The following is a 72,089-nucleotide window of genomic DNA, read 5'->3' on the forward strand; positions in this document are numbered from 1 at the left end:
CCACTGAATTGTCAAGGGCAATTTCAAGCATGTGTAGGGTATGTAACTATTCTGAGTATGGTTGTATATTATAGGGTTAGTATCAGGCAAGCAACCTCCATTGTAGCCAATCAGAGTTAGGCTCTCTAACACACTGGGGGGGAGTGGGAGAAAAGAAGAAGAGGCACGGTGAGCGAGGGTGTTGCGGCTGTGTGTGTGGGTCGCTGAACAATTTTTTTTTCTAATAAAAATACGAAATCTAGAGAGAGACAGACACGTACTGTACGTGGAGTGAATGTGTTACCGTCTACAAGAATCCTTTGGGACGAATTCGTGTTTCTTGGGGTGCGTCGGAGAAGGTATCCTGCTTGGAGGCTGCGAGTGACCACCAGCTAGCATCAATTCCCCCAACTAGCAATGGAGTGTTTGAAATGGTCATGGACTGAGGACGTGGAAGTCGGTGCTTCGTCGGTGCCGTGAGTTTCAGAGGAACATTTGCCATTGTTGTAGTGTGCATGAGGCACGACGAGGATTCTAGGCAGACAATGGTAGACATTAGTGTTTAGTGATTGGACTCTCTCCAGCACTAGGTTAGTACCGTACTGGATAAGCCTATAGTACCAACGTTAGTCTATTTGTCAGTGAAGCTAGCTAGCTAGCTCACTGGTCGTAGTGGCTCGTTAGTTCTCAATACTGGGACTGCGCGCATTCGGATGAACTGTTGGATGCTGAGAAGAGGACTCGGAGGACAGTCGTGTTTTTTTTTTAGTTTTGTGACGGAAGGTTGCTTGCCTGAGTGAAAGTTATTTCACGAGCAGTGAACATTGAACGCATTGCATTGCTGTTGGCGCCGTCTAACTTCTACAGTGAGTCACGTAGACTACACGCACGTCACGTGGTTTGCCCTGCCGTACAGTCGTCTCTCCAGCGGCTCATCTCGTGTGTCCAGGATTCATCAGACTGGTATTTGTGTCAATTTCGTTATTACTCATTACTAGACGGTGTTAACAAAACGAACTGAACTGTTTATGTTTGAACATTCATAGGTTTTGATACTCAACATTTAGAGTGAGTTTCTCATTTGAGGTTGTGTTGATATTGTGTATACCAAAGAGATACTGTGTATACAAAGAAAGTCAAACTCTGTTTTTTTTTGCATTTTATTTTTTTACTATTGTCATCCTATAGTATTACATTCAATTGATACTAAACTGTTGTTGCCTATTGAGTCATCTTTACTGTGGTTGGAATTTAGGGCTTATTACAATACTTAACTGAGGGTTTATACGTATTTTGGAGTTGTGTACTTACCTTGAAATAGGGGCGTCTCAACTGTCCTGTTAGTTCTAGGGAGGGAGGGTTATGCTGAGTTGGACCCATAGCACAGCATACACTCTACACGTCAGGGGCCGCCGTGTCAAATACCTTAGCGTGAAGCCCACCTCACGATATCTTACAGGGCGTAACGTACTAACCACTTTGTTCAGCAGGATAGGCATCCACATACTTACCCACGTAGGTACCGAGACTAATTGCATTGGGAATGGGGACCCAGATCCCTTCATTAACCTAATCTTTCAAGGTGAATAAGTACTATTACTGCCCCTACAAGGCGTGGCTTATTATGCCCGCTACACATGCACCATGTACAAAGGCAAGTCATACTCATTCCCAGTGTATGTTATCAGAGGGCAGAGTGTCAATAACTTACTCGGCCATTCCACTGCAGCAGAGATGGGCCCTGTGAAGCGAGTCGAGGAGGTCCATAATGCGTTTGGAGAGCATGGCACTCTCAAGACAGAGCCTTTAAAGATACAGTTAAAGGACAATGCCACACCATATGCAGTGCACACAGCGCACAGGGTCCCAATACTGCTAATGCACAAGGTTAGAGAGGAGCTGCGCTGGATGGAGGAGAACGGCATTATAGAGAAGGTAGCAGAGCCAACAGATTGGTGTGCCCCTATGGTGCCCGTGCTGAAAAGGTCTGGAAAAGTACGAATATGCGTGGATCTAAAGAAACTGAATGAACAGGTCAAGAGAGAGAGATTCATCTTACCTACACCGCAGGAGATCATAGTCAAACTGAGCAGAGCAATGGTGTTCTGCAGCCTTGGGATTTTTCCAGATCCCTTTCTACAGCGCAGTGCCAGGCTGATGACATTCATCACTCCATTCGCCAGGCACTATTTCCGACGCTTACCATTTGGAATAACGAGCGCACCAGAGATATTTCAAAGAAAAATTACAGTGACACTGCATGGCCTACAGGGGGCACCTGTGTACATGGACGACATAGTCGTGTACAGAAGGGACATGGTAGAACATGACCTTCGGCTTCAGAAAGTCCTGTGGAGAGTCGAGTCCCCTGGACTTAAGCTTAACAAGGAAAAGTGTGTGCTGAGGCAGAAACAGCTTCACTTCCTGGGACATGTGATCGATGTCGCTGGCGTGCGACCAGATCCAGCCAAAGTGGAGGCTATCTGAGAGCTTACCACACCAGAGAATGTGAAGGACCTGAAACGAGTCCTTGGCATGGTGAACTATCTTGGTAAATACGTACCAAACCTATCCACAGTGGGCCAGCCACTGTATGAGCTGCTAAGGTCCAAGACAGCATGGACCTGGGGGCCAGCACAACAGACAGCATTTGAGAGGCTTAAAGAGCTCCTGATGACATCGCCTGTGTTGACATTCTACGATGTCAACACACCCACCGCAGTCTCAGCTGATGCATTGGTGGCATGCTACTGCAGCTCCATGGGGAAGACTGGAATCCAGTAGCATACTGCTCCAGGAGATTGGCTGCTGCAGAAACCAGATACACGCAGATCAAGAAAGAGTGTTGGCATGTGTCTGGGCCTGCGAGCGGTTTGAAAAATACCTCTATGGCCTCGAGAGTTTCAAACTAGTGACAGACCACAAGCCCTTGGTCCCACTAATGAACAGCAAGGACTTAGACAATGTTCCACTACGGTGCTAGAGACTTCTTATGCGGCTCATGAGGTTTAAACCCATAGCTGAGTATGAACCTGGAAAGACACTCATTGTGGCAGATACACTGTCAAGGAGCCCTGTGCGCCACATGGAGAACGAGAGGGACACACACTCAGATGTAGAGTGCTACATCGCAGCTGTCATTGAGAATGTGCCTGCTACTCCACAGAAGCTGGCCAGCATCAGAGCAGCCACAGCAGCGGATGAGATGCTACAGATGGTGATCAGAAACATCAGGTTAGGGTGGCCTGAACACGTGAGTAAAATCCCAGGTAACATGAGAGAGTATTTTCCAATGAAAAGTGAACTTTCAGAGTGTAAAGGAATGGTTATTAGGGGATGCCAAATAGTGATACCTGAGGCATTAAGGACAGACATTCTTGATAGGATTCATGATGGACATCAGGGCCTCACAAAATGTTGGGAGAGGGCAAACGCCTCTGTCTGGTGGCCGAGCATTTCCTCACAGATAAAACACAAAGTCTTATCATGTCAGTTTTGCTGTGAGTCAAGAAGAGCACAGAAAAAGGAGCCATTGATCTCTACTCCGCTCCCTGACAGGCTATGGAAGCGTATAGCTCTGGATCTGTGTGAGTCCAACAAACAGAACTATTTAGTTATCTCAGACTACTACTCTAGCTACATAGAGATTCTACACATGACAACAACAACCAGTGCTCAAGTCGCTCTGACGCTAAAAACAACATGTGCCCGGTACGGCGTACTGGATGTGGTCATGAGTGACAATGGGCCACAGTTCTCAAGCACCGACTTTCAAGACCTAGCCCGTGAGCTTGATTTTAAACATATCATCTCGAGCCCGCACAGTGCACAAGGAAACGGTCACGCTGAAAGGGCCGTGCAGACTGCATGGAGAATCCTGAAACAGAACGACCCTCTCATTGCACTCATGTGTTACAGGTCGTCTCTGTGCAGCACCATGGGAGCCAGCCCAGCTGAGCTCCTAATGGGCTGGAAGATCAGGACAACGCTTCCTACCCTCGAGAGAAACCTGCAACCTAGATGGCCTAATTTGCAACGGATCAAGCAGGACAAGGCCGAAAAGAAGAAGCAAGCCTTCTATTATAACCAACGTCACGGGGTGAGATCCCTACCTCCACTGCAGCCAGGTGGTCATGTTGTCACCAAGCTGGACCACCAGAAATCCTGGACAACTCCTGCAGTAGTGACCAGTGAGTGTCACACCACGCTCTTACCTCATCGAGACACAGCAGGGTGGAACGTTGCGGCATAACCGTCGCCATCTCCAGGTGATGCCTGCTCCAGAGCCAGCTGGGAGCATAGCGCCTGTCTCACCTGTTCCCAAGGACGCCAGTCAAGAGCCCTACGACACAGTTGGACATGGGACTGGTCCACACCCCCCAGTGTCAGCATACATGCTGGTACAGAGAAAATGTCACAGACCAGGTCTGGACGGGTCATTAAACCAGTTATTAGACTGGACTTGTGAGTGACTGTGTTCTCACATCTCATGGCCTTTGGGGGGATATACATTTATGAAAATACGGGGGTGGGGGGGGGAGTTCCAGATCGTAAACTATATAACTAAGGAGTTATTTGGAAATGTAAAAAGAGTTCCAGAGTGTAATAGGTTGTGAAATGTTAAACTGAATGTTGAAGCCTTATTGTTGCTCTGTGTGGTAAGAGTTTTATTGATGCTACAGAAGAATAGCATTGTTTACATAATGTTTAACATAATGTTATATCTGTTTACTTTAAAAGGTGAAAGCAAAACTAAAAGGGGGAGATGTCATAGTATTACAGTTAATATGGTAATGTGCACAACAGTGACGGAAACTGTGAGATGTGGCTGTACATGAAAGGAGTTTTACAAAAGTAGACTTTATGCGTGAAAGTCGTGTTGCATACATGTAAGCTGACCTATTAGCTGAATAATTAGATACTTAACCTGCTTCGTTTGACTGGACATTCCGTGATTTATTACAGTAAGTTCATTGAAATAGGTTTGAGGGCTCATAGACACCCTCCCTATTTTGATAGTAAACATTACAACAGCAGGTAGAATATACTGGAGGCTGGTGGTTTCTTGAAAGCCGTTGGTAATGCCACACGTGGTTTGACAAGATTGCATCAGTTTCACAGGAACTTTCCGTCCGTGGTTGTTCTTGCTTGCTTCTTCAAAAATTGAGAAAAAAAACCCAAGCAACTCAACTGTAAACTCTTGACATGCCATTAAAGTTAAAACAAGATTATCAAAATACAGAGTGAATGAGTTACTTAGTCGAGTCGGTGAATTGGTTTTGCTATACTGCAGTAAGCATTTGTGGTAAATTTGGTGCCGTCATAGCAGTGTTGAGTTAGTGTTATCTGTTAGTCTGTATGCAGAAACCTAAAGTCTGATGCTAAATTACAATTACAAAGGCACAACCAAAAATATCTTTTACTTGCTTATCAATAATCAAATTATGCATCTTTGCAAAGTGATCAATGAGTCTTTCTCATTCTAGGATGGACTGCAAGACATTTAAAAGACTGATTTGGTTTTGGGGTTCTTGTTTGTTCTCTATTCATAACATGTAACCAGTTCAATACAGTGAATTAAACCAGTCAACTTGAACTGGACCGATAATTCACTTCCCTGGCAAGACAGGCACGATTTGACTTTTCAAGCTAGGCTCATTCATATTAGTAGACAGGAAAGAACTTTCTGCTGTTTATTCCTTTCTATTGTTCAGTGTTTTTATGCCTCGGGAAGACACATGGGGGCAGTAGTGCCTTCACTGTTCTGACCAGCTGCAAGGTTCCCCTTCAAACCCACTGAAAACCATCCTGCAGGCAAGATAAATGTAGTTTACCTTTATCTCTCTTCCTGTGTATTTCTGACATACCTTCCTAAAATGTCTGACTAAGAGTCTGAAGGGTTTTGCCCACCATTTGAGAAAGCACTTTGAGAGAGTATTTGGAAAGTATTTTCTCCTCCATTTCTTTCACTTCTACATGGTGCATCTTAAAACAATGAAATTAGTATGCAGTCATAGTCTCAGAGTAAAATAGCACATTGAATATTATATGTAAATAGTAAGTAATTCTCTTGTTTCTCGTCTGAGAAACCAAATGAAAAGGCCATCGATTCATCCGGATAGTCGTGACAAAACTAAAACGTGGGGTCAAGTGTCCGCATACTCGATATGCTACAACATAGAAACTGTCCAGGACGGTAATTCAAACTGAATTTTTTTTTCTATAAAACTCCTAGACAATGACAATCGTTCTCTGACAGCAACAGCCTTCTCTTATTGACATATAAGAGAGGTTGCGCTGTTGCTGTTGGCAGGGTGGCACAGTGGTTAGCGCGGTCGCCTCACAACAAGAAGGTCCTGGGTTCAAGCCCCGGGGTAGTCCAACCTTAGGGGTTGTCCCGGGTCATCCTCTGTGTGGAGTTTGCATGTTCTCCCTGTGTTTGCGTGGGTTTCCTCCGGGTGCTCCGGTTTCCTCCCACAGTCCAAAGACATGTAGGTCAGGTGAGTCGGCCATACTAAATTGGCCCTAGGGGGGGGGGGGGGGGGGGGGGCCTCTGTGATGGACTGGCGCCCTGTCCAGGGTGTCTCCCCGCCTGCCGCCCAATGACTGCTGGGATATGCTCCAGCTTCCCCGCGGCCCTGAGAGCAGGATAAGCGGTTTGGATAATGGATGGAAGATGGCTGTGCGAATTCGCGTTTGCAGTGGCCTCACCCAGTGACGGTGTCGGAAGACAGTGGCACGAATTCACATTTGCGGCGGCCTCACCCAGTACCGTCCATGCAGTGTCTTTGTCCACGTCTGCGTCTAAAGTTTGTCTTTGTTTGATGGGTGGGAGAGCTGGCGCTGGATCGGCTGGGAGAGCGGGGCAGGCTAAGATAACTGCTAGCCCATGCAGACCGGCAGTTCCGATAACACCAAGGGCGGTCTGGCGACAGCCTCACCTAGCGTTGACTGTGGTGTTTTTGATGTCGTTGTGAGGAGTGCGGGGAGGTATGTCGAGGGTGTCTGGCTGGGAGAGCTGGCGCTGGATCAGCTGGGAGAGATTGGTCTGCTTCGTCCGGTGGGCCCGGGGACCACGACCCCTGCCCGGAGCTGCGCCCATGGGGGAAATGCCAGGGGCTGTCTGACGGGATGCGGAAGCTAGGCGGGCTAAGTTAACTGCTAGCCCATGCAGACCGGCAGTTCTGACGGTCATCCTGGCTGGCGTTCGTTCCCTTGGACAGTGATTTTTTTGTTTGATTTGGATATGTGTGTTCTTGTAGTTTTTGGATGTGTTTTTGTCTTTGTGTTGCGCTGCTGTGGGCTGGGGGAAACGACATTTCATGGACGCAAGTGCATGAAGTGAAATGACAAAAAGTGTTCCCGATTCCTGACATGGTTTCAAATGTGACACCGTGTTTATCAAACCACTGTTCATTTAAATTCAGTCTTGTTCAGTTCAGTTTGGGCCATGACACAGTGAGTGCATAACAGGTTCAGACTTCTTCCGGGGGAGCGTGGGCAGCTGACGTTTCAATGCTGGGGAGGAAAGTTAAATGTGTCCCACACTTTCTGAAAACTGCTGTGAATATGACTCGCTGTAGATATGGAATCAAAATCATGTCTGTTTAACAGTGTTTCTTCCACAATCACAGATACAGTGACCTTTATGATAAATTAAAAGTCGAGGTCATAAATACGTAGTTTGGAACTGCATTTCTTATCCATAATTTAGGAAAAGGTTGTCTTGACATGTTTAAAACATCTTAAAAAATGGGTTGGTTTTAGATTCTGTGACGTGTGTATACTATAAAGCTACTGTAAAGGGAGCTTCTAATTTAACCAATAAGTGCGTTGACCATACAATTTTCCATTAAACAGTAATGACACCTTATGATGTATTGGTATAAAATGCAGTCATATCTTTCACTTCATGCCAAATTTTACACGCTGTATTCAGCGTGGTTCACAACTTACTGTCTATATAAGATAATAGGACACTGTTTCTGCATTCATATTTACCAGGTTAAATTTAGAGATGGAGCCCCGTAAACACACAGCTTGACTCCTGTTTAAGAAGTGAGGCCACAGGATGTGCGAGTCGGCAGAACTGAATTCCGCAGGCAGAAGTGAGACATAGGCGAGGAAGTGGTGATGAGATGTATCTTCTTCCAGCTACATCTGCTAGAGGTGTGCATATAAAAGAGAAAAGAGCTACACCTTCAGCTTCTCGCTTTTCAGTTTCTTTCATCTCTCTGAAGTTTTCATGTCTTTTCAGACTTGGAATTTATGAATTCTCGGTAGCTAAATATTGCTTCTTGGCTTCAAAGGTGCCGTCTGTGGTGTTTCAGCTTGCCTGAGGCATACTACGGTTATTAAATATCAGCAGAGGTTGATGAGAGATACAGATTAAAACAAAAGCCCTCTTTCACAAATGTAGCATAACTGTAAATCTTGCAGCACTTTTCTACATCAGGGTCATGCACGAATGCGAGCCGAAGTTGATATTGTAGCGAATTCAGGGGGCAAACGGGAACCGCCATAGCCGGGAAGCGAACCCGGGTCATCTGCATCACGGGTGACTGCGCTAACTAGTCAAGGTTCTGACCCCTTAGCCAAGGGCTAGCGAGTCGTGTTGTCTGTGGTCGTTACACCTACTCCTCTCCTTCGGGAAATGTGTTCCCGTGCTTCAGCATATCAGCTCCCTCACGCCTCTGGGCGCACGCACTTCCGATGGCCTCATGGTCTCACCATCCCACTTCTGACACCAATGTAGCGAATTCAGGGGGTAGCTGGGAATCTGCCGCCACAGCCGGGAAGCAAACCCTGGTCACCTGCACCACGGGCAACTGCGCTAACCAGTCAGCTAAAGGGTCTAACCTGTTAGCCAAGGGTTAGCGAGTCTAGTCATCTTGGTCATTCCAAATTATGAAAAACTTGTATTGGCAATTTGCCGGCTCAAGACCGGGAAACATTTTTGAAAATGTTCCCAAAAGCCTAAGCTTGCGGAGTCAGTCTTACACAAGACACTTTTATGGATGTCAGCAAACAAATACAAGGAACACACCCACGACTTGCTAGCAGCAGACATTTTTCAGAATCAGGAAGTTTGTTTGTGAGCAAGCAAAAGTAAGAGCATATTTAAAAATGCTCAGGCCGAGTTACAAGAGAGCTACTTTCAGATTGCTGAAAAATAGGGTTCAGGATTCTTTTGGAATTACACATGGTAACTTTTTTAAAAGAAAGATTGCAGATTGCAGTGCTTCGTTTGCCAAAATGCCAGTTGGAATGCATCGAGTCATATTGAGGGTTGAACTACAAATGTCTGCCATCTTCATCTTTAAATGACATTGCTGGGCTATTGATATCATGTAATGTACCAAAGAACAATCATCACCTTCCATTTGCTAAGATTTAGAGATTACATTTGACTTTTACCAACTGGGTCAATCCACCTCATCTGAGGTGCGAGGAGAGAAATGGGAGGAGAATTTACAGTGCCCAAGAAGAAACTAATGACGTCCAATTACATGCTTCACTGGATTCTAATTTCTTCCAGTTGACTTGGTCCACATAGTCATTTCTACACAGAATGAAAAGTGAACAGATGCATTACTGTAATTCATTTAATGACCACACAAAAGTTTTACAAATGACAAGTGGAACACAAGTTCACTGCCAGTTCTCATCAGTCATCTTGGGAAATATCCAGTCCAATGAAAATCATTTTTTCCAGTCTCGTACTTTAATGTGAAGTTGCCCTAAATATTAGAACTGTTGTTGTTGTGAAAATCTAACTAAAGCCCCTTGAGAAACTCTCCTCCTGGTTGTCAGCATAATTAAACTGTTTCAGAAAACCAATCTGCTTCTGGTAATAAATGACAGCATCTAATACTCTTGATTTGTTTAGACAGTAAATTAATTGTCGTCATTGATCTGTCAGTCTGTCTGTTTTTGAATAGTTGCCTAGCAACATTATGCTAGTTAGCAAGCTAGATAGCTAGTAAGTAATAAATAGTCTTTTGAACTCAACCTGCTGAGAGATGTCAGTGTTCAGAGAGCGGGTGCTAAAAGTTATAATACTTCTGAAGATGGAAAAAAATGACACCTCTAACATTAATTTTACACAATAAAACTGACTGAATTAAAATCATTAGACTGGACCCTTAAGTTCAAATCCCACTCATAGCTTATTATTCTACTCTGGCCTAAAATATAAATTTCTTCAAAAATAAAAAAGAACAAAGTAACATAATCATGAAGAGAAGAGATAATGGTATAGTCAAACAGTTAATGTACAAAAAGTATCTAGTCTGAAATATAAAAAAACAGGTTTCCGATCAGGTGTTGCTGCTGCTGTTCTCTGTGGTGGATTTGGACGAGACACGGGTTGTCAACAGATAGCCCTTAAAAAGACTCAGCACCCTCTGTCTGTATGTCTTAATGGCAAAGAAGTAGATAACTGGATCCACACAGCAGTTGAAATTCATCAGCGAGACTGTAACCTGCAAAAAGAAAACTGGTGAAACAATGGTGAATGGTGAATGGTGAAACAAACCAAACACTGTTCCTTACCTGTAATGAAACCTTGAAAGATCTTAACTCCTGACAGGTTGGCTGGTGGTGGATCTTCCTCAGCATGAACTGCATGAGATTGAGATGGTAGGGGCTGAAGCATATGATGAAGGTGAGAAGGATGAGGAAGATGACTGTGTTGACTCTGTTATTCCTTCTGAACCGGCCGTTCAAATTGTTCTGTTTTGTAGCAGCTCGCAGCTTCAGGTTGATCCGGTAGTAGCAGAGCAAGATGACCGTGACAGGGCCGCAGAAGGAGACGCTGCAGGCCAGAAGCAGGAGATAAGGGGTGGAGCGGGAACCGTCAAAGTTGAAGTATTCCATGCAGGTATGTCTGTCCTTGTGGTCACGTAGCATGCTTTGAAACAGCAGCGGGGTTATCTCCAGCAACACCAGGGTCCAGACCAGGCAGCAGACCCTCCGGACCACCTTCACGCTACGCAAACTCTGGAGCCAGTGTGGATGTACCATGGCCAGGTAACGGTCTAGACTGAGACAAGTCATGAAGGCAATGCCTGATGAAAGAAACAGGAGTTGATGAATGCATAGATGGATTCATCATCCCACTGAGGCAAATTTGTGATTTGTTATATTGGGCTATACAAATAAAATTGATTTGACTTGACCAGTCGCTTTGTAGATGAGAGGGTAAAGGTAAGACACATGAAGAATATTCAGGAACTCAGTTGATAAATTAGACTCACTTTTGAGAAGGTCAACGTTAAAGTCTCTAAGCCTTTCCATTGTTACTTTATCAACTCCACAGTAGAAGACAGAACATCATTAAAGATACCAACATCACTATCAGGCGGATGATAAATGCAACCAGTTATACCAGTTTTCCCACAAAAAGTACTAGAGCTCGGTATTTCTATGAAGTGATTCAAACTTTGGTGTAGCGGTCTAAGCATCAGCTCTGTGTCGATGCAGTTGCCCACTGGGGACTGGGGTTTGCGCCCCGGTCTTGTCAGATCTGACTATGGCCGGACTCGGTGAAGCAGCAATAATTGGCAATGCTGTCTTCGGGAGGGGGGCGGAGTCGGCTTGCGTTCGTCACATGAATGCGTCTCTGTGTGTGTCGGAAAAAGCAGTGGTTCAGCCTGGATTCGCCTTGTCACAAAAGTAGCGAGGCGTCTCCTTCGAGACTGCCAGCCGGGGAGATGCAGTTGGCGAACGCACGCAGTACGAGGGTGGGTGTTTGAACTAAAATAGGGATTGATTGGCCACTAAATTGGGAGAAAACAGAAATAAATTTATATATATAAAAAAAAAGATTCAACCTCAATTTTATCTAAACTAATGCTGGGCTCTTTCCTCTCAATAAACTGAAAATTTCTGTCAACAAAGATTGAAACTCAACCCTTTTTGTATTTTCTACATGAATGCAGAGCAATATATTGCAATACTGAATAGAAATATACTATATCAGGGATGGGCAACTTTGATGATAGAGAGGGCCACAAAAATGTTATCCTCACTACCAGAGGGCCAGATTGTGACTGTGCACTTCCACCAGTGGGATACTGTAACCCCATTACTCAATTAACCAGTTATTGCTACTAATTTAATGAAAAGAATAAAATATATACCAGTAATCAAGGTTTATTATACCAACATTTCTATTTAATGAGCTTAACACAGAAACAAAATGTCCACATTCCTGAGTGATATACCAGTGCAATGGCATCTCAAAAATCATCGTTCAATAATGGTACAAAAGTTAACATTCACACTAAGTGCAACAACTAATATTCATGTTTGTACCATTATTTCTACTCTGCCCTCCCATTCCATGACGTTTCAAATAAACATGCATTTAGCTCAAAATGGTAAATCGACTGCATTTTTATATAACACTTTTCTAGTCTACCGACCACTCAAAGCGCTTTTTTTACAATGTGTGCCTCACATTCACCCATTTACACACACATTCATACACTGATGAAGCGGTTGAAACTCACCCACAGGTGGATCAGTATAAAGTTCTGTCTTAATAGAATACTTGTGGTTTCTCCTGCTGGCGTACAATAGACTGAATGTCAGTGTCAACTTTTGTGCATCCCATCTGCATGAGCTGGAACAGAGTTTCATCTGTCAGCCTGTTTCTCTCTTTTGACTTGATGTGCTTCATTGTTGAGAGGCTGCTCTCGCAGATGTAAGTGCTTCCAAACATGCTGGCCATTGAGAGTGCAAAATCCCTGAGGAGTGGAAAGCGGGACTCGGGTAGTAGTCTCCAAAATGAAGTTCCTCTCTCATTACGCTTTGCTTGAAAGAAGGGGTCTGACTGTAGTTCTCAAAGTTCAAGCTGCAACTCTGGGGGTTGCTAACTGACAGCAGCAGAGAGGGGGTCAGTGAATAATGCAATTTGTGGCTACATGGCGTCGAAATCTTTAAAGTTTCCTTGAACTGTAGCTGCATGCAGCTACAGTTTCTCTGTACTTGAGACATGTTTTCTCACAATCGGGGACATCTTTGCGCATTTCTTCACAGGTGGGAAAGTGTGCCAAATTTGGATGCTTAGATGAAAAGCCTTCTTTGAACAGGGCTAATTTACACTTAAATGCGTTCATGTGTGCATAGAGATCTGACACAATTTGGCCTCTTCCCTGCAGCTGTATATAAAGGTGATTAGGATGCGAGGTAATATCCGCAAGGAAGGCCATGTCACAGAGAAAATCTGTATCCCTGAGTTAACTGTGGTAAGCACTGGTATCACATCGAATGCTGCCCTCCAAGAACACTGGAATTTCAGTGCGCAGCGCAGAAAGCCTCTCCAAGCACTTCCCACGGCTCATCCATCTGATCTCAGTGTGCATCTGTAAATCCCTATAAGCAGCACTCACTTCATCCAAAAAGGCTACGAACTTCCTTTGATTTAGAGACCTGTTACCCCCTCGAATGAGATTGGTAACCTTGGTAACTAAATCCATGGCTGAAGTTCATTGTCTTGGCACAGAGGGCCCCCTGTAAAATCAAAATGAAATAGGATTTATTCTATGATAAAAATTCTCACAAAGAAAACCCACATTCATAACCTTATATTAATAGTCAGCTAGCAATAACGTTACCCACCTGATGTATGATGCAGTGCAATATTGGACAGTCAATGCCGCTCTGTTGGAGGAGCCTGGTGAATCCAGTGCGTCTTCCTCGCATTGATGGTGCGCCATCGGTAACAACAGCTGAAAGCTTGTCAAAGCCTCCATGCTCACTTACAACACTTTTAACAGCATTGAAATCATCCTTGCCCTTGGTAGTGTCATGCAAAGACACCAATTTCAATAACTCTTCATGCACTTCAAATGAATTGTCAATGACTGTTTTGTAAATAAGAAGCTGGCTAACATCCATCACATCTGTACTCGCATGTAATGCTAAGAAGAAGTACTTGCAGTCAAGCATGACTTGTTTTAGCTTTCCCTCGACTGTTTCAAAGTTCTTAGCCATGTTATCATCTCCAAACGCTTTAGCCATCTCTACTGCACATAGCATCACTGTTTCACCATCTGACAAGGGCTTCTTTGCTTTAGCAAGCTCAAGGGAAACAGAATAAGACGCCTTGAGAGAGGACTCCTGTGTAGATGTGGCTCTGGTAAAAAGGCTCTGCTGTCGGTGTTTTTTTCCTTTGAGGTCAGCGATGATAGTGGTCCTGGCACCTCCGGTGTACTTGCCATATTTGCCTTTGTGCATGGTATTGTAGCAGTGACTCAAGTTGAAGTCCTCCATGGCTGATTTTGTTTCCAGGTACACTAAACACATAGGTTTGCCTTTGAATTCTGTAAAAAGATATTGGTTCTCTAAGTCAAGTTTTCTGTTTTTGCCACTCATGTCTCTCCTTGTCGCGTATTATTGCGAGAGAGGGCCACTGAGACCAAGACAAGAATATATACAAGCTGTTGCTTGGCTACAGGCCTCTTGTGTTTTTAGGGAGCGCCCACTATCTGTGGACAGTATAATTACAATTGGGATCTGGTTCAAATGTGGTCAAATGACCCGCTTGCTTCCAATGCCTATGAAACCAACAGTTTATTGATATTTGGAAATTGACCCGCGGGCCGTACTGAGTGAAGACAGAGGCCAAATGCAGCCCATGGGCTGCCAGTTGTCTAAGTCTGTACTATATCATCGTTGAGCCATGTGTTTGACAGAGCAAGCACTGAAAATGTAGGATTTAAAGTCAACAGATATTGAGTTAGAAGGTCATAATTAATGTGATAATAATAATAATAATAATAATAATTGCCCTGCGATGGACTGGCGGCCTGTCCAGGGTGTCTCCCCGCCTGCTGCCCAATGACTGCTGGTATAGGCTCCAGCATCCCCACGACCTTGACAGCAGGATAAGCGGTTTGGATAATGGATGGATGATCATAATTATTTGGTAAACTGTGTATGTTTAGGTGAAAAGTTGAAAAATAATTTTTGGTCTAAAACTACTGGAGAATTTATTAAACTCCTCTTCGTTGTAATAATTGCATAGACCTCTCCTCTCTGAGTTGTGGTAGCAGTTCCTTTCATTTCATTCGAACATTTTCAGATACGTCCTCATTGATTATGATGTTAGTACCTTTAAGGGATTTTGCTCTCTTCAAAATGTTTTGCTCGTCTTTGTATCGAAGCAATTTAACCACAATAGATCTGGTACAACCAGCATAGTCATATTTTCCAGTTCGGTGAGATCTTTCGATTTCCATAAGCTTGGAGTCTATTTTAGGGTTGGCAGATGTTACTTTCTTTGCCTTGATCTCTGTCTCACTCCTAGATTCAGATTTTGAGTCTGGCACGCCATCTATCAGCAGGTTGTTTCTTCCTAGCTCATTTTCCATATAATCCATTATTGTGGACAGATTATTTATGGAAGTTTGGTAATCAGCAGGGCTGACAGAGATAACTTTTTTCGGTGCTGCATGCCTTGGTGGCTTGCAGTTCATCCATGTCTGCCTGGGAAAATTGGAGCATAGATTTAAGGTCTTGAATGTCTTTGGACATGTTCAGAACATCTTTAACAAGGCTGTCCAGGCAAATGTAGAATTAACAATCACGCCGCTCTGGTGGCCGAGCGGAATAAACCGCCGTTCTTGCAACCTGCTCATCATGTGGCTGGGAGGTTCGTATCCCAGACTCGCCGTAACCGGTCACGGCCAGAGCGTCCACAGGGTAAGGCATTCATTAGGCCACCCTTACCCGAGGGATAGTGGGTGTAGATCGGTGTAGTGTTCGGGGACTCGTCGTTCTCCAGCGACCCCTCTGGCCCACCCGGGCGCCTGCAGCCAAGCAACTGAAAGCATTCTCCCTACACCTCCTTCGCGGCCTGAAGGTGATGCAATCCATGCGAGGCTTCAGCGTGTAAAATACTGAGAGCAGCCAACACGAGTTTGAAGGAAGCTGGTGTTACGACTATCTCCTTCCTGTGGAAACGTGAGCCAGGGGAGTTATTCGACAAGAGTTCCGGCCATATGCCATTGGGTTAATCGGGTGGGATAAGGGGAAAAACTAGAAATAAATTTATAAAAAAAAAAAAATTAACAATCACTTGTAGACATGATTCATAGCTCTTTTTCTTATTGCTCAAGGAATTCCTTGTAAAAAAAAAAAAAAATTTGCTGTCCCAGCAGCTCATGAACCATGGAGTGATAGATTCTTCCTCACCTTTTCTAGGCATTTTGATTTCTGAGTCCACAGTGACTTGAAGTTGAGGAGCTTACTCTGAAGATAGTCAAGACAGTCATGAAAGCAGGTAGGATGGTGGTAAACCCAGTAGGCCCGGATTGTCAGTCCATCAAAAATCTCTTTAAGTGTTGTCCATCCACACTTCAGCAACTCTTCTCCATGTATGACTTGAATTGTTGATAAAGAAACTGTTTTTAATGAATTTTTACAAGTATTTAAAGGGTCCAGAAGTATAATAAGACAATTTGAATGGTTTGTAGCCAAAACTCGTGCTGCTGCATGAATTTTGATGATTTGATCTGATTGGTTGTATGTAAATGAATGTGTCTGATGACATCATGAGTACTGGAAGCTGAACTAGGTTGCCTGGGTCCAGACCTTTGAATCTGCCCACTCCAACGAGTTGACTGATTCTTCTGGTCTGGCATCATGACATCAAACAACGGTTTCTCGGTTGAAAAAGCTATTATCCACTGAGCGCCATGGGGGGGACTAACGATTAGCCAATCAGCACCATGGGCGGGACTAAAGCTGTTGTCAAGCTGTGCGCCAGAACCAAGAAGGAGTAATAATGACCATGACGACCGCTATAGACAAGATAGACACTGTTATCGAGGCTGTTCTAAATCGATTAAAAGCATCACCCGACATCGTAGTTTGTTATTACTTCGCTCTACTCCACTTTTAACACCCCTGCAAAACCAGTATGTTGGCATGGCTACACATCAGTGTCGACTTAAAATGATGTTACATTCAGGTGGATATGTTGGTCTCTAGTGATTGGTTAGGGATAATCGAATCCCCCTCCCCCACAGAAATCGGTTAGAGAGGAGGCAATGTCACAAGCGTATCTGCATCCTGCAGCTAGTATAAACCTGCCCCCAAAGTGTCACACACGGCCACATCAGTACAAGACACGCCCACGCCAGATCAACAAATGCCCACTTATCAGCATAAGAACTCCCCCACCGAGGTTAGGCCAAGTGATGGGAGTGGGCATGTCTTGTGGTAGCATATTGCAGGCTGCAGCTGGACTCAAATGTCAAACTGACGATTAAAATGGTGTGTAAGTTGACAAATCTGTCTGGTATCAGGCAATGAATGAGGGGGAGCTCTTTTAAAAACCAAAACAGAACCTGAATTCTACTTTAAGTAGTCAAAAGAGACGATGCAAAATGCATGACGATTAAGGTAATAATTTAGAGAAAATACCTCTACTTCAATTTTGGTTTAACTAATACAGTCAAAAAAAACTAATAAGATCAGACATTTTTTTTTACAAATGAACCACTGCATATGACATAAAGAAAGCAAACAAATGGAAAAACAGACAATTTCACAAACACAAACATTGTATAGCAAGTAGGAAAAAAAACCCAAAGGTACCTGTAGTATAAATGATTGCACAGACCTTTATCAAAGTCTGCCCCCTTCACATTTATCAAGTCCAGATAGTCATCCAAACAAACATCTCTAGAGAGGTACCATGCTCTGGTAAGTGTTTTCATGTCATAATCCTAGATAGCCTAAATATCCTGCCATACGCAAGTATTTTTGTAGTCGTACCTTTTCATTACCTTGTGACTGTATGAATGTAGGGCTGGACAGTAAATCAACATTCAGTATTATATCAGGATGAAATTCAGATATGGTCGTACCCCAATTTTATGTAAATTCATGATTGTTTTACTTAAAATTTATTGACTAAAATTTCTCTCAAAATGAGGTGTGAAATACTAGAGGGAGTATTATTTGAATTTGTACTTTACATTACCAAACGGTTCAATGTGATGAACCTCAGTTGGATTCTTAAATATGGTTTAAGAATCCAACTGATTCTTAATTTTTATAATATTTTTTAATATAATTTATAAGTTTTTTATTTTATAATTTTTGCATATGCAAGCAAATAACATCTCAACATTGCGTACAGTTCTGTTCATTGTGATATTTTCAACATTTCCCACAACTAAAATATATATATATATATATATATGTGTGTGTGTGTGTGTGTAAATGTATGAACGTGTGGTTGTTTTTAATATACATACTGTGGCAACAAATTTCCTTATGCAGGACGATAATCAATCTATCCATCCATCTATCCGAGTCTGTCTGTGTGTCAAGTGAAAATAAGCGGTACCAGGCAGTGTTATTGGTGTAGAATGACACAGTCATGAAAACAGAAGAGCACTAAGCCTAACCTATTCCACAAGACATGGTGACATTACCTGCGTACGTATTTGCAAAAAAGAGAAGTGTGGTAATTCTGCAGAGCAGGTCTCCAAAGGGCCAGTCGAAGTGACGTATGTAGTAGGTTATCCTGCCTGGCAGCGCCAAGGTAAACAAGATGTCAGACAGTGCCAGGTTGACCAGGTAGATGGAAGTGGAGTTGAACTTTTGCTTCCTCCGGCAGGTCACATAGAGAACCAGAGTGTTGCCGCACACGCTAATAAAGAAAAGCAGCGTGTAGAAAACGGGGAAGAGCACCACGGCAGCCCTCTGGTAGACAAACACATCGCAGCTGCTCTGGTTATTTAAGTTTCGTTCATCTCTGGCATCCAGGGTGACGTTATGGAAGGCCATTGCACCTGTCAATTGAGGGACATCTGTTAGATACACAGGATAACTGTTAAGCATCAGTGGTGGAAAACAGGTGGTCGATAAGCAAGGGAGGAGGAGAAACATGAATTCTGTTCACAGATGAAGCCATCATAACCCGCCTGATATATGTGGAGTACTTACAGGATGAGAAATGGAGCCTGGGGTGTTTTACTGCCTTCTGTGTCTGTAGGGTTAAATGTTAGGAGACTGACTGTGAAAGCAGGACAAGTTGAAACACCCCTGAAAAGTGAAACAAACCCCACCCCTGCCGTTTGGTTCAGCTGTCTGTCAAACTCGGGACTGTAATGGTGCAGTGCGCTGTGAGAACTGTTGTGTGGTATTTGCTGCATAACTTTGTGACACACTGTTTAAATCCTTTATTGTTTAATGTATCTTAAACACTTAGAAATGGAGAATAAATATAATTTTGGATTTATACGAAAGCCATCTGATTTATCTTCCATGATCAAGTTCAACTTTGTCATGTGTAGAATACAATGACATTCGTGGGCTCTCGTTCTCTCTGCCTTAACACAAGGACAAAGGACACACCGTCCCAAAAAATATACAGTACATGATAACTCAACAATGTAAGGTGCATATGGGTGTGTTAGCTGTTCAGCAACCTGACTGTCTGTGGAAAGAAACTGTTACTGAGACGGGTGGTGTGTGATTAGATGCTCTGGTAATGTTTTTTAGATGGAAGGAGTGAGAACAGAACATGAATCAGAATCAGAAAACAGAATCAGAAACACTTGTCGTCATTTCATGCACTTGTGCACATGAAATGAAATGAAACAATTTCCCCAGCCCACAGCAGTGCAACACAAAGACAAAAACACATCCAAAAACTACAAGAACTACAAGGACACATATATACAAACTAACACATATATCTAAACTAAACAACAACAAAAAATCACTGTCCAGGAGAACGAATGCCAGCCAGGATGATTGTCAGAGCTGCCGGTCTGCATGAGCTAGCAGTTAGCTTAGCCTGCCCCGCTTCCGCATCCTGTCAGACCGGGTGTTTCCTCTTCAGGTGCAGCTCCGGTCAGGACCGTGGTCCTTGGGCCTATAGCACACAGCAGACAAAGCTCCCTCAGCAGATCCAACACCAGCTCTCCCAGCCAGACACTTTCGACACATCTCCCTGCACTCCACACAATGACACTAAAAACACAGTCAAGGGTAGGCGAGGCCGCCACCAGACCACCCTCAGTGTTATCGGAACTGCTTGGTCTCCATGGGATAGCAGTTAGCTTAGCCTGCCCTGCTTCTGGATCCTGTCAAACCACCCTCGGTGTTACCTCTTCGGGCACAGCTCCAGGCAGGGTCATGGTCCCTGGGCCCACAAGACACAGCGGACCAAGCTCTCCCAGCCGATCCAGTGCCAGCTCTCCCAGCCATCAAACGAAGACAAACTTAGATGTTGACAAAGACACTCCATAGACGGTACTGGGTGAGGCTGCTGCAAATTTGAATTTGCGCCGCCATCTTCCCACACCGGAAGCGGAAGCTGAGGTGGTGGGGCTGGTGCCCTTAATGTTGTTTTGGGCTTTCCTCTCTTGATCTCTCCTCTCCATTTTCCTTGTGAGTGAAAGCAGAATGCATAAGAAAGGAGGTGGAGTTGCCATTCTGTTTAATGATTTGCTCCAATGCAAGAAAATATCTTATAGAATCAAAGAAAGTTGAATCAGTTCATCTGGATTCAGTTCAACATCCGTTCAACTTTCTTACCTGGATTATTGAGCATGCATAAAGACATCTTATGGAAATGTTGCTTCTGATGAATATGTGGCTATTCAGTTGAAGTCCTCTTCTTGAGTTACATTTCTAAATGTCTATAGGCCACCTAAATACAATGCAAATTTTTTTGATAACTGAACTGCTGTCTATCATCTGTATTGACTTTGACAGTGTAGTTATTGCTGGTGATTTAAATATCCATGTTGACAACCCCTAGGGCAGAGGAAGTAAAGGACTGTGTTGTGTTCTTGTTAACTATGGACTGACTCAGCATGTGATGGAACCCACACACAACAAGGGGCACACTGGACTTAATTATCTCCACGGGTCTGAACATTTCTAAGGTTGTGGTGACTGATGTTGCTCTCTCCGATCATTCCTGTGTTTTCTTTGAGAGTACTACGCGTGTAACACCTAATTCAACAGGTGAAATACAAATTTCAGTGTTCAGTTGGATGCTGGACCAAATACCAAGGTTCGACTGCTAGAGCAGGATGGATGATTCCTGTGACCAAGTCAGTAGGTTTAGTTTGATGATATACATTGAAACTGTCGGAACTGCAGTAAAATTTGTCACCTCTAACTTGGTTACTACACACTTAAACCCAAAATAAAAAACAAAACAAAATTACATTAAAAGAAAATGGGCCCAAAATAATGTGAGTCAGTCTATATGGTGCCAACCCACACCATTAAAATTGGGAGATTCCGGTATTAAAATCTCTTGTTTTTCTTGTGGGATATGCAGAGGAGCAGTGAAGTGCAAGCCCATCCTACCACTCAAGCAGACTCAGTGAAGTTCACAGCCCATCCAAAGAATTTCTAATTCGCTTAACATTAGTTGTCATCACATTGGATCCTCATACGGTGGCTCGCCATCTTTGGAATGGATCATTGTTGAATCGTACATCAAAAACCCAACATGTACAACAGTCAGATAGATATTCAAAAATCTGCATCCAACTTCTTTATCTTTTCTTGATGCATCCCACTAGTAGATTTTCATGGATTATTTTAACAGTGTACACAAACATCCACAAAACAAACCAAAAACATTGATAAGGGTTGTTCCTTACCAAAGGGGACAAGAAACAGGGCTCTCCTGAAGCCTCAAAATGGCGACTGCATGACTCCTCTGCGGAACAACTACAGAAAATAAAACCTTTTCAGTGTATACAGTTACACTCGGTGCATGAACGCACACACACACTACATACGTATAATTTCACAATTGGATAACTACATGATGTAGAAGATCCAGCCATTACAATTTCACATATAACACTTTAATTATCGGTGCTAGCCATTAGCATATCACTGTGGTGAGCTTAGTTTAACAATTTCTCACCCAGAAACAGTTCAACTCACTGATAAGAGTCCCAGTAAATCCAGAAGTCTATATCAGCAGAACAATGTTCATTTGACTTCTAGTTAGCAAGTTTTTTTTTTTTTAAGTAAATTCTACTTAAGGAAGGCATCCACTCTTCCTGGCTTGGGGTACAAATTTTTTTTCCCTCTCTCTTGTTTCCGTACTTCACAGTGCGCACATGGAGGTAGAGCTCATGCTCCTTTCACTTCAAGGATTTTCAGAATAGTCATCTGCCTATTAATTTAATCAACATCAAATTAATTCCTTTCAGCAACTTAAGAATAGACAGATTTATTTTCTGCAGCATTCTAAATAAATAGACAACCTCAGTAGCCCTCTGTACAAACAGCGTTACACCCTCCCCCTGTGAAGGGAGGCACGTCCCTGTGCGCCGTCTCAGTGGCTGTTTTGTTATTGGGACAACAGGAGTAGTGATGGTTTGATCATTAAATAATGGGTCGACACCATTTAATGACTTCACTAATGCAGTGCTAAGGCCCTGAAAAAAATGACTGAACTACATCTACTTCCAAGCTCTGCATAATGACGTCTTTTTGGCCTTGTCCTTTGTCTGTTTTAGCACCTGAATGCCTCATCCATCTCGCCTGATGACTCATTTGAACGTGTCATGTCAAGCTTAGTATCATTTTGGGAGACATATTCTGTGTTCTTAGGAGAATGTGGCTCAACTTCTCCAGCAGGCAAAATAGAGAACACAGGAAGTGTCATATCTCTGGGCATCTGGGTAGTGTAGCGGTCTATTCCATTGCCTACCAACACGGGATCGCAGGTTTGAATCCCCAGTTTACCTCCGGCTTGGTCAGGCATCCCTACAGACACAATTGGCTGTGTCTGCGGGTGGGAAGCTGGATGTGGGTAACCAAAAAAAACAAAAAACAAAGAAGTGTCACATATCCTCCGGGAGAGTAATTTCTGTCAGTGTGATTTCCCCCCCAACTTTCTGGAGTCTGAGGTGCCAAGGTCAGATGGATTTGTTGTCAAGGCTTCCTCGTCCACTTCCAGTGGAGCCCACACTTCAGTTTCTGTGGAACAGGAAGGGGGGAAAGCATGTTCAGCAGTGCCGTGCTTAAATAAGGCATCATCTGCTATACAATCAACCCCAGGCATCATACTGAATGTAGCTGATTCCACAGTCACAAATCTTGAGGGAAAAGATTCGTCATTATCCGAGTGTTCATATTCTTTGTTTTCATTTGCACTGCCTGGATTTTGATGCGTTTTTGACCTTTTCACTACCAGTGGCGGTATTTGCTTCCCTGGAGCACTAATTGGCAGAAACCCACAGGGCAGTAAAAGATCCCTGTGTAAGGCGCGCAAAGGACCCTTCTTTGTCTCTGGACACACTCTGGGAGATCACTCGGGCGTGATACAACTACATGTACATCTGCCTCCCACTTGTTGGCCAGTTTCTGCTTCCCTCTTAATCACACATTTCTGACTAGCACTCAGTCACCTGGTTCAAGACTAGAGTCTGTGACCTTTTTAATAAACCTGGGTTTATTACGCCCAGCAGATGTTTTAGCATTTTTGCTGGAAAGTGCATAGCTATCTTTCAGACGATTCTTTAGGTTTTGCATTGTTACAGCCCCAGTGGCATGTGTTGTGTACAATTACCCTCTCGTATACAAACCTAGGGTTTGTTTTTATGGGAGGGGGTGTTATGGCCCTAGTGCCATGTGTCTGTAACTTTCCCTCTCCAGGTAATGCCCCACCTCCTGTGGAACTGCTGATTGAGCCCAGCTGACCCCAATTGCTCATCAGCTGGGTATATACCTTGGAGAGAGACACTCAACAGTGCCAGTGGCCATTGTTGGCAGCCAGAGTGAGAGAGACGGCCAGTGGGCCATTGTTGCCAACCAGAGAGTGAGCTCTTGTGTCAAGACTCTATACTCCTTGAGAAGGAGGGTGAAATCTGTTAGTGTTCTTGTTTCTTTGTTTCTTTCTTTTTGTTTGTTTAGCTAAGCCTGGTTAGTTAAGAGCCAGCATCTTTAGTTGCCTTTTTATTCTATATTTTGACTTAGATTTATTTACAAAAATTAACTCTATTTGTTTTTACACCTGGTTCCACCTCCCACCTTTCTTATTCCCCCGGGACACTTTTATTTTCTTTGTTACTTCCCCTCATCCCCTGGACCTTTAACGGGGAACGTAACATGCACATGCTGTTAACGGGACCAAGACTGATCAGGAAGTTCAAAGGTTAGATCTACAGGGAGCCTCGGCTGTCTCCCAAACATAAGCTCATAAGGAGCAAAAACCCATGACCTCATGCTTTGTACAGTTATATGCATGAACCAGGGGTTTAACAAAATCTCGCCAATGGGATTTATCCTTGTTATCCAGAGTGCCTAACATCTGCAATAGTGTTCTGTTGAAGCGTTCAACAGGGTTTCTTTTTGGATGATATGGAGTCGTTCTTGTCTTTTGTATCCCTGCCATTTCACATAGCTCTTTTATAGTGCACAACTCAAATTCTGGGCCCTGATCACTATGAAGCTTCTCAGGAAACCTATAATGCACATTCAAATTGTCCCATAAAAACTTAGCTACAGTGCTTGCTTTCTGATTCGGTGTTAGTGTGGCAAGGGCGTATCTGGTAAAATGGTCTGTTATTACCAGTATGTCCTTGGTGTTACTCCGATCTGGTTAAACATGCAGAGTCCATGCAGACCAGCTCCAGTGGTCTACTGGTCTTAATATTGACCATTGGGGCGGCTCTCTCTGCTGGAGTCTTCCTGCGCACACAACGGTCACGGCACGCGCTTCCGATGACCTCACGGTCTCACCATCCCACTTCTGACACCAATGTAGCGAATTCAGGGGGGGCAGCCCGGGTACCGTCGCCACAGTCGGGATGCGAACCCGTATCTCCCGCACCACGGGCGACAATGTTAACCAGTCGACTAAAGGGTCCGACGCGTTAGCCAAGGGCTAACGTGTCTACTTATCTGTGCACGTTACAATATATATACAAATATATATATGTTGTTTGTTATTTGTCCGTCGCAGCGACGAGGTCCATCTAGTCATCCTGTGATGGATGACTGATGACTTGCGCAATGTTTAAAGTGAGGAAGAGTTGCGCATCATCAACCACACTCTCTGGTCCGAGACCACCTACTACCAGTGGCAAGACTAGCGAGACGATTGGCAATGGAGACGGATGCAGATTTTTCCTCAGGGTTTCTTCCCAAAGCCTTTCCCATAGACGAGTATACCCACAAGGCAGCAGAGGTTTTAAATCAGAGTTTGCCTTCTCCTAGATGAACTGCCCGACAGGCTAACGAGCTTCATCTACCCGGGTTTGAAATCAGAGTTGTCCTTCTTCTAGATTGGCTGCCAACCAATCAACCCACCCGGTTGTACCGCCGGGAACCCGGTCACCCCTGCAACAGTTTTTGTGAAAACAGGAGATACCACGAGAAGATGCTGCTGCAGACACATTTGCGTAGGAGCGGCCATATGCTAAGGTACTGATGGACCCACGGGATCACCACCAAGAACCGAGAGGCCACCGCTTCGCATTCCTTTTGGTAAGTAGGACATCTGGCCCAATACTCGCCACCTCCATATATATATATATATATATATATATATATATATATACACACACACACACACACACACACACACACACACACACACACTATAGTATGTACAAAAGTATTGGGACACCTGGCCGTTACACCTACAGGAACTTTTATGAGATCCCATTCTAAATCCATAGGCATTAATCAATATGGAGTTGGTCCCCCCTTTGCAGCTATAACAGCCTCCACTCTTCTGGGAAAGCTTTCCACAAGATTTTGGAGTGTGTCTGTGGGAATTTTTGCCCATTCATCCAGAAGAGCATTTGTGAGGTCAGGCACTGATGTTGGACGAGAAGACCTGGCTCGCAAACTCCGTTCTAGTTTGTCCCAAAGGTGTTCGATGGGGTTGAGATCAGGGCTCTGTGCGGACCAGTCAAGTTCTTCCACACCAAACTCACCCAACCATGTCTTAGTGGACCTTGCTTTGTGCACTGGGGCACAGTCATGCTGGAACAGAAAAGGGCCCTCCCCAAACTGTTTCCACAAAGTTGGAAGCATAGAATTGTCCAAAATGGCTTGGTATGCTGAAGCATTAAGATTTCCCTTCACTGGAACTAAGGGGCCTAGCCCAACCCCTGAAAAACAACCTCATACCATTATCCCTCCTCCACCAAACATTACAGTTGGCACAATGCAGTCAGGCAGGTAACATTCTCCTGGCATTCGCCAAACCCAGACTCGTCCATCAGACTGCCAGACAGAGAAGTGGGATTCATCACTCCACAGAACACGTTTCTACTGCTCCAGAGTTCAGTGGCAGTGTGCTTTACACCACTCCATCCGACACTTTGCATTGTGCTTGGTAATGTGCTTGGTGATGTAAGGCTTGCATGCAGCTGCTCGGCCATGGAAACCCATTCCATGAAGCTCCTGGCGCACAGTTTTTGTGCTGATGTTAATGCCAAAGGAAGTTTGGAACTCTGCAGTTATTGAGTCAACAGAGCGTTGGCAACTTTCACACACTACGTGCCTCAGCACTCGTTGACCCCGTTGTGTGACTTTATGTGGTCTTGTAGTGACCTACTTGCAGGTTACATATTCACCATGCGGGCCAGAGATGGTGCCTTTAAGACAGTGGGCGGGGGTTAGCAAAGGGTATTGTGGGTAGACACGAAGCTGAGGTTTAGCAGAATCAACTGCTGACTTAGTGTTTTGTTGGAGGAAATAAATGACCCCACGGCTGTGTGGTCAAAAGGAGAAGTGGTCTCGTCTCCTTTCTTTCATCCTCCACATTGGTGAACCCGGCGTGATGCCATTGAGAATGAAGCTACCAGTGCAGCGGCAGTGGCTAACGCCGTCTCACTCCAACTGCCCGACTTCTGGGAAACGGCTGCGTTAGCATGGTTCACTCACACCGAAGCCCAGTTCGCTATTAGGAACATCACCGTGGATGAGACCAAGTGCTACTACGTCATGGCGGCACTTGGAACATCTACGGCGTCACGGATATTGGGCCTGCTGCAAGCCCCGCCGCCCGTGGATAAGTACGGTATGATTAAAAGACACTTGCTGCAGGTTTTTGACCTAGCAGAGGTGGAGTGGGCGGACTGGTTGTTTTCACTGAAAGGCTTGGGAGACGGCAAGCCATCGGAGCTAATGGACAAGATGCTGAGTATGCTGGGTTTGTGTGACCCCGCCTTCCTTTGCGGCCAGCTGTTCCTCCGTCAGCTCCCCTCGCACCTCCGTGCTGCCTTGGCCGGCCACCAGCAACTTTCAGGAGTTGGCCGCAGAGGCTTACAGGATTTTTCTCGCCAGCCGACAGCAGTGTGCAGCCACTCTGCTGCCTGCCCACGCTCTTTCACCACCACTGGTTGAGAGTGCAGGCATCGTCGCGGCAGCTGTTTCTTGTCAGCAGCAGGACTCAGGGGGACTGTGCTTCTATCATGCTAGGTTTGGAACCAAAGCCAAGCTATGCCATGCACCATGCACTTTCAGCAGGGTGGGAAAAGCCAGGGCTGGCGCTCAGTAGTAGCCCTGAGCATCGGCCAGGAAGGCAGGCTGCTGTTTATTCAGGACACCATCTCCGGTCGGCGGTTGCTAGTTGATTCGGGCGCACAGCGGAGCATCCTGCCTGCGACACCAGTGGACGCGATGGCCAGCGGATCCGGCCCCCCTATGGATGCTGCTAACGGCACCCCTGTACGCACCTATGGCACGAGGTATGTGGAGGTGGTCTTTGGAGGTCGGTGGGTCGGCTGGGACTTTGTAATGGCGAAGGTGTCCATTGCCCTCTTGGGTGCGGATTTCCTACGTGCCCGCTGCTTGATTGACGCCGTCTCCTTCTGCTCCTACCCATGTACGCTTGGGGAGGCGGGTCCCATTGGCTTGTCCAACACGATTGCCACCGGGGATGAATTTCAGCGTCTGCTCGCTGAGTTTCCGGACCTCACAATGCCCATCTTCTCATCAGCAGTCGCCAAGCATGGAGTGGAACCCTACATCACTACCACAGGCCCCCCAGTCTATGCCCGTGCATGGCGCCTTGACCCAGCTAAGCTTGCCATCGCCAAGAAGGAGTTTGCCAACATGGCATGCCTCGGCATCGTGCGCCACTCCGACAGTCCATGGGCCTCCCCCCTGCATATGGTCATGAAAGGTAACAGTGGCTGGCGCCGATGTGGTGATTACCACCGCCTCAACAACGCCATGACGCCAGACCGCTACCCCGCCCCGCACATCCAGGACTTCTCCGTGCACTTGGGGGGGGGCGGTCATCTTCTCCAAGGTGGACCTCATGCACGGATACCACCAGGTGCCAGTCCACCCACAGGATGTGCCGAAGATGGCAGTAATCACGCCGTTCAGCCTGTTCCGAGTTCCTGAGGATGCCGTTTGGGCTCAAGGGGGCTGCACAGACCTTTCAGCAGCTCATGGACTCTGTGCTGTGAGATATGCCGTTCCTGTTTGTTTACCTGGACGACATTCTCGTGGCCAGTACGTCCGCAGAGGAGCACCTGGTCCACCTCTGGCAGCTGTTCGAATGGCTCAGCCAGCATGGGCTCATTGTCAACCTGGCAAAGTGCCAGTTGGGCCTGCCAACCATTGATTTCCTCGGGCACCGGGTTACAAAGGATGGAGCAACCCCCCTCCCCGACAAGGTGGACGCCATCGCCAGGTTCCCACACCCGAACACGGTAAAGTCCCTGCAGGAGTTCCTGGGCATGGTGAATTTTACAACTGGTTCATTCCCTGGGCGGCTCATCTCATGTGCCCCCTGTATGAGGGGGCACATGAAGGGTAAGGACCCCAAGGACCCAGTGGACTGGTCCGAAGAGAGAAACTGGGCATTTGAGGACGCTAAGGCTGCGCTGGCTGACGCCACCTTGTTGGCGCACCCATCACCAACTGCCCCAGTAGCACTCACCATGGATGTCTGAGATTACGCCGTGGGGGCAGTATATGAACAATGGGTGGGCGGAGCCTGGCAGCTGCTTGCTTTTTTCAGCCGCCAGCTGTGCATCAGTGAGAGGAAATACAGTACCTTCAACTGGGAGCTTCTTGGCCTGTTTCTCACCATCCGCCACTTCCGGTTCCTGCTGGAAGGCCGCCTGTTCTCTGTGTTTGTGGACCACAAGCCGCTGACATTCGCCATGGCCAAAGCCACCAAGCCGTGGTCTGGGCGCCAGCGGCGCCAGCTGTCTTACATCTCGGAGTTCACCACTGACATCCAGCATGTGTCCTTGCCGGCAACGCCAACGGGCTGTATTCCAGGACGCTGATGGCGTTTTTACTCCAGTCCCAACTTCGCGGCACGGCCTCCCTCAGCCTTACATCCCCAAGGACCTGCAGTCGGCTGGGTATGTCTTCATCTGGCATGACGCCCACCGTATGTCCCTGCGGCCCCCCTACAATGGCTCCTTCCGTGTCCTGGCAGCGGGGGCCAAGAACTTTGTTGTGGATGTCGGTGGTAAGCAGGAGTGGGTTTCAGTGGACCGCCTCAAGCCGGCTCAACTGGCCCAGCCCTCTCGGCGTGGACGCCCCCCTGCCCCTACACCCATCAAGAGGAGCCGTTTTGGCCACGTTATTCATCCCCCACGTTGATTTTTTTTCTTTTTGTCATGGTGAATTCTGAGGGGGGGGGCGTGTGTAGTGACCCACTTGCAGGTTACATATTCACCATGCGGGCCAGAGACGGTCCCTTTAAGACAGTGGGTGGGGTTAGCAAAGGGTATTGTGGGTAGACACGAGGCTGAGGTTTAGCAGAATAAACTGCTGACTTAGTTTTTTGTTGGTGGAAATAAACGACCCCATGGCTGTGTGGTCAAAAGGAGAAGTGGTCTCGTCTCCTTTCTTTCAATTTCACAGTCTGCCACTTTGTGGCTGAGTTGCTGTTGTACCTAAACGCTTCCACTTTTCAATAATACCACTTACAGTTTACTGTGGAATATCTAGCAGGAGAGAAATTTCACGAACTTATTGCAAAGGTGGCATCCTATGACAGTACCACACTTGAATTCACTGAGCTCTTCAGAACGACCCATTCTTTCACAAATGTTTGTAAATGCAGACTGCATGGCTAGCTGCTTGATTTTATACACCTGTGGCAATGGGTCTGAATGAAACACCTGAATTCAATGATTGAGTGGTGTATCCCAATACTTTAGTACACATATAGTGTGTGTGTATGTGTGCATATATATTATTGTGTTTATTTTATCTTTTATCTTTCTTGTCTTATGAAAACTCTAAGCCATATCACATGTATGTTCTTAGTCCGTTGATGACAGTGTTTGTGTACTGGTCTCAGAGGATCTGAGCAATAACCCAACTATCCAGTCAGCTAAACTCTTCGGCAATCAATCATTTCAGGGGTCGGAGGGAAGTTTATGACGTTTACTTACCAAAAGGTGAAACTGAAATATACAAACACAATATAACACCGCAGTTACAAAACTGAAGGTACTACAAAGTAAGTACACAATATGAACACATAAGACATATCAAAAGTACAAATAAGAGTGCCTCAGAGCACGAAATAAGAGCTGCAGACTAGCCAATAGACCCTTTTACAGCCTATGTCATCAAAAGTATGCGCACGCATTTAGGTAACGGAAGTGAAACGCTACCCCAGTCTCCCAATTCATTCATGGATTCAGACGAGGAAGAGGAGATTACAAAGTTTATTCAGAAGTATAACCAGCATCAAAATGTCCGGTTGTTGTGTGTTTGGCTGTACGAAACGCTACTCTACCAACAGCGGACTGAAGTTTTACCAAATTCCGACGGGATCATGACCATTTCAGGGCAACCGGAGGCGCCTGTGGTTGCAAGCCATCAAATGTATTGATGAAAACTGGACTGAGGACACGATCAAAAATGCTCGCGTTTGCAGTGCTCATTTTATATCAGGTAAGTTATCTATCTGCTCTTTGGTTTCACTGGAATGCCTGGTTTAGATGTAGACCAATATCTAAAGTAACTGATAAGCAGCGTTAGCTGGTATTATTTGGCTATGGTGTGTCTGGCTATTTACAGGTGAGGCGTCACTGGACTCACAGAATCCTGATTTTGTGCCCTCTGTGTTTAAATACACAAAACAAAGTCAGAACCCCGAGGCAAAGGCGGATAGGTAAGAATAATTAGGCCTAACACTTCCTAATCGTTTTGGAATGACTTTTCCCCTCTTTCATTTCATGCTATTCAGTGCACTTTGGAGCTTGCAGCTGCTGGCTTTGAGAAAATGGGGCTGAATTACAAATATTTACCGTCTTAAGTTTAAAGTGAAGATAGGGATGTCTGAGATAGGATTTTTCTCCAGTTGGTATTAAGCAAATCATAAACTAATATCTAATCGTAACCAAACAGTTAAGATAGGATCTGCAAGTTAGGAATTTCCTGTAATGTGGCCTCTGATCAGTATTTCTGTTCATAATTTAGCTTTTTAGTGTTAAGGTACCATAGGAAAAGGAGACAAGATGAAAGGGTTTACACTCCACCAAATCAGCCTGCTCCTTCTGAAACTCCAGGACAAGTCAGCAGCATGGATCACTGTCCTGGTAAGGATATATTTTTGTTGCGCAATCAACCAATTTGTTGTGAGTTTGTGCCGGTATATCCTAACTGTTTGCTTTTCTGTTAAAGCTGAAGAGGACATCCCAGTTCCAAGGACAGAATATGATGACCTGAACCTGAGGTACACTCAGCTTCAGAATGACTATGTCAACATGCAGCAGGAGTGTGAAAAACTATGGGCTGAATATGAGAAGCTTAAAGAGGAGCTGCAAAACTCTACGTTTTCCTATGCCATTATTAAGTTCAACATGGGACAACTGATTTTTTTCACAGGACTTACCTCCATTATCTTTGACTGGCTGTGTGCAAAAATAACAGACAGTGTAGAAAGAATTAGCCAAAACCTCTCTCTACGGGATCATCTATTGGTTGTGCTAATGACATTAAGGCTGGGCCTAACTAATACGGATTTAGCCTATAGATTTAAGGTATCAAAAACCACCTTATCAAATATTTGTCGGAGCTGGATACCTGCTATGGCCATAGTCCTCACGCCACTCATTAAATGGCCAAGTAAGGGAGCTATACTAAAGAACATGCCTAAAATCTTCAAGCGAAACTTTAAAAGATGCCGGTGCATAATAGATTGCACAGAGGTTTTCATTGCTAGACCCAGTAATCTGACTGCCAGGGCCCAGACATGGTCAAATTATAAACACACCAACACCATTAAATATTTGATTGGCATCACTCCAGCTGGAGCAATTTAATTTCTGTCCCCTGGTTGGGGTGGGCGGGTTTCTGACAAGCAGATAACAAAGGAACATAACGATGAGATTCTGGCAGATGGGGGATTTCTAATCCAAGATGAACTTGCAGTTTATGGAACCACCCTTTGTATACCTCATTTCACAAAAGGAAAAAAGCAACTCTGCATAGGAGGTGGACTCATCGAGACAACTGTCTCGTGTAAGGATAAATGTGGAACGAGTAATTGGATGATGGAAGAACTTTAAGATTTTGCAAACAGTAATTCCAGTGTCACGGTAACATTCTCGATGATGTGATAGTGTGTCATGCTCTCACAAACCTCTGCAAAAGTGTTGTTTCCAAAAAATCTAAAAAACGAGTGAATTCTATCATTCATATGTTGCTGTTTCACAAACAGCACTGCACTGTGACTTGTCAGAACATGTAACATTGTTTTTGTTTTCCTCTCCAAATAATTTAGAACTGCAACTATTAATTGAGAGCTGTTATAAATATACATTTTGACAACACCTTGACCCGAGTCATTTATAAGAAAACTTGTGCAAATTCTCTGCTTTTAGCCTCTTAAATGTGAATATTTCTCTGGTTTATTCCCTCCTCTGTGACAGTAAACTGAATCTTTGTGTTGTGCACAAAACAAGACTTGGCAAGACTTCGGGTTTCAGGACACAAAACTCAAGAGTCTATGTCATGGTATTTTACATTTTGTACGTGACCACAGACAACATAGTTGTAAGCACCCAGTGACTTGTATGCCTGCAACTTCTCTCTTGTGTATACGCTCGGTTTCTCCACCAAATATGTATATATATATCTGGCCACTGGATATTAGGCCACTTAGTAACGTCTTCCACCCACTCGGTAATACCACATGGATCTGGAACTTTCGCAATCTTTTGTCGTTAATCCCCTTGCATAGTTTGACAAACTAGCTAAATCTGCCATACTTCCGTTGCCTAAATGCGCGTGCATCCACACCTACATCATCACTGTTTACAAACAGTAAAAGGGTCTATATACAGATAGGTATAACGTAGCATACGACTAGCAAAAGAGAACATGCTAACACATAGCAAGCTAGCACAAACCAACACGGCATAACATACTACAGATAAAACGAAAAATGAATGGTATAGACTTTTGAAATGCTGTAGTAAATATAGGCCACATAAACTGAAACACTTACAAGCGTGTATCAAAATGTAAGACTCAAGGATGGCGGATAACCTTTTGCGGCACACATGATGCACTGTTAAGACAGTATAACAAAAAAAAAAAAAGACAGTATAACACTTCCTGATTACTATTTGCCGCTCGCGAAGGAGGTACTTCAAAATAAAAGTCCGTCGACAGAATAAAGGTCTCAACTTAAATAATGACTAACAGAGTCCAGAACAGTTTGTGTATACTTGCTTGTATCACGAATGAGTGTTCTTGATGTGTGTGTGTGTGTGTGTGTCTTGTGACTGACAGATTCGTTATACTGCTGTAACATGGGTGTTTATGGGATGCATTGTTGTCAGGTGCTGTGCTTAACTCTGTCTCTGTCTTTTGCTATATCTGGAATTATTGATACATACAAATTGTGCATACCACATTGCTGTAACTGTTTCTTGTAGTATACTGCCTGGAGAATGTAACTTTTCAAGCCCCTTGAGGGTTTTTAGGCAATTCTCCTTCACATTCTGTTTCCAATTATATATTGTATCTTTTTTTTTTCATATGTGAAAACAAACAAACTCCTAGTTCTTTTAAATCAGGGCTGAAAACCTTCCTCTTTGCTGCTGCCTTTTATTAAATCAAATTTGAAGCTTTTGATTATCATCTTACACTGCACTGTAACTATAACTCTTTTTCTATATTTTATTTGTTCTTTTTTATTGCCTTATGTTGCTTTTATATTTTTATATTTGTCTTGTTGCTGAAATGTGCTATACAAAGAAAGTTACTTTGCCTTGCCTTTTTCAGCAAGTAGTGTAAATATATCATGAAGGTCTGGTAGTTCCATGCCAGTGATTTTTGCTGCTATCTTTACAATCAATTGAAGCAGTCTGCAGTCCTGAGCAGTCAGGTTGCCAAACCACACTGTGATACAGCCTGTCAAGTCACTCTCCATGGTACTGCCATAAAAGTTCATAGGCGCTTTGATACTCATACCAAAACTCCTGAGACGCCTCAGAAAATACAGTCTCTGCTGTGCCTTCTTCAGGATGCAATTGTTGCTGAGAGACCATGTCCGGGTGTCTCCAATGTGTAAACCGAGAAATCTAAAACTTCCACAATGTCAACAGATGACTCACTGATGGAAATAGGGATGTGATTTCCCCTGATCTTTCTAATGTCAACAATGATTTTTGTCTTACTGACATTTAGAGAGAGGTTGTCATCATGGCACCATATGGTCAAATCTTCCACTTCCCTCCTTAAGTTCCTCTCATCACTGTTGCTTATTAGTCCAGTCACTGTGGCGTAATCTAAGAATTTAGTGATGCTGTTGTCATATTTGGCAACACAGTCATGTGTAAACAATTCAATAGGGGATTCAAAAGGGGACTGAAACAGCAGCGCTGAGGTGCACTGTCCTAAAAACTAATGTAGATGTGTATGTTTTACCTGTTCTCACAGTCTGGGGCCTGCCTGTCAGGAAATCAAATAGCCAATTACATATAGAGTTATCCAGACCAAGACCTCCGAGTTTCAACACCAGTTTGGATGGTACAGTTGTATTAAAAGCAGAGCTGTAATCAAAAAACAACATTCTGACATATCATCTTATCCCGGCATGCACTGGGTGGAAAACAGGGAGACATCCTGGACGGATCACCAGTCCATCACAGGACATCACGCTCATTGTTCACTCCTATAGATCATTTAATAATTAATTGATTGTTATTATTAGCCAATCTGACCACGCCCTGTCTAGTGAATTCACTGTAATGCCCTCAGGCCGGCGCTATAAAGCGCCCCGTAGGAAAACGAATCGCCATTCTAAGTCCCTCATTCCTTCTGCTATCAGGCTGTTAAATGCTGAGTAGTCATTTCAAATAAATGCTTTATATCGTTTTAACCACAATAGTTGGTTTATACCTTGTTTGTTTTCACATGGCCTGTGGGCCGGTACGTTCACTGAACGTAGCGGTGGAATGTAACGTGCAATGCATCTTAGGATGCTTCATTTATTTCTTTATTTCATTCTATTCTTTTAACTTATGTGAATTTTTATCCTTCGCCTGATCCTCGTGTGAGTCTGCATGCAGGGCCAGACGAGGGGGACAGTGTGCATCTCTTGCCCATGTACTGATCTGTCTATTGTCTCTGACGTACTGACGATTGCCACTTGTCTGTGAGTCTGTGTATAGTCTGGGTAGATTGTAAAACTGAATTGCCCTTCTGGGATAAATGAAGTTGTCTGAATCATTTATAGATTCCAGTTCACTGAAAAGTTATGTGTTTGAACTGTGAGAGCAAGCTCATGTCAGCAGAACATGCAAAGTCCACACAAATGGACTGGAATCAAACTCAGGGACTCTCTTGATGTGGGACAAAGGCGCTAACCCCTAATCTATGGTGCTGCTCATATGTGATATTATTACAGATAAACATGCAACCAGAACCATTTGTCCACTTCTCTTATGTATGTAGGCCATGCTAGTGTCACGCTGTTGGTGATTAGCACACATGCTGCCAGTTTAGCTTCTACCTGCAGCTAACTGTCAATAGCTTTACAAAAAGTCTCCTGACTCCCCCACCCCCATCCATCTGTCTATCTAGCTATCTATCCATCTGTCCGTCTGTCCATCTGTATCTATCACATAAATGCACACATGCACACACAAACGCACCAATGTGGGCATGTAGTATTTATGTCACTGGGCTCATTTATAAAGAGTATCCATCCATCCATCCTTCAATTACCCAAACCGCTTATCCTGCTCTCAGGGTCACAGGGATGCTGGAGCCTATCCCAGCAGTCATTGGGCGACAGGCGGGGAGACACCCTATCACAGGGCCCACACACACACATACACACACACACCTAGGGACAATTTAGTACGGCCGATTCACCTGACCTACATGTCTTTGGACTGTGGGAGGAAACCGGAGCCCCCAGAGGAAGCTCACGCAGACACGGGGAGAACATGCAAACTCCACACAGAGGATGACCCGGGACGACCCCCAAGGTTGGACTACCCTGGGGCTCGAACCCAGGACCCTTCTTGCTGTGAAGCGACTGCGCTAACCACTGCGCCACCGTGCTGCCCCACTTTTCAATGAGAATGAATGCTTGAGATTTATTTCGAACATGTAAACAAACAGAATAAAAATATAAATTAATACATAGATAAAAAAATATTTATTTTTATTTTACTACTTTACTGATCCCCGTTGGGAAATTCCTCTGCATTTAACCCATCCTAGCTGTGTAGCTGTGTAGATAGGAGCAGTGGGCAGCCACCGTGCAGCGCCCGGGGACCAACTCCAGTTCATCTTGCCATACCTCAGACGGGAGTATTGACCCTAACATGCATGTCTTTCTGATAGCAAGGGAAACTGGAGCACCCGGAGAAAACCCACTGCAGACACGGGGAGAACACGCAAACTCCACACAGGAAGGACCTGGAATGACCCCCGCAAGGTTGTAAAACCCCGGGGTTCGAACCTAGGACCTTTTTGCTGTGAGGCGACAGCGCTAACCATTGCGCCACTGTGCCGCCAATAATATATATATATATATATATATATATATATATATATATGTGTGTGTGTGTGTGTGTGTGTGTGTGTGTGTGTGTATGTGTGTGTGTTGTATGACTGCTGGGATAGGCTCCAGCATCCCCGCAACCCTGAGAGCAGGATAAGCGGTTTGGATAATGGATGGATGGATATATCCATCTATCCATTATCCAAGCCGCTTATCCCAATTGGTATGTTCTTTCCTGAGTAGCTTCATTGACAGCTGATGATTGCTTATAGCATGAAACAGGCTTGTACTGTCTCATAAAGAATTTACTTGACTCACTGGATTATTTTGCTCCTTATTTGTTGAGCACTTTCCCTACTGTTGAGTGTTTCTTTTAACAAAGTTTTATATACAAAAACGTACACACACACACACACACACAAATATAAAGAAATAAAGAAGCTAGAGTATATGACTAGAAAATGCATTTGCACCTTCACATACCAGGCAGTGAGTGTGTGAGTGTGTGTGTGTGTGTGTGTGTGTGTGTGTGTGTGTGTGTGTGTGTGTGTGTGTGTGTATAGCGGGTGGAGTGGAAAGACGGGCTGCAGGAATGATCAGAGTCACGCTTTAGAGATGAAGAATGGGACGATCAGGTGACACAGGCTGTGGTTTTATATTGCCTGTCGTCCTCTGTGGTTTCACTAGGTAGCGTGCATTTGAGGTGAGAGCAGGCAGGCCTGAGGTGGGACTGAAAGCAGATTGGGAGGGAAGCGTTTCTGTTACCGGGGGGGGGGGGGGAAATGTCACCGACCTGTGATGTTTGGAGTCATCACTGACACCATGAAGACGGAGACATACATATCTCAACCACCAACCACCAGAAAAGATGAAAAACCTGCCAGAACGATAAAACATTTCTGAGAACTTATTTATTTCACCGTTCGTCTTTTTTTTAACCAGGAAGCCACATAGAGATGAAGGATTAAGAAACGGCAGCATGAACGAGAAAAATAGTCTCTGAAAAACAATGCAAGATAGATGGAAACAAACAATTAAATGGTCCATAAAATAATGCTATAATCTGATGCTGGTGGACAAACGGTAGCGCTTCTTGCATACCTGAGTAGGCAGACAGGTGTGTAGGAGAAGACCATGGCTCGATCACAACAAAACGAAAGAGCTCCTGCACACCTGCTTCTTCATTTGCAATGAAAAAAAATCAAATGACCTCAAAAGGTCTTCATCAGGCAAGCATCTTATTTTGATAAGTCGTCTTCCTGATGAACACCTATTGACGTCTTAACGTTGTTTGATTAAAAAAAATCATTTGTAAGTGAAGAAGACTGCCTAGCAGAACATTTTCTTTAAAAATGATTTGACTACAGCAACTAGATTTCTATTTCCGGCTATTGCATTAGTCTACTTCATGGACCATGTTGGAATCCCTTCTATATGGCGAGCCAAACAGTTCAGAGGGGAGTGCCAGAATAAAAGAACACTCCTGGGGTCGTGCAGTGTATGGGACACAGGAGCTGCCATTAAAACTGAATCCTTGCCTCTCCTTTACCGTCAGTTGAAGTGGGATTGAGCGAAAGAATGGAGAGGGAGATCCAGAGACTGGAGTGGGACATCGAGCAGATGCTTTGGTGCTTGGAAAATCTGACGTGGCAAATGACGGCCTGCCAGAAAGGGATGTTTTGCAGCCCAACCTGATGGCTCCAGTGCACCATGGCTCCACTGTCCCCTAGAGGCCCGGAGGACCAGCGCCTGAGTGTGAACACTTCCCGTCACCGTCGATCACTTCCTGGAGGACCAGCGCCAGCCCTAGCTCATTGTTTAAAATAAAGATATGTTTTTGGTTTTTTTTTTTACATTTGTATGAAAAAAAGAGGACCAGCACCGGAGAGCAGCTTTCCGCCACCATCCATCACCCCCTGGATGCCAGGAAGACCAGCACCAGGGAACGCACGCTGCTTGCCGCCGCCAACTACCTCCTGGATGCCCAGCGCCGGAGAACGCACACTGCCTGCCACCGTCAATTGCTCCTTAGTGAGCAGCAGAGATACAGCGCCTATAACACCAGCCAAGCTGTCCAAATACAATAGGATGATGCTGCCAGAGTCATACCTCTCGCAAGTCCAATTGGCGGCATGGCATAATGGGTGGTGTAACGAGGAGATTGTCATCCACCTGGCTCTGGCATTAGAGGAAAAGGCCTTGCAGGTGCTCCTCGATCTAGCCCCAGCACAGCAGCAGGACCTACAACCCCGACTATGGCGCTGGACAGGTGATTTGGGTGACGGCCCTTCACTGACCAGAGCATGGAGCAGCTAGCCAGCCGCTACCACCACCACGAGGGAGAGAGTCTGGGTGCCTTCGCCGCAGACATTCGGCTACATGCCCAGCATGGTTACCCGCAGTTCGATGCAGCCGTTAAAGAGGAGCTAGCCCTGCACACTTTCCTGCGGTGGCTCATGCCGGGGTGGTTGTGCCAGCAGATTCGCCTCGCCATTCCCCAGCCCCTAGGCAAGGCCCTCTGTGAAGCTGAACAGGCCGAGGTGATACTCTCCACGTGGCTTACCCAGCAGAAGGCCCCCGCTATCTAACTGCAAGTCAGGTTGGCCGACAATGAGAAAGAGGTAGAAGAGGTCTACCGAGTTCAGCTTCCACCACAACAGTCTCGGAGATGGCCCCCAAAATCCAGGTGACATCCACTCCGGCCGACTGAATGCTGTTACCGTTTTGACGAGCCTGGACGCATAAACCACAACTGCCCAGCACTGGCACCAAAAGCCAGAGTCATCTGGCTGGCAGGGAAACGATGGTGGAGTGACCTAGTGAGAGGACTGCCACTCCAGTCTCCAGCCCCCCCCCCTTCAAGGTCTATGCATGCTGGTTGGCAGCCTGAGTCACACCAAAGGAATGTATTTGGATTGCCAACTCGATGGCCGATCCTGCCGGGCCCTGTTAGACACGGAGTCTACCATTTTCCTGGTGCGACCTTGTGTCCCCCTGGGCACCACTGGCCCCCTCTCAGTGGCGTGGTCACCAACCAACTCAGCTGATGACGGTGACAGGGGAGAAGACTGGCATGAGAGGAAAGAGGTCACAGTGAGTCGAGGCTGTAGACCAGCAGCTGACACACTACTTCCGGCATGCCAATATCCGACCCACTGGGGAGCCCTTGTTTATGTGTGGGAGGCAACCATCTCCCTCGGCACGAAGACCGAGGCGCTCTGGTCTGGCCTGAGGAGGAGAGGGCTCAGAGGCCGGCGAGTCAGTCGCTGAGCAACTGCCGTTCAGCAGGCTCAGAGCCCCGGTTCAGCATTAGAGTGCCGCTGCTGCCAGCGGCAAGATGAGCAGGGCCAGATGATGCGGACGGTGGCAGCCATCCAGACTGACAGCAACGAGGAGATGTTGTTCCCGTTGACCACACAGCGGCAGGAGACAGACGTGGCCCTTGCACGTGGTGAAGGGTTGGCTGGAGACAGGGCAGTGCCCCAAATGGACAGAGTGTCAGCCTCTGGCCATTCTGTCAGAATGTTTCAGAATGTGTTCAGAATATGAACACAGGCATGAGCCCTGGCCTAAGCTGCACTCACACTGGCAGCGACAAAAGAGACAAAGCACCCGGAAGTCATTCATTTCCATGATCACTGGGTCGCCCAGCGACAAAATCTCTGTGACTTGGCGACAAAAAAAAAGAAAAGAAAAGAAAAAGTTGAGCAATGTTCAACTTTGTGCAAATGAGCAGTGACAGGGTCAAGCGATGGCCAGCCAGAGGGCAGATGTGTTCCCCTTATATTCTTTCGCTGTGAAACTTTTTCTTAAACTTTAATTCCCATATCAGCATTTAAGTTCCCAGCCGACATGGAGGAGAAACTGATTGCAGCGGTTGCTGGCTTTCCTGTTGAACGTGAATGTCTTCTACCTTAAGATGGATCACCTGAAAATGTTTTAATTGGAAATGCATGCATCAGGATGTGGCTTGATTTTTTTTTTATCAAAACATGTAAGATGAAAGCTATTCGAAAGTGTAGCATGTTGACAATAGGCTATCAATCAGCATTGCATGAGCATGCGTGCATGTGTTGTTGTTTTTTTAAAAGGTATATAGTTTCCTCCGGGAGGAAAAACTTGTCAGACTTATCACCCAGTAATGGATTTCCACAGGACAGCATATTTTGCCAAGATGGCATTGGCATAAGATGTGGCTCTAATAACTGTGTGTGTGTCTCAAAGAAAGTTGAATCAGTTCATCTGGACACAACGTTTATTGACAGAAACCCTGACTACAGGTATCCCCACCCTTATAAACAACACAGTGCCATAACGACGGAAACTAACGATCCGTTTCATATGCAAATATGGGCGTGACCAATTAGAGTTAGTAGTGTTTCAATTGCTATGTGTACTATTCAGAGCAGAGTTATCCAAAGGAATTGAATCGAGTGCAACTGGACTTGGTATATATCCATGAAGACGTATCGCCTCTCATCCAAGAGGCTTCATCAGTTCGTGCCTTTCTGACTAGACCAAGCTAGTCTGACTGGCTGGTGATGAAACTCAGATATATATCCGCTTTGGAGTCGTTATCAGAGCTAATGATGTCCATGGCTCTTTGTGTTCCGATGTTAAGCAACGACGGTCGTTGGGGGTTTTAGTTTTGACTTCGTTAGTGCTCCATTCAGTGGTCATGAGAGTCGTTGGAGCCGTTCGTGACCGACTGTTGTTCTTGGAGGCTAGGCTTCTTCAGTCTCCTGGGTAGAGATGAAAGGACGGCATTGTAAGTGGGAGATAGGTGGTGTTGCAGACCTCCTCCTCTGTTGAGGGATGGTTTTTCCAGTTTCGCATAGATGGCTTCCTTCACCCCTCTTTCAAACCATCTATCTTCCCTGTCCAAAATGTGTACGTTGCTGTCCTGGAAGGAGTGTGTCTTCTCCTTTAGGTGTAGATAGACTGCTGAGTCTTGTCCTGAGGAGTTTGGCCTTCTGTGTTGGGCCATCCGTTTGTGTACTGGTTGTTTGGTTTCTCCTATGTATAGGTCAGTGCAATCCTCATTGCATTGTACGGCATACACCAGATTGTTTTTCTGGGTGTGTGGTACACGGTCTTTGAGATGAACCAGTCTTTGTCGGAGTGTGTTGCTGGGTTTGAAGTATACCGGGATGCAGTGTTTGTTAAAAATTCTCCTGAGTTTCTCGGAGACTCCAGAAACATACGAGATGACTGTGCTATTCCTTCTGTTCCTTTTCGCCTCATCGCTCACCCGGTTGGTCTTTTTGGAATGTGTTGCAGTTTTCACAAAGGTCCAACTGGGGTAGCCGTAGGTTTTTAAAGCTCCCCTCAGGTGTTTGTGTTCTTCCCGTTGGGCCTCTAGTACTTGCATCCTTAGCATTCTGCTGTCCTCCCTCTCACTCACATATATGTTATCCATCTTACTCCTATTGACTTTCATTCCTCTTCTCTCCAGTATATAACTCCACCTCTCCAGGCTCTCCTCAGCCTGCTCCCTACTGTCATTACAGATCACAATGTCATCCATGAACATCATAGTCCACGGAAACGCCTGTCTGATCTCGTCCGTCAACATGTCTATCACCATTGTAAACAAGAAAGGGCTCAGAACTGATCCTTGATGTAATCCCGCCTCCACCTCGAACCCCTCCGTCACTCCTACAGCATACCTCACCACTCTTACGTTGCATTGGCTTGTGCATCTCCAGTGGCTGGGTTGACTTAGTCCTCTGTATATAATCTACTGTATATACTCAAAATTTCCCCCTCTAAATGCATCTATGCTTCTTCCTCACAGTGAGCAGCGAGATGGAGCATGCACTACCAAATGACGCAATATCGAAAATGAAAAAAAAACCTGAGATTTTTTTCACGTGACCTTGACTATACATATGGAATAGACACAGAGGGTTTTTATTTTAGAAGAATATTGGGTCAAAAACAGTCATAAAATAATTATATATTTAAAACAAAAACCTGCAAGACTGCAGGCCAGGCACGAGGCCCTGTGCAGTTGCACACTTTGCGCAGCCCTTGCAGTGGTTCTGACTGTACGGTCCACTTCTGAGTTCCTCCTGGAGTGTTTCAGGGTCCCGTCTGATCTGAACTTCTGAGTTTTTCCTCATCTGATGCTAAGGTCTAAGGACAAGATGTTGTATTGCTGCAAAGCCCCCCTGAAGCAAGTTTGTAATTTCCTATATTGGGCTACACAAATAAAACTGACTTGAATTGACATTCCGAAGAATTCCCCAACACAGACCGGCCCCCTCTCAGCCAATCAGTGTGGCCATAGGAAGTGAGCGCGTTCATGAAACACAATGTCATCCATGGCAACCGGGTCAACCCCGCCCTCTTTTGTTAGCTATCCGGTTCCTCGGTAGACTTTTGAACAGTTTCTGGAATCTGTTTTAAAAATGAAGTTTTAGTGTTGTTTAGGAGTACTATTGTTCGTGCGCAGGTAAGATACTTGATGAATATGACCCCAGGTGAGTATGGATAATTAGAATGAACATCTGTCTTCCTGCTTGAACTTAAGAATTTCAGTTTGGACCTCAGGGACATAAAACGAGCAAAAACCATCATTTCCATCCATTTTTACAAAAAAAATACATGAACATAAATCAGACTGGAGCAACAAACTTGTGATGCTTGATAGAAAAACACTTTGTGTTATGGATTACTGGGTTTCCTCCCGAGCTGGTCTCAACATGTAGGTTTCAATATAAAGTAGAAATAGGTCTTTGATTCAGAGTGAAACATTTTGCTTGCCAGGTTGTACATTATGAATGAACTCGCGGGGTGTATTTGGTTTTAGATACACTCACTTGGATTTACTTTCTTGGTCCATCCATCCATTCATTATCCAAACCGCTTATCCTGCTCTCAGGGTCGCGGGGATGCTGGAGCCTATCCCAGCAGTCATTGGGTGGCAGGTGGGGAGACACCCTGGACAGGCCGCCAGGCCACCACAGGGCTCTCTCGCACACACACAGACACACACACAATTTAGTATGGCCGATTCACCTGACCTACATGTCTTTGGACTGTGGGAGGAAACCGGAGCACCCGGAGGAAACCCATGGAGACATGGGGAGAACATGCAAACTCCACACAGATGATGACCCGGGATGACCCTCAAGGTCGGACTACCCCGGGGCTTGAACCCAGGACTTTGTTGCTGTGAGGCGACCGTGCTAACCACTGCGCCACCCCTTTCTTGGTCCATCACTTTTTATTCGGATAACGTAGCTGACAACTATGAGAAAGTGGTAGTGACAGATTCAGTTGGATCTAAAAAGACCCTTCATGAATAGTTATTTGAGCTGTATCAGGTCTTTACTGAATAGAATCACAATATTCTGAGGTTGTTTTTTGGGGGGGGGGGGTTTGAAGTGTGTACCACCATTTTCAAACGCGAACAAAAAACGTCAAAACGGAAACACCAGCTTCCCTTTTTTAAAAAGAGCATTTCTCTGACAAAGGAAACCTGGTTGACCCATTAACCTTCCAGGCTTTGTCAGTCTTGGTTACTGTGTTCTCTCTCTCTTTTGTTCTTTCTCTTTCATGTCCTTCATATTGTCCTTAGTTACCGCTTAAAGTACTTGTAATCGTTTTAGCAAGCCTTCTTTGTAAAAGAAAATTAACACTTAACCCTTTTTTAACACTTGATTTTCCAAATATGTTTTTTGGTGATATCTCATATCATAATCCCTTTGAATCTGTTTTGGGCCTAATAAGAGAAGTCAGAAACCATTTGATTAAATGACTTAGTCTAATGCTCAAATGAAAACAAGAGAACACATCCTCACTATAAGAATACAGAAAAAACAAAGAATACCTAAGTGTTAAGGTAATAAGTGCAAGCGCATTCAAATTGTTCATTTAAATGTGTTAAAGCTGAGCAACGCCATTAAAACGATGAAAATGTCTACATCTAGTGGTAAAGACCATCCCTGCAGAACTAATCAAACTCTGCTGTTTCCACCGAAGCAACTGATGTCCAATAAGATATTGAACACTGAAATACGTTAAATTTCATGCAGTCCTTCATGTTAAGGAAAAACATCAGTGTTTCCATTTTAGCGTGGTGTGCTGCCATTAGTAAAATCTTTGCTGCTACAGCAAAAAAAAAAAAAAAACCACAAAAAAAACCCCATTCACAATCAGCTGTTCCACTTCCTGGTCTTTGACAGATGACGCCACACACAAGCGCGCTCTGAGTCAGCCGCCATGTTTCTGGTATTTCTGTGGTAAAAGCTGTACTCTACTCAGAGCATTTTCCTTTCATTCGCTTTCTTTTTTATCGCTAAAATTGTGATTAAAAGAAGACACACGACACACACACACACACACACACACACACACACACACACACACACACACACACATCTGAGAATCCACGTTGAAAGGGTCATCGGAAATGTTGGTCGGAAGTATAAAATCTTAACAGGAACCACACCCATCAACATGATACTTCCATGTGAAGGTGAAGCAGTCACATTTTTAGATAAGATTGTCACTATCTGATGTGCGCTGACAAACCAATGTCCAGCTATAGTTTAAAAATGTGATGTGTGCTGATGTTAAGCTCAGCCTTTAAGTGCACCATTCAAATGAATGCAGCTGTAATATCAATCAAACATGTACATATTCAAGTATGGGGTCTGAATACTTGCACCATTGTCACCAACAAAGTTGAATAAGTTGACTTTTTATGAATGTGTTCTTGACTCTTTCCTTGTTATCAACATTTTCACAGCCAAGTGACGTAAGGAAACCAAATGTTATCCAAAGTGCATGTATTGAAGTTCATTTAATTATGTATTTACAATTATCTGAAGTTCATCTGCACAACACAAACAAATAAGTACAGTACATGCTTCTGTAACATAAGCAATGTAAACAAGTTTTTCTAAACATCTAAGCATCTTTTGTCCCATATGTATCGGCAGATGTGTGTGTAAGAGAAACATAAGTAAAAGAAAGAGCATGTCTTCTTTGGTCAGTCAATTTGCAACAGAAGGCTAGTCCATATCTAAATAACGCAAAAATAATACAGCAATTCAGATAAAAGAAGACACACAACTAACCCTAAACCTTTGTGTCGGGTGTTTGGTATGTTCTTTTCTGATTCCCTGCAGGAATAGGAATCCCTTGAAGTGGTATCTGTCTTGCACCCTGAGTGAAGTAACAGCCTACAAGTTCAGGGAGACACACATGCTCAAAGAAGTGCTGTGCCTTTTTCAAAAGAGCACTCCACTTCAGAGCTGTGGGTCAGGCGCAACACACAATGCAGCACAGTCTTTCGAAGTCCACAAAACAAAGTCACAGTACTCTAGATCAGCCACAAACATTTGTGTCTGGATCTGCTTGTAGTATGGACTACCTTTCTTAAGCTGTAGCTCTCCATCCACTACTTCCAAACAGAAGTGTCCATCACTGCATGCCTCCTTGACAGTGCTCTCACTGTGCTTGTATGGGTACTTACAGGTGCACTGCACCATCCCGTCTGGCGATGCCCCAACCTGAGGAAACTTTGGATTTATGATGAAGCCACAATCGGTCATCTCTACATCACAGTGATGTTTCTCAGCCTGCACTCTGTACTGTGTTCTTGCATTCTCCTCATTTTGTCTTCCCCATGCAGTAGCAGCACATTTGTTCAGAGGACCACTGTTGGGATAACAAACTGCTTTGTAGACAGTGCAGGCTTGTCCAAGTCAGACACGAAGACTGAATGCATATTTGATGCAGTTAGCCTTCCAGTGTGGAAGTGATGCCAAGATGAGGATTGGTGCTGCTTTCTGGTCTGTCTTTCAATGAAGTGTGCCTGCTCAGGTGAAACGTCTACCTTACTTGCCAAGGTTCTACGGCTCAAGACAGAGAGTTCACTGCCATCCATTTTCTTGTCACGGAGACAGCGCAGCGAATCTGGTGCCGAGAATGGCTGCACAAGGTCTGCAAATGCATCACAATAACCGGGCAAATTTGACAGAATTGCAGCTTTCGGGGATACTTTCTGCAGTTGTGCAAGATATGATGCCCACTGCCCCTGTGTAGTAATGCCGAACTTGCAGGTGTTTGATGAAGTCCTTAGAGCAGGCGTGCTCTCTACCTCACCATCCAGGAGTCTATTCAGAGACTTTCTTTTCGCTTTGGCAGAGGTGAAGTCAATTCTGTGTCCTGCCTCTGCTCCCACCTTTGTGCTGTTGCTCGGTATCATCCAGTATGCAGGTTGGCCAGTCACTGTTTTGGTCTCCCTGCATCTGACTACCGCCTCCAACTTGAACAGCATAGCTGCCACATGTGTGCATGTCTCGGCTATGCCAGTCATACTTGTGCAGTGACCTGATGTTATAGCCCCGGATGAGTTGATGATGGCCCATGGCTTGAGTGGTGTGTCACTCAAGCATTGCGAGTGCAAGACCTGTGGACAAGACAGGTAGACAGAGGTCAACAGTATTAGCTAATTTTTACCTCCTGTTTGACATTTGTCCATGTTCAAAATAAACAAAACAAACAAAATATAATCAGGCCCTGAAGATAGTATAACATGACTATATCATCATTATTATGGCCATGGGCATAATTTCCTGTGCGTCCCCCTTCTCCCCCCCATGTTTTACAGTCTGAAAATCCGAACTTAGTCAGTGGTTGTGCTAGCTAGCTAGCTAACATTACCTCAATCATGCTAGCCATCAGTCGAAGTTGATGCAAGCTAATAGTAGCGGACCTTATTTTAAAGGTAAGTTAGCTAGCTGGTAACGTTAGCTAGCTAGTGAATGTGGTCCTCGGCAACCCCGAATAAGCCCAAAAGTGTTCTCAAAAAGTAAGATAATGACCCTCCCCCCCAAAAGTTTCGCCTTTGATAACACTCTAAATGTATAATACGTTTGTAATATCTTACCTTTAATGAGAAGAAAATGGAAGTTAAGGCTACTATGCTAAGCACAAGTTTCCTTGATTTAGAGCTAGCGTTAGCTTACCTTTGCTGTCAGGACTGTTGCTTTGATCCGGTCGAAATATAAGCAATCCCTGCACCCAACCATTGGTGAAATGTCCGTGGGCCTCAAGGAATTTGTAATTTCGGAACTGTTCACAGGGATAAGCACTTATACCGTAAACAAGATAGTTGGTGATATCAAGGTACGAGGTTGGAGGCAGCAATGCGGGGTCAGCACTCCACCGTTTTGCGGGCAGGTCGTATGGATCAATGTCGTTAATTGACGACAATTTCTCCACATAATGGTCCCTGGCATCCTTACCAAGTTTGTCTCGGTATGGTATCCGCTCTGTTTTTTTATGCTTCTCCATGGCTACTTTAAAAATGATTTTATTTGCTGCTACCTGTCTCCGTGTTAGCTATTTCTACACCACTGGTAATACCAGGAAAATGGCGGCTGGGACACGTCACAATCAACAAACATACATAACTGTCAAAGACCGATACTACGGGATTGTTGCTGCGCAACACTTTTGTTGCTCTACCCGCAAAGCCCGACTCCTCCCCCTCCACCCAGGTATTACAAAATCCAGCGTTAATTTAACAAGTTAACGGCACAATTTTTAAGAAAATTGGTTGAATCCGATATTTTCCAAGGAAAAGAAAAGCAGACGAAGTAAACAGGGCAATCACTTAGTTAGCTAAGATAGCTAGACTATGTGCCTATTGTGCATAATATCTAGACAGATACAATTATGTAGCCTAAATTAACATGATTGCAGTTATTTTCGTGTGCTAATCTATCTCGTTAAATAAAACGTAGTTATTGTCACTGAAAAATAACTAGAGAATGAGAGAGTTTATGGCAATATTACCGTAAATTGCGGCGTTGTGCTGTTAATGCAAACTCAATATTTCCTGTATTCATTAAAAGCCTTTTAACGTTTCAGCAGACAGAATCTTCTCATTTCCTAACAAGGTTTTTATTGTGAAATATCTGCAGGAACGCGTTGCGGAAAATTCAGTGAGTTGCACGTTTCCCACACGCTTCAAATATAGCTACATTGTATTGTAGCGAATTCGGGGGGCAACCACAGGAACTGCCGCAGCTGGGATGCGAACCCGTATCTCCCACACCGCGGGAGACATCGCTGACCGCTCGACTAAAGGGCCCGACCCGTTAGCCAACGTGTCTACTTTTCCAAGATCGTTACAGAATATAGTAAATGCAATCTTGTGGCAGTTGTACGTCACTGCCAAATACAGTTTGGGAAAATTAACACAAACACCTGCAGCAACTGAACTAGGACAATAACACTTTATCCAGAACAACAATGTGTAGAAAATACCATGATTATATCGCTGAATTTATTCTTAATTGAATGGGAATGTACATCATGCTTAACTGATATACAAGATGGCCTTACAAAGGTTTATTAATGGGTTTTCGGGGGGGTGGATGTTTGCACAGGGGACCCCCCCCTGTTCACATTGCCCCACAGCAAACTGGCACTACAGTAGAGTAGAAGCCCAACATCATCAGTAGATGATTTCAGCTCCATTTCCAACCACAACATTCTGCTTTGGTGTAATTGAAATGGATGGCTGCTGGACAGGCAAAAGGTCACTTAATTGTCACCAGTCAAATGCGGTTATGATACAGCACGCTAAGGTCACAATACGAGTTCCATGTAGACGATGTCAGCTGCAGGTTAGGAGCCTGCTGCAGTTCAGGCCAACATTTCACGCTCCATTAATTTGCTGCACAGAGTTAAACATCTCTTACCATCTGAGCAATATGCAGAAGAAGAAAAAGACAGTCAGGTCTTTTTTTTTCCTTCTTTTTTGCACGCTCGCTGGGTGTCCTCAGGCCCTCTCCAAGAAGACTACTGTATGAGCACAGGATGAAATGGAGTAGTGTTGACGTTCTCTATACCGGCCATTACCCCAAATTCACTTCAGTGACATACTCTACAACCTTACAAAATACTGTCAAAGGCAATAAGTCAAAACACGTCAGTGCTTTTTATGATCCAAGTAAGGAGGATTTCAAAAGTGGTTTTCTCTTTGGGAGTGTGATCCTCACTCAGTGGGATTGGATCAGATACTGTTAATCTTTTTAAGGATTTCCCTATGAATGTTAAGGACCATGAATAAATTATCAGACCTGACCCAAATTGCATTAAATATGACATATTTTGTGGATATGGGTAGTTTGCTGACATTGATTAAATAAAAAAAAGGTGTAATGATAGTTGTACCTCTGTCTGAGCTCGAACACGTCTATATATTCTATTAGATATAATTAACACTACAAATTCGTTATAATGGTGCATGTGGCAGTGTGCTTGTGCTATAGTAGGTTGACGAGTGTGTGACGTGAAAGGGCTTAGGAAATTGAAAGTGACGACCCAGCATGGAACATGCATGGCAGTCACTTCTCAGATATGTGACCTTTTTCTGGTTGTTAAGTCAGGGAGGGAGGGGGCTGGGGGGGGGTGCTGCTGATTTGAAGAAATTGTACAATAGTCAATGGAGCCACTACAGTCCATAAAAAAAAAAAAAAAAAAAAAAAACACACCCCAGAAGGCATATCGTTTTAAAGGCACCCTCGTGGTTGAGGGGGACCGGTGGTGTGTTTGTGAGGCAAACTGGGAATGACTGCTGGTGTCCACAACATGCGCGGAGTGATCAGCGTGGTTCCAGAATAGGTGCCCAACCAAATTTGGGATGTTTTTTTGCTGCCAAAAAATGAAAGCTGTAGAAAACTTGCTTTTGCAGTTTCATTTTTGATCTGGTTTATTTAATCAAATTCACTGCATTGACCAAGTTGGAAAATGCTGCCGTGCTGGCCTCAGTGTTGTGTTATTAGGCACTGCTGAATGAGAATATTTTAACATTATATTTTTTTTCCAAAAAAAAAGCATTTTAGTCTCAATTCACATTGCTCTTAGACCTCAATTTAGTGAACAGTTGCTAGGGAACATGTCACCACTAGAGGGCGATCAATCATCAATTATCAGAAACAGAAAAATTGTACTACGCCTTGACTCAAATCTTTGTCTTATAGTTAAATATATTTAAAATAACCGTGCAGAACAATCAGTCAGGCCTAAGCGGGTTATTTACACCGTTCAGTGGATCCAAGTTAAGAAATAATTATTTTAATCCATGTCTTTTGGTCACTGATCCAAAAAAGAACGTTTTTTTTTAATACATTCATTGTGTAGCCCCGTCTTAAGTCTTACTATGCTCATGTCTTACTTTCACTTTTCCTTTCTCCCTCTTTTCTTTTTCATGTGCATGTTTATGTGCGGTTATGTGTGCATGCGTTTGTGTGGACATGTGTATTTGAGTGTACATGCGTGTGCACATGTGGGTATTTGTGTGTCCTACTGTAAAGGTGTTTGTGTCCTACTGTGTGCACGCGACAGTGTGTGTGTGTATTTGTGTGCGTGCGTGAGTGCGTGCACACATGCACATTAGCACGCTCCTGGACATACTGCAGGGGACTCCTGCTTTGTCAGGGGGCCTCATGTGGCTTGTGTCTGCTCTCATCATCACCATTTCCCCCCCATGGGTCATCTGCCGCCTGCCCGGCTCAGGCCCCCTGTCCTGTGGTCCACTACGCTCGCATGAAGACTGTCCATTCACACCCAACCCCACACACACACACACACACACACACACTGTCACCCTAATGACTGATAAGCTATTTGTTGTTATTACCGCAGCAGTTTAGGAGAAGGGAAGAAATACGGAGCTGTGTAATTACTGCCGTAGCCTGTGGGCCCTGTGGATTGCCAGGAAAGATGGTGAGAAAAAAGACAGTTTGTCATTCCCTGAGCTCTCGCTGTCTGGCACATACACACACACACACACACACACACACACACTCTCCCTCATGTCCATTGTGTTTTAATGTGACTAGTTAGGATGGCGCTAGGGGTGTCCACGTTCTGGCAGGTCGTTTGTGCAGATGCATCATCGGTGTGTCTGGTCGCAAGTATTCGCGTACCGTCTCAGAAAGCCCTCCATCATCCACTTGATGTCATTGTGACTCGCCTTTAATCAGACACGTCAACGTGTTGACATAGCTTCAGCTGGTGGTTAACCACAGACTGAACCGCCTGGGACTTCACCCCGACTCCTCTGCCGAGAACCGCAGCTCTCCTCCCCGCCGCCCCACGAGGAGCAGCGTCTCCTGGTTGTGTTCGGATGGCGGTTAGCCGGCCGTGCCGATATTAGAGGGTTGAACCGTTTGGGTTGATGTGGTGAAACGAGTGACTTGGATGATGCTGAACGGTATGGTCTCTGGTGCCGGACACGCCAGCCGTGCAGATTCAGAAACTGTCATTCTCCGTCAGCTGGCCAACAGCCGAGCGTTTCCTCATCGAGTTGCTACGGCGGCGGAGTTTGTTTGTTTGCTTTTTTATTGCTTCGTTGCTGGTTCTCGGGTCTGGTTAAGCCACAGAGCATCAAAATGCCAAATACCTTGAGATTTAACACTGGTTCTTTAACCCAAACGTGGACCACGGTCAGAAACCAAGCCGTGAAACTGGAGACATCTGGTCATTTTACAACTGATTGCTTGAGCACATGATACAGTCCAATAAAAACAGCTAAATATGGTTTTAAATGTATTTAAATACTGTAGCTTTATTTATCCTATTAAGTAAAACTGAGTGTGGCATGTAGTTTGTGCTTGCACAAATGCTGATTTTGGTAGTATTCAGTTAGAAAAGGGCAATTTACGACTGAACTGTCCTTTTTTTCTAGCCAGACAGAAGTTATTTCAGGACCGTCTCTGCTAAAGAGCTCCTGTGTGAAACTGCTTGACAATGAATCATGATCTCCAAGCTGTGCTGCAAGTATAGAGGAGACAGAGTGGGGTGGGGGGGTACAAATTTAAAATATCCTTTTGCACGAAAACAAAATTGAACTGATCACATTCAAAACAGCCGGTCAGAGAGCTGCACCCAGGCACTCAGCCAGATGAGGAGACGCATCGGCGGTGCTGTCAGGGCTGAACACACACACACACACACACACACACACACACACACACACACACACACACACACACACACACACAGGCCTCCGTGGCCACATGTGTGTGATGGTGAAGTGCAGCCAGCGACTGGTGCTGATTCCTAATTGACCTACATAACATTCATACAACTAATCCATGCCATCCTCCCATGCATTCATTTGATCCAAAAACAGCAGTCAGTAAAAAATTGCTCAGTAACAGAAGTATTTTTGATTATATAGATTATTAACATTATGCTCATTTCCGTTCACACGGTGTTAATCTTCCTGCCGTGTTTCAAGAAGGGCACAAATGTTCAGTTTCACCGCGTCATGGATCATCAAAACCAGTGCTATTTGTTCAAATGTTGTTCTAAACTTTCATTTTGAAAAACCTGAAAAGACGGATAATTCAACACATCTTTGTCAAATTCAGTCTGCTCTCCATCACGCTTTGACCACTGCTGCATCTTTACTACATGCATATCATATCTACTGTACATGCATATCATATCTACTGTACATGCATATCCTATCTACTGTACATGCATATTCTATGTACTGTATGTGTATCTATATCTACTGTACATGCATACCATATCTACTGTACATGCATATTCTATGTACCGTACATGCATATCCTATCTACTGTACATGCATATCACATCTACTGTACATGCATATCCATATGTACTGTACATGCATATCACATCTACTGTACATAAATATATTTACTGTACATGCATATCCATATGTACTGTACATGCATATCACATCTATTGTACATGCATGTCCTATCTACTCTACATACATATATGTACTGTACATGCATATCCATATCTACTGTACAAGCATACCATATCTACTGCACATGCATATCCATATATACTGTACATGCATATCCATGTCTACTGTACATGCATATATCTACTATACATGCATATCCATATCTACTGTACATGAATATCATCTATACATGCACATCATATCTCTTGTACATGCACATCATATCTACTGTACATGCATACCATATCAACTGTACATGCATATCCATATCTACTGTAGCTATATATGTCCAATGATTGAACACTTTGTTGACACACACCAAGTAGATTGCTGAAGTTCTATAGAACTGCTGTTTTAGGTCTAATACCTGTAGGTATTAGGTCAGTCCATTTTATACCCTGGCTAAAAAGCTCATTAATGACAGCAGTTATTACTATGCAGCCCTATTCAGCTTTGTCCTACAGGATCTGGATGTAATACGAGCAAGCCAACATGTATTCCTGGGAGTAGCAGCGGCGCTGAACGTAATTCAGTATTTCTCTGAAAAAGCGTTCATGGGAACTATCAGGGGGGTTTTGTGCGCAAGTGAGTCGGGTGTCAAATTAAACCCTGACGAATTAAACGAGGTGTAAATGTAGACTCCATAAAGGTCATGTGTTGAAAACACGGCAGCATTATTAACACATGCATCGGCCAAACGGCTCTCCACAAAGCATCAAACGTGAAACGGGAAGCCCCAAACAACGGCTCCGGTGTGTGGATGTGTGTGTGTGTGCACTTCTCCTCCTCCTCCTCCTCCTCTGCCCTGATGTCAGCCCGACATGTGCGCTCTCCTCCCGAAACAAAGCCGGCTTTTCATTCGAGGCCCCGAGTCTCCGCCGCGCTGGAAGACGAGCCTGCTCCGCGTCTCACGTCGCGGCAGGTTTTCGGGGTCAGCCCGGGCGACGTGCATATTTTGGACGTCGTCTCGGCTGTTGTGTTATTGTTTTATTCACGGGGCACGGACTAATTATTTCAACAGCTTCTCTTCATCAGGGACGAGACTGACAGTTGCCGTCATTGGAGTGATCGGTCCGTTTCTCGGGACTCGACTGGGGCTATAGTTGATGTATATTAACAGTAATTGGTGCCACGGCCACAATGATGTTTAGTAAACCTTTGTGCCATTTTCCGGCAGGATGCCCACGAGGAATGTTTCGAGATGCTGGTCCGTCTGCGGAGATGCCTCTGGAGTCGGGACAGCTGGGACGACGGCTGTCCCGATGGTCCACTGCAGATGAGGGAACCCACATTCAAAATCATCATCATCATCACCACCACCATCATCATCACCCCCTCCCCCCCCCCCACGTCTCTTCTCGTGAACTCTGCTCTCTTCTGCAGACCGGCTAATGTGCAACACATGCATTCAAATTCCATTACCGGACCGTTTCATCACTGGTGTCACGTGCACAGGGTGATAACGCGCCATGCTTCCCTCCGTCAGAACACACAGCTGCCGCCGCCGCCGCCCCGCCGCAGAGGGACGTGGGTGGTGCAGAGTCGCATTCATGCACCCCTGTGCTCATTATGGGGGGGGGGGCAAATCACGGTTCACGCTAAAGTTGTGCACAGATAATTGAAATACACGTCATACCCAATTATTCAATATGCAGAGGTGGAAAGTAACGAAGTACCATTATACTCGTCTTACAATACTCGAGTAAATGTTTCGCTGTAACGGTACGGTTCTGATTGCAATACAATTATAGTAGAGCTGACTAGTATAAAGGTACTTCCCTACTTTTTAATACCGTCAGAGTTCAAAGAAGAAGAAAAAAGAACTAAATGGAGAATCTGTGTAAGTGTTGTGTTACTGATAACAGGGATGCAACTGACGTTTGTTTTCATGATCAGTTAGTCTATTGATTATTGTTTCGGTTAATCGATTAGTGTCACAAATAACGACAGCTGCCCAGAGCCCAACGTGGTGCGTCTGACCAGTAATATTTTATCATAGCATGGACGGGAGAGAGGCAGCAAAACGGGCCGCAATTAATCGATTACCAAAACTATAATCGACTAATGTTCAGTCAACTGACCATTTAACGGACTAATAGTTTCAGCGCTAACGCATGCTGGCTGTGTATGGAGGGTTACGCTGTAAACACGGACGTGGTTTGTTTGTCCACCTTGTAAAGAATATTTCATAGGTTTCGTTTTTACACACGAAAACAACAAAGTTTCCGCTAAGAAACTCATTTACTCCGACTTGCGTAATTAATATGCACTCGTACTCAAGTAACTCATCAGTGAAGTGGAAATACTTTTACCTACATGGGGATTTTCAAGACTCCTTGCACCTCTGCTAAGACGTTAGCTGTGGGATATCGCAAACAAATCCCCACCGGTCTCAAATCCATCACACGTTTTCCCGCCACACGGGAGGACAACAACCCCACACACGGGAGGACAACAACCCCACCACACGGGAGGACAACAACCCCACCACACGGCTGAGGAGTGCGGGTTTTCCCATCCGTGTGGCGTCGGCTGCGTCTCTAACTTTATTTCACTTTATTATTATTTGGGGGGGGGGGGAGTTCTTGTCATTGGGGGCGGGCTGACGTCCAGCCGTGACTGCAGCAGGTTACGAGGCTGCCAGACTCCACAAGTGAGCGAGGGGCAGATGTGCGGTGACAGCAACGCGCTCATTAGGCTGAATCAGCGTCACCGCCTGACAAGTGGCCGACGTCACTCCGCCGGCATCCGCTTCATCCGGCCCGCATCGGCCCGGCCCGGCCCGACCCGCGGCCGGCTCACTTCCGCCAGGCCTCCGGAGCCGGCAGACACCTCTCGCGCTCCCAACTCCACCTGTTTTTTTGTTTTTAAGAGAGGAGCCCATGGCGGGCATATAACCCGGCTACTCCTCCCTAATCCACTTCCCTCCATCCCCCTTCTACACGTCTATTCTTCCAGCCGTAACACCGGTGACAAATCCCTCCAAATCCCCCCCCCACACACACACAGCCCCGGAGCCTCCATAGTCCCTCTTCTGCTCATCCATACACCTTCCTCCCCATGTGTGTGACTGCCGGGCTATCCCCGACTCCTTCACCCCAGCTGTGTGGTCAGTGTCGCCCCCCCCCCTCCCTCAGGCTCTCCATCCGTCCTCATGCTGGAGGTGGTGATATCTATTTCAGTCGGCCTGAGATGAGACAGCCGCCACCGCGGCTCCGGAGAATTCCCTGTCCGGCGATTACTGATGCAGGCGCTCCGCTCGTAGGCTCCTGCATCCCTCACGTCCGAACCGCTTAGCGTCCGCCGGGTCGCTCGGAGCCATTAAAGCCGCCTCGCAATTATAGATGTGTGGCTGCCGGCCGCAGAAACAGATGTGCTTTGATCTATTTACGGTAGGATGGACTGGGGGGGGGGTCGTAACAGTTTACTTCCATGCATGGGTCAGATCACGCACCTCTGACATCTCTTGTCATCCAGTTCACTTGACGTGCACTTGTGGGTGTTTTTCTTCTTCTTCTTTCTGTTGTGGATGAGCAGTTTAGTGCTGGATAATGAATGGCTCCACATAACGTGATGGCCCTCGGTTGCAGACTGCCTTTGAACAGCAGTAATTGTGTATATTTAAGCATGTGTGAATGTATGGTGTGTGTGTGTGTGTGTGTGTATGTGTGTACGCGCGCGCACACACACGCACGCGCACACACATAACACGTATATGTGCCAACCGCAGCTGAACACGTGCAGAGGTGGGAACTTGTTGGATGGGATGTCGGACAATCTTTTTGCACTAAATAAAAAGGGAACCAATTCAAACCCCATCTGTTAAGCTGCCAAAATTCACCAAAGGGCAAACTAGCGAGTGTTGGGCTTGGGTTTTAACACCCTGTCTCCGTTTTCTCCGCAGCCCCGGCTGCTCTGGGTGGTGAAAAATGGAAAACAAATGTTCTGTTGACAGTTTTCTTATGCCCTGGGTGTGTGAGTATTTATATCATAAAGGTGCCGACACATCCCACGTTTACAGACTGACCACTGCTGGCGGAGAGGGGGGCGCTCGGCAGCTCATTCTGGTGATATGGGGTACAATTACTTGTGTGGATGTTAATGAATTATGTTGAACGGAATTCCTTAATGCCTGAGACATGCACACTTCCAGCTAAACCCACCGTAGTGTGGAATTGTGCTTCACTATGAAATAATGCGAGTTTTGTAATCAAAGCAGGCTGCTTTTTGGTTGCAGACTGTTTCACACATTTGGTCATGGGCATTATTCTAACCACGGATGACTAGGCTCGCTAGCCCTTGGCTAACGGGTCGGACCCTTTAGTTGACTGGTTCGATTCCCGGCTGCGGCGGCGGTTCCCGGCTGCCCCATTAATCCGCTACACTGGTGTCAGAAGTGGGATGGTGAGACCGTGAGGCCACCGGAAGCGCGAGGGAGCTGCTGGTATGCTGATGCTTCCCGAAGGAGGGGGTTAGTGTAACGACCACGGATTTGTAGACTCATTAGACCTTGGCTAACGGGGTCGGACCCTTTAGTTGACTGGTTAGCGCAGTTATGTGGGCGACCCGGGTTCGCGTCCCGGCTGCTGCGGTTCCCGGCCGCCCCCTGAATTCGCTACATTATGTTAGCGGCTGAAGTCACATGTAGGCTGAGTTTCTCTTCACGGACAAATTGTTTTTTGTTACAACCTGGGTCATATTTTTGAAGTTTTTGCCATTGTGCGTATGCCTACTGGTTGTGATATTCTACTCATCAGCTTCATTTTGGAGACATGGGACCATCGCTGGACGGTGTCTCATGGGACACCCAGTGATTCTGGATGGAAGATAGCAAGAGCTAGCTATATTTTGAAGGCATACTACTAAAGAATCCACCCTCACTCCTGCCTTAGGGCACGATCGCACAGGCGCAAAATTAACATTGGCGAATAGTCGCCTCCTATTCACTTCCATTCTATGCGAGTGAATGGGCGACCAAAACATCCATTTCTGGTGCGAAGGAAATTCGCATCTTCGCTTCGCGCGGAGTTCAGTTCTGGTGAACTTTGACCGGTGAATCTGCAGCCTCAACCAATAGTAAAAAAGTGTGTGTGGTTGACCCCACGTAGCGTCACATCCTGCACTGCCCACATTCAGCACAACCAGATACGAATTTCCCCTCGGCAGGGGATGGCCGTTTACTTTTTTGCACCGCCGCCCGGTTTAATATTGACAATATTCTGGCGGACCGGGGAGGGGTGGGTTAATAACGACCGGAATATGGGTTAGGCGTATAAGTCAGTAGTATCATAACATTCAAAGTAACGTTTGGATGTTAAACACACAGCGCATATTTTCCTCGCATTAACACAACATACATATAACAACATTGCAACTCACCGATGCCATCGATTCTTGAAAGTGTGGCAGCTGAAAGAGGAACCTTTGCCACCGTGTTAGCTGCAGCTTCCCCCAGCAGTTCACGGCACATGTCCTTGGCAGCGGGCAGAATCAATTCTTCGCCGATAGTGAAAGGCTCCTTAGCAACACGACTAGCCCCTAAGTAGCCTTAGCAACACGACTAAGTACGACGCTCTCGGAGCAGCAGCACGTGTAGAGGTGGTGGCTCTCAGCACGCGCTTCTGTCCCACTTGTTCGCGTTGTGTTCGCTCAGTGAACTCCGCCGGTTTGTCTGTAAGTGCAGGGTGCTTGGACTCAAGGGGCCGAAGCAGTTTTGAGGGCTTCACTGCCTCATTACACAGTTTGTCTCCACATATCACACACAGCTGGTAAACAGCGATCACATGATTTTGCCGCTAAGTTGCGCGCGCATACTTTGCGTGACGTAGGTCATGACGTAGGTCGTAATTTAGGTACGACTCGTAGTATTTCCTATTGAAGGAAGCTTCTTTTTTGTGCTGTCTCGGCCTCTGCTGCCTCTGCGTTATCATTGTCATTAGACCTTTTATCTCCTCCACCTCTTCCGGAGAAACTCTCGAGCGACGTTTGTTTCTGTACCGGTACTCATGATGGCTAACTAGCTGCTAGTAGCGAGCTGACTGAGTGCGTCGCTGAGTTATGACGTTAGTTACCATTGGTCTGCCGAATGCCACGTGATGAGTGATAAAATTACATCACTGTGCACACGTCAAGTATCCGTTTCAAATTAAAAGCCCTCTAGCATTACACAGTCAACCCCTAGTTCTGCACCAGGCTTTTATTTGAATACTGTATATCGTATTGTTTCCTTGCGACCCGGTAGCAAATGCTTTGTGGCCCGGTGCCTGTCCGTGGCCCGGTGGTTGGGGGCCCCTGCCTTAGAGCCTTGCAAACTGACTGACAGCGAGTAGGGCCCAATGGAGGCGCCAATTTACAAAGAAGTCTCCTGATTGGCTGATGAGGCGCGGGTACAGAGAAATTGTCCTTTCTCCATTTACAGCGACTACGGCAATTGATAGCTGTTGGGATGTTGAAAGAGTCTGAACAAATATCATACTACTACTAGTACTACTACTACTACTACTGCTGCTGCTGCTGCTGCTGCTGCTGCATTTGGCTGCTCCCGTTAGAGGTCGCCACAGCGGATCATCCGTTTCCGTCTCTTCCTGTCCTCTGCATCTTCCTTTGTCCAACCAGCCACCTGCATGTCCTCCCTCACCACATCTTCTTCCTCTTTTCCTCTTGCCTGGCAGCTCCATATTCAGCATCCTTCTCCCAATATACCCAGCATCTCTCCTCCGCACATGTCCAAACCATCTCAAGCTTGCCTCTCTTGCTTTGTCTCCAAAGAGCTGTCCCTCTACTATACTCGTTCCTAACCCTGCCCTTCTTCGTCACTCCCAATAAAATTTTTAGCATCTTCAACTCTGCCACCTGATCGCCACTTTAAACGTGTCCTTTAAACAACCCCCCCCCCACCAGTGTGTCAGTCAGACTATGTCCATGACTGTCCTTTATCTATGACTTCTCTATTGTGCTGGCCAGTTAGTTAGGCTGCTACTTCCTGCAGGGTGAACCAGGAAGTAGATCAGCAATGTCGTCCACCACTGATCATATCGGACATCTCACATCACAACTTTTAACTTTCACTTCCAGATACGTGGTTTAGCTAATTGGGTTAAACTGGACTTGTTGAAACATGCCTGACACTGTTCAGTTGTCCCATAAGACACCGTCTAAAGCTGAGTCCAGCGGTGGTCCATGTGTCCACAATCTACAAAATGAAGGTTGGGGATTGGTGGTAAACAGGGTCGCGGGTCCAGGCCTTATCAGCAAGTACAGTGTGCTTCAGTAATATTCAGCCCCCGACTCATTTCGCTCCCTTGTCACTTGTCTGGTCGTCACCCCCCTTTTTGCTTGTATTAAAAATTCACGGGTCACTTGTATGGCATTTAGTGCTTGTCTCTGGTGCACCACATGCCCTTGCTAACTACTCGGTTGTGACCAGTTTGCGCAGCGGCCGCGGTGCCTTGGGCGGAGTGTGGTTTCATAATGTTTACGGTGTCACTAGCGAGCCTGACGGGGGAAATGTTAATAACGCCGCCATCGACATGAATAATGAATGAACTCGTATCCTTTCATAAATCGGACGGGATGTACAACATATGGCAGTGAGCGAACGTATTTTCCCCCAGACTAGCCTATTGAATAAAAAAGAGGGTGTTTGTGTGTGTGTGTGTGTGTGTGTGTGTGTGTGTGTGTGTGTGTGGCTGTGAGGTCTTCTTTGTGAGCTATAGGCTGACAGTGTAGTGGATTGTACAGCACTCAGGGGAGCCGCACGCTGACATGGCGCCGTGAGCGGGTCTGTCCTGAAGTGAACCACGTGTACGCAGCTTTGGGTCCTCTGATGTTCTTGGTGTGTCTCTGTCCGCCGGTTTCATGTTGCGAGGCCACCATCCCACTGTGCTTGTTCCACAGCCATACACTCTGTGTGCGTGCGTGTGTGCGCGCGCGCGGCATACCTCTACAGCCCACATGACCGTGATGTAGTGATGCTCATTCATAAAATCACAGCGGGCATTTTGTGTAGAACGTGTACATTTGCAGAGCAGCAAAAACAAAAAGGATGAGATGCTTTTTTTAAATTTCTGCTCGTTTTATCGTTTGCATTTCATTCTTTCAGATGAAGGAGTTGTGTCGCCGTGAAGGATGACGGGAATTCGTGCGCCAGTCAGTGTGTAAATCGTAAACTGAATTATGACGTGCATACACCCAATGCGCAACACAAACAGAGGCTGTCAGTAGAAATGCCTGGTACCCAAGATGGTGATTTTCTGAGGAGGTCTGGCTGGACCTGCTCATTAATTCAGTTAAATGAAGTGAGAAAGGGGAATCAGAGTGAACCGAACAGGAAGAAAAACAACAACCTTAAAACCATTTCCTGCAAATTGGCTAATGTCTGCCTTTCTTTTACTCTTTCGCTCCTTCCTCTGATCTTCCAAGTTTTCATATTCTTATCATTTCAGATTTCTTCAACCATCTGTCAGCCTTACCAATCACCATCACTCTCTCCCTCCCTCTCTCTCCCTCTCTCTCTCTTCATTGCTGGGTCAGTGAGTAGGAGGCAGATCGGGTCAGGGTTCTCAGCCGGCTCTCCTGCACCAGCTCGGGGCTGTGAGGGCTTAATGCCTCCTGACACTCTCAGCTCCATCAGTCCCCCACAGCATCATTCCAGTAATGCAGAAGAAGCCATCGGGGCTGGGGATCGCGTGAGGGCTCTCAACTGGAAACCCAGACAACCTCGAACCCCATTCAGTTCTCGCTGAAGACAGCAGAAACTTAACGGCCAAATTAATTTCTAGTGTTGGACTCATCGGATTAAAAACCAAACAACAACAACAACCCTGTTTAGTATCTGATTATTAGGGCGTTTGAGGAGACGTTTGCGTAGCATCAGCAAAGATGGCGACCTCGTGTTACGAAAACGATGCATACGGCGCACATCCTGGTCTGTGCCCATGGGCCAGAGTTTAACTCGTGTCTCCCGGTCTTTCCAGCCGGTCTTGCGGTCTATCCAAACCATACTCCTCTTTCCTCACAAGCATTCACCCCGAATTGTTGCTTAACCCGAGCCATGACCCTGCCACACGCCATCTTCATCCCTCCATCCCCGATCCACCACAGCACCGTTTCCCTCCCGGGCCAGGGTTTTCTAGCATCAGCCAGGGCTGCGCATTGGCAAAAAAAAGGAAATCCACAAAACTTGTGTGAGGGGGGGGGGGGGGAAAGAGCCAGCGCCGGTGCTTACTCATCTGTTAAAACGGAGTGATCTGGAAAGTTTGTATGGGAGCGTTTTGACGGTGCCCTGCTGCTTTGTCAGTGCAGCACATGCTGCAGGCACTGGCATCCCCTATTGCCTTCCGGGTCATTGGCAGGCTCAGCGGGGGGCGGGCCTCTCGCCCCACGACACGTCCCTGATTCGCAGCTGGATCCCTAACAAGGTATCATAGTAAATGAGTCGGTAAAACATCACTGGTTTGAAGAGCGTGAAAAATCGTCATGATATCATTTGTAATTCCTGATCTGGACTGCCGGTGGTGGAAAAAAAAAAAAGAGAGAGAGAGAGAGAGAGAGAGAGAGAGAGAGAGAGAGAGAGAGAGAGAGAGAGAGAGAGAGGAGAGAGAGAGCTAGCTATGGTTAATGAGGAGTTTTATTTTCTTTACCATCTCCACCAGTCTAAGTCCCCCCGCCCCCCCTTCAAACCAATGCCTGAAGGTTCATATCCCAGCTAATGTAAGTGGGCAATAATTAATCATCTCGTGCTTCTGAGCCATGTGGCTCGTAGGTGTTGCTGTCTTAACATGGGAGCCTTATGACACATTGTCCTGTTTTCCTGCGTGGCCCTTTGCTCTCCTTTCCATGTGATGTATCAGCGGAGGTGAAGTGTCAGGTCGGGCCGGTCCCACAGCGCCGTAGCTCTGCCGATGACGTCATCTCACGTCGTCCCCTGGCTGGAGTTGGGTTTGAACCGCCGCCGCGATGGAGAATCCGGAGCCGTCAAGCGTCTGGAGAAATCTGCTTTCATGAAAGGCATCAGAAAATATTGGGGAAAAACTGTAGAAAAAAAAATACGGAACACGGTATGAATATATCCACTTGTTGTTGTTATTTTATGACCCAAAAAAAACAGCAATTTGAAACACGCTACAGGGCAGGTTATGATCACGTCATCACGCGTCTGTTTTCTTTCATCGTGATCGGGTGTTTATCTGGACATTGTGACGTAAGACGACACATGCAACACTGTAACACGGGGAACGTGTTCGATGGATAAAGTTTTGATTGACTATTTAACAAAAACAACCCTTTGATTTTCTCCGTTTGAAAAAACACATTTAAGTGAAGCGATTGTTTTTCCTCGGTAAAATATACTTCAATTGATATAAATTAATATCTTTGTTATTCGTTGGGTTATCCTGACAACATTCCACAACCCGCAGGTCATGTTTAGGTGTCTCGGAGAATGATGTTACCGAGATCACCTTTGGTATCAAAGCTGCAGAACTTTATTTAACTGCGTACAACAGGAAACTGTTGATAACAGGAAGTCATCTGAACTGCGTCGTGTTGGACGTCTTGGAATATGAGCTGAGGGTCCTCGTCCTTGTGACGCTCTCTCTCTCTCTCTCTCTCTCTCTCTCTCTCTCTCTCTCTCTCTCTCTCTCTCTCTCTCTCTCTCTCTCTCTCTCTCTCTCTCTCTCTCTCTCTCTCTCGCTCTCTCTCGCTCTCTCTCTCTCGCTCTCTCTGTCTGGAGTACAGGAGCCCGTGAGGCCGTGCGCGGGGACAAATGGATGGAGAGAATGGACAAACATCGGCTGCCTCTAAAACCCACAATGGAGACCTTGGATCTTAAATGTCATGGTTTCATAACAGATACACTGACATTTGTGTGATGGGATTTAGCCATGGGTTAATGCAGCCAGCGCTGGCACGCCGCATTGATGTCCATCTCACCCGCGCTGTGAAGTCTATCTCGCCATTTTTCGGGGGGGGCCCCCACCGAAGAGTCTCTTTCAAAGAGATGAATGGGACGCTACGGTGCTTATAGCCAATTAATTTATCAGGGAAGTCCATTTGAAATGTACGTTTGTTTTATATGACGTTACTGTGCCCGAGGAGCTCGTCTGTTTTCTGATTATTTATTTATTTATTGGGGGGGGGCGGTATTGGGGAGAGGAGGGAGGGGGGAATAGATTAGGGGTTGGTGGTGGTGGGGCGTGTGGGCTACATCAACATTAAAATCAGAGACATGTAAATCTAATCAATTATACAGTTTTTTTCTTTTTTTCTCCAGATAAAATATTGGTAAATCAAAACACATTTTCCAAAAGTCACAGTATAATGAGAAATTCAAATTGGGAGGCAGAAAAGCAGTTGTTTATTAGAAATGCCAGGGCGAGGTGGGGACCCGCCATCCATAACATTTTTTTAGTCGTCCTTTCATATTCCCTTTATCTCTGATTTCAACCCCTGGCACCGGCTCAAGATTTTTTAATGAACTCCGATGTGTGAGGCTTCAAGCGGCGGTGACGCGTCCACCATTTTGGATCAGGACGGACAGAAAGGGACAGAAAGCAGCCGGGGATCACTCTTGACACTATATCTAAAAATTCCACTTGCTTTACAGCAGACTCCATACGTGTACTCCACATTTTACATCGGAGCACACTGGTGAAACGACACATATTTGGGATCTACTGCTAAACTGACAAATTATATCTAATCTTGTTGAGTAAGCATGCATGTGTGTATGTGCATGCACGTGCACGTGTATTTATGCACATAACACACACACACACACACGTGTGTGTATGTGCATGCATATGTGTGTCTGTGCATGCCATGTGAGTGTATGTTCATATGCATGCATGTGTGTGTGGGGAGGGGGTGCAGGGGATGTGTGGGGGTGACTGCCCCGAATCGAAAAATAATTTTCTGTGCCTTATGGGGACACAGGGAGCCCCCCCCTCCCCCCTTTTCTGGCGCGACCTGGTGTCGGCTGCTTTCTTGGGCTCAGAGGTTCCTCGGGGAGACCAGAATGAAAGTTGAGGATCTTGCTGTGATCCAAAGAAAGTGTGCCAAATACTATCAAAACTGGATTAGTAGACAACAATTGTGTTCGATGCACGGAAGGGGGGAGGGGAAGGAATAGTTTCCAAGAAACCCGTGGATGGAATTTTCCAACTGCATCGCCTTTTCTTTTTTCTTTTTTTCGTCCCATGAAGCAACGAATGAGCGGAGAAATCCATCCTGGTCACGGCAGAAAATGCCTCACAAATGACAAACAGTGAAGTTTAGACTCTGTCTTTTACTGAAGAGTAGAGTCTGTCTATGAATACGCATTAGCAATGGGTACCAAGTACCAGTACTTTTAAGGTGCTTGTACCAGAGTAGAAGGAACCTAGTGGACCCATAAGGTGTGCTAACGGTGCTTCATATGGATGCCACACGTCACACAAACACACATGAGTAATGTTCCACAGCCAGTGATGCCATCAAGCCAAGAGAGGGCACAGAGTCTAGCATGAAGGGCTGACATGTTGGTTTTTCTGCAGAAAAAAAACTGCTAAAAGTCTGTCGACCAATAACTACAGCGCTTCAAAACTGTTAGGTACTGTAAAATGTTCAGGTCCATCATCATCATCATCATCATCATTATTACTATTCAGTTTGCTGCTGTTAGGAATATTATGTTGATGTCTTGTTGGTTCCCACAAGAAAACCATTTCCTTCATCCGGTATGATGGCGGTCTTAATATCTGGCAATAATGCACACTTATTACCCCAGGATAAGAAAAGATGCACCATTAAACAGCCCCGTGAAGCCCCACTAGAGACAGCCACAGTATTAAGATACCAAGTCCCTAATGATAGCTGGCCTTAATGGGCGGTGAGCAGCAGCGCGTGGTTTCCGGTGATGGCGGATCAGCGATGGCAACGGACACGTGCTTTTTCTGGATGCGGCGCGCGACGCGTCCGCCCTCATGTTTCAGTCATGTGTGAATTGAAAAGTGCCTCCCCCGCGGCTCCACCGCTGCCCCACCTGCCGATGGGGAAGGGGGCAAAAGTATCTATTAAAAAACATGATTTATCTGACCGAGGAAATGTCCCGCGGATAAAGCAACAAGGGATCCCTTCTTACTCGCTGCTTAAGCCACTACAAGTCAGCGCCGATAAGGCTCCCATCAGCCGCCGCTGCCGCAGCGGCCCGGAGCCGCCGGGCTCCGGCCTGCAGATAACACGGCACGGGCCGCGGCCAACCTGCCCCGCGTCGGACTGGCTGCAGCCTACTGATGACGTTTCCTTCACTTATCAAAACCCCTTACGCGGGTGAAAGTCCCATGCATCAAGCGCCTCATACAGGACTTGTGAGAACCAGTTCAGTGTGTAAGCATCAATCGGTCTGTGTCTCTGGATTGATTCCTCTTTTCATCTGCTTGGTCTTTTAATCTTTTAATTCAAAGTTTTTTAGTGTTCTAATCTCCCCCTTTTGTGTGTGTGTGTGTGTGTGTGTGTGTGTGTGTGTGTGTGTGTGTGTGTGTGTGTGTGTTCATTGTGTGTTTTTTTTTTAGTCCTTTATTCCTTATTGGTGTAAACCCCCGTTCCCTCCGGCACTACAATAACAAACGAGCTGGATTGAAGTGAACCGGGTTCCTCAGACGCGCTCCCGTAGCAGGCTTAGCGACGCGACAACAGACGTGTAATGCTTGCTTGCTCTCAGCCCGCTGGTTTCCCGCTTTAGCGGTCCTGGTCGAGGACGCCGTGCGGCGTAGTCCTCCACCATTCACCGGGGAGAAATTAAAATTCGGGATGGAGCGTGTAATTTTACCCCTCACCTCAAGGTACCCCCCCCCCCACCCCCAAAAAATGTATTTTTTCCCATTTATTTATTTATTTATTTATTTATTTATTTTTAGCTCTTCATAAAGTATATTCAGGCTGCACTGACACGCACGCACACGCACACGCACACACACGCACACACACGCAGGGAACAACCCATACACACGCACAGCCCGGTGGCTGTCCTCTGAATGCTGACATTTGGAGCAAATCCCCTGCTGACTTAATCATGGCAAATATTGCGTGTCATTTGTGCACCACACTCGGACCTGGCTGACGGTAGTGGTAGTAATTCACCACTGCTGTGAGAGAGGACTCCTGGGGTGACTTGCCGTGCTGGTGCTCTAATCTCTCTCTCCCTCTCTGTACACCCCTTCTTCTTCTTCTTCTTCTTCTTCTTCTTCTTCTTCTTCTTCTTCTTCTTCTTCTTCTTCTTCCTCTCTCTCTGTCTCTCTCCTTGTCTTTGTCGTTTTATCTCTCCCTCCCTCCCTCCCTCTCTGTCTGTCTGTCTCTCCGTCTCTCTGTCTGCGTCTCTCCTTCTCTTTCTCTGTCGTCCTACCCCCCCCCCCCCTCCTGTCTCTCTGTCTCATATTCTATTCCTGACGGGTTCTCTCGGTTGTGAGCTTCATTTCTGGTTTTCCTGCTCCCTCGTTCTGTCTTCACTTTGCTGTCAGGAGCAGAAGGGCAGGAGAGTGGCTGTGAGGGGCCATCTGTGTACTAATGCACACACATACACACACACACACACACACACACACACACACACACACACACACACACACACACACACACACACACACACATCTATTAGCCTGAATTTCAGCCAACACACATGCAGTCTATATGCAACCAGACAGAAATAGATTTATTTTGATTTTGTCACCTGCACTTGACGAGACATTCAGTGCTCATGTGATAATAAGTCTGATACTGAAACGTGCCAGAGTAAACCTACGTTCGTCGCCTGTAGATGACGTGACACATTACGCCAAATGTACTCAACACGACCACTCTCTTGGCTATGACATGATCCTTATTTACCACATGTGCGGCTACAGCTACTGCATACGGTGCTTCTACGATATGATCACTATTTAGCCAGCGGGACGCTTTTCAGATAAACTTCATTTTAAAAGATCACGTTACAGACAGAAACTGATTTTCGTTGCGACCAACAACGCACACGTGTGTCCTGTCAAAACCAGCTGCTATTCTGTACAAAGTCGCAACGACTTCGGTACCATCTGACTTTGAACGGAAGTTGCGCATTGTTACTTTCGACCCCGTCAGTCGGGACGAAAATAACACACAGGCGGGTCAAAAGTAACGTAACGGGAGTAACGTAACGTAAACGTAGCGTAGCGGTCTATTCCGTTGCCTACCAACACGGGGATCGCCGGTCCGAATCCCCGTGTTGTCTCCGGCTTGGTCGGGCGTCCCTACAGACGCAACTGGCCGTGTCTGCGGGTGGGAAGCCGGATGTGGGTATGTGTCCTGGTCGCTGCACTACCGCCTCCTCTGGTCAGTCTTGAGTATCTGCTGACGCAGTTCGGCACATCAGACGTATGGACTCGGAGAAAATTGCCATATTCCTTTCGTCCTGTGTTACTTTCGACCTGGTTCTCCCCTACTACTAATACTACTTTGTACAGTAGTAAATATACTATTGCTCAAACGACTTAATTTAGCACTACTATGATTAAGTAAGTATGCAGTAAATGTACTACTAACACTACTTCATGTTGCACTACTATGATATTGTCGCGGGACTGGGTTTAGATGTTCTTATATTAAGTAGTTGGAGGCTGGGAATTATGGTGCGACAACACAGTCTCTGGCGTTAATTAGCCGGGCTAGGCTACGGGTTTAGCAACCCACCTTGCACTGCTCCTGCAGTCTGCAGACGATGACGGACGCTGGCTAGCCTGGCTGGGATGGTCTCACTCTGCAGACACTCGCACTGTCACTGGCTGCACACTCTGACCTCTCTCTGGGGGCTGGTAATCACTCTTACTGGTTCTATTATGGTCGTCGCTGGTTAGTCACTGTCTAGCGTCAGCTCAGTCGAGGTGTAGGAGTCAGGAATGTTACGTCTGATCGCTAACACGTTATGCTAAGCTAACACTGTGTGACAGTCTGTAAACCACTATAACAACTAACCCACGCTGTGCTGTGCAATGGATAACAATAGGCAGCACGCACGCATTCCTAAGTCTCTTCTCATTGGCTAACAGGGTCTCGCGTTACTTTAGTCAGACTGTCTGTCTGTCACTATATGTCAGGGAGCTGTCCCGCAACACTATGATTATTATTTACTAATGTATCACAACTAACATACAATATTTCTATGATATGATTACTATGGAGTAAATAAACTAATACTATAGCTACTTCATATCGTACAACTACAATATAATTACAATGTAGAAAACGTACTAAAAATGCCACTTCATATTGTACTTCCATGATTGGATTACTGCTGTATCACTTCTACTTCATATAGTAAGCTACTACTATGATATGATTAGCATTTGGCAAATGTAAAACTACTTCATATAGCACGTTTATCATACAGTTGCTATTCAGTAAATGTACTACTTCTACTACTAATTTACATAGTACTACTATGATGTGATTACTGGGTAGCAAATACATTACTATTTCATATAGCTGGTGATATATCAGCTGGTGAGGCTGGGGAACATCACATCCAGCACCTGGACAATCAGCACTGGCGTCCCCCAGGGATGTGTGCTCTCCCCTCTACTCTTCTCCCTCTACACAAATGACTGCACCTCAGGTGACCCGTCTGTTAAACTCCTGAAGTTTGCGGACAACACAACCACTATTGGCATTATCCGGGATGGTGATGAGTCTGCAAGCGATGGGAGGTTGATCAGCTGGCCCTCTGGTGCGGCCATAACAACCTGGAGCTCAACACGCTTAAAACAGTGGCGATGACAGTTGACTTCAGGAGGAACCCCCAACAGTGCCCCCCCCCACCATACTCAACAGCACGGTGTCTGTGGTGAAAACCTACTGATTCCTGGGTTCCACAATCTCCCGGGACCTAAGGTGGGCACCCAACATAGACACAATCATCAAAAAGGCCCAGCAGAGGATGTACTTTCTCCACCAGCTCAAGAAATTAAACCTGCCTCAGAAAATGCTGATTCAGTTCTACACTGCAATAATCCAGTCTGTCCTCTGCACATCCACCACTGTCTGGTTTGGATCGGCCGTCAAACAGGACCTGTACAGACTACAAGGGACAGTTAAGTCTGCTGAGAAAATCACTGGTGCCAACCTGCCCTCCATTCAGGACTTACTATACCCCTCCAGAGTCAGGAAACGGGCAGGCAACATCACTGCAGACCCATCACACCCTGGTCACAACCTGTTCCAACTCCTCCCCTCTGGTAGGCGCTACAGAGCACTGTACCCCAAAACAACCAGATATAAAAGCAGTTTCTTTCTGCGGGCTGTCATTCAAATGAACACTTGAGACTGTCAGTAAACAAATCCAACCATGTTGTATATATTGTACTGTACAGTGTGCGTATACTGGTACACTCTGTCATGTCCATCTACCTCAGGCATGTGTGTAAGTAACCTGCTAACATCTATTTCAGCATCTTTGATATATTCTCTGCACCACTGCACTTTATCACCTCTTATTTCACCTATATTATAGTCAATCCTTGTGTATATATACGGTGATTTTTGTGTTGTTATGTTGTTATTCTGTTAAGTACACAGAGAGCCACGAAACCAGAGTCACAGTCCATGTTTGCGCAAACCCACATGGCCAATAAACATGATTCTGATCCTGAATCTGATTCTGATATAACCCCACTATGATGTGATTACTATGTAGCAAATGTATCATCACTTCTACTTCATATGGAACTGTTGACTATCATTACTATGATTACTATTTAGCAAATGTACTACTACTTCTATCACCACCACCACCACCACCACCATCACCATCACCACTACTACTACTACTACTACTTCATATAGTACTACTGTGATGTGATTAGACTATTATGTGCTTTACGTTCCTCCATACCCAGACTACTTCTACTTCATTTAGGACTACCATGATTACTGTACAACTACTTCTACGTCATTTAGAAATACTATGATTACTATTTAGAAAATGTACTGCTACTACTACTACTACTGCTGCTGCTACTAGTATTAACCAATTATTATTATTATTATTATTATTAGTAGTAGTAGTAGTAGTAGTAACAATAAAGGATCTTGAACCTTGAATCTTGAATTGTGAATTACTACTATTTTATATAGTACTACTATGATGTGTGTAGACTATTATGTACTTTATGTTCCCCCATACACACAGCTGCTCTACTTCATTTAGAACTAATATGATTACCAAATAGCAAATGTACTACGACGACGACTACTACTACTACTACTACTACTTCAGGTAATCCTTCCATGATATGATTAGAATATTATGTACTTTACCTTCCTCAGTACACACACAAAGTACTGTACTTCATTTAGAACTACTAT

At 45.5% G+C, this 72,089-nt stretch overlaps 1 protein-coding gene across 1 annotated transcript; it reads right to left on the reverse strand.

The window, feature by feature from the left end:
- Positions 1–10,298: 10,298 nt before the first annotated feature.
- On the reverse strand, positions 10,299–39,129 carry si:ch211-184m13.4 (uncharacterized protein LOC798560 homolog). The gene is made up of 4 exons (XM_056289896.1): positions 38,844–39,129; positions 18,435–18,794; positions 10,534–11,048; positions 10,299–10,463 (listed from the first exon to the last, which is right to left on the reverse strand). The coding sequence occupies exons 1-4, from the start codon at positions 39,127–39,129 to the stop codon at positions 10,299–10,301; spliced, it is 1,326 nt and encodes a 441-aa protein (XP_056145871.1).
- Between the last annotated feature and the right edge of the window lie 32,960 nt (positions 39,130–72,089).

The sequence above is a fragment of the Lampris incognitus genome, chromosome 11 (genome assembly GCF_029633865.1).
Source record: "Lampris incognitus isolate fLamInc1 chromosome 11, fLamInc1.hap2, whole genome shotgun sequence".
Lineage (NCBI taxonomy): Eukaryota > Metazoa > Chordata > Actinopteri > Lampriformes > Lampridae > Lampris > Lampris incognitus.

Coding starts and splice junctions, on each gene's coding strand:
- si:ch211-184m13.4 (XM_056289896.1), bottom strand. CDS start 39,129: ATGACAATCTCCTCGTTACACCACCCATTATGCCATGCCGCCAATTGG. Junction 18,795..38,843: donor TGGCGGAAAGCTGCTCTCCG/GTGCTGGTCCTC, acceptor CTCAATTGACAG/GTGCAATGGCCTTCCATAAC. Junction 11,049..18,434: donor TTTTGCAAATACGTACGCAG/GTAATGTCACCA, acceptor TTCTTTCATCAG/GCATTGCCTTCATGACTTGT.